The sequence below is a fragment of the Anabrus simplex genome, chromosome 4 (assembly GCF_040414725.1).
Source record: "Anabrus simplex isolate iqAnaSimp1 chromosome 4, ASM4041472v1, whole genome shotgun sequence".
Taxonomy (NCBI): domain Eukaryota; kingdom Metazoa; phylum Arthropoda; class Insecta; order Orthoptera; family Tettigoniidae; genus Anabrus; species Anabrus simplex.
Window position 1 is genome coordinate 62,988,625 of NC_090268.1, and position 72,089 is coordinate 63,060,713.

Consider the following 72,089-nt stretch of genomic DNA (forward strand, 5'->3'; position numbering starts at 1 on the left):
TTTCGATATTCAGTAATTAACAGCAGTTTTTATCCTGTTAGGGGTTGTAGAATATATAAAAATAGAGCACGACTAAGTAGTAATGTAGTGTAGTCGTATATTAATTAACTTATTGTTGTGTACTATCCCAGACAATATATCCCTTCGTTCATTTATTTTTTGCAAATAAGTTATTTTTTTAAATTTAATTTCCCCCCCCCCCCCGTAAAGAATGGCTAAGGAGCGCGAGTGTACTTATTGTGGGTGTGGTGAGGCATTGAGGGGTATGAGGGAGGAGTTGGAAAGTTTGAGGGAGATAATTAGGATTCTCACAGAAGACAGGAAGGAAGATAGGACTCCCTCAAACAATGTACAGGTTGCAGTAGGTGTACAAGAGGGAGGGGAAGGAAGGGAGGAGTTGTAGAAGACAGGTGGTCTAATGTTCTAAGGGGAAGGAGATTGCAGGCTAAGGGCTCTGTTCAGGATCAGAATTCAGGACAGGTGTCTGTGCAAAATCGGTACGAGTCACTCCAGGTAGAACAACAGAGGGAAGATGAGGGACAGGGAACTGTTGCTGAGATGCATGGAAGTAGGAGGAAGGGAAAAGGTAGGAAAGGGAAATGTAGAGTAGAGGATAGGAAAAGACAGGTGGAACAGGGTCATGGGAAGGAGAAAAGGGAGGAGGAAGTAGCTTCTGCAGCAGTGAGAGAAGATAGGGCTGACCAGGAGGGAAGGGGATCAGATGAGGAGGGGAGGGTTGAGGCTCTGGTCATTGGGGGATTCCATCATTAGACACGTGGGGAAAGTGTGTGGAGGAAAAGGAACCAGGGTAGAATGTTATCCAGGAATTAGGTTGAGGTAGATGTTGAGGAAAGTAGAAGAGAGGGAGGAGGGGAAGGAGAAGGTGGTAGTGTTTCACGTTGGTACCAACAACGTAAGGCAAGCTGATATAAGTACCAACATAGTTGGAGATGTGTGGGATCTGGTAAATGCAGCACGGGTGAAGTTTAAGAAAGCGGAGATTGTTATTAGTGGAATACTGTGTAGGAGGGATACTGACTGGAGGGTGATTGGGGATTTAAATGAGACTATGGAGTGGGTATGTGGGAAACTGGGAGTGAAATTTCTAGATCCTAATGGGTGGGTAGGAGATAGGGATCTGCGCTCAGATGGCCTTCATTTAAACCGCAGTGGTACATATAAGTTAGGAAATTTGTTTGGAAGGGTAATAGGGAGGTACATTCAGGGAAACGGGATGGCCTAGGGAGCGGTGATAAGGGAACAGGGAACTGGAAATCAAGTAGGGATGACATAAAATTGTTAGTGTTGAACTGTAGAAGTATTGTAAAGAAAGGAATAGAATTAATTTAATAGATATATATTTACCAGATATTGTAATAGGAGTTGAATCATGGCTGAGAAATGATATAATGGATGCAGAAACTTTCTCACGGCACTGGAGTGTGTATCGTAGAGATAGGATAGGAAGGGTGGGAGGGGGAGTCTTCATTCTGGTGAAAGAAGAATTTGTAAGCTATGAAAAAGTTAAAGATGAGACACATGAAATTCTAGGTGTAAGGCTCATTTCTAAAGATAATAGGCAACTTGATATATTTGGAGTGTACAGATCGGGAAAGGGTAGCACTGACGCGGATTCGGAATTATTTGATAGGATAGTCAGCTATGTGGGAAACGACATGGAAAGAAATGTGATTGTAGCGGGAGATCTGAATTTGCCAGATGTAAATTTGGAAGGAAATGCGAACGACAGGAAGCATGACCAACAAATGGCAAATAAGTTAATATAGGAAGGACAACTGATTCAGAAGGTGATGGAACCAACCAGAGGGAAAAATATCCTGGATGTGATGCTGATAAAACCAGATGAGCTCTATAGGGAAACTGAAGTAGTAGATGGTGTTAGTGATCATGAAGCTGTTTTTGTCGTAGTTAAAAATAAATGTGATAGAAAGGTAGGTCTTAAAAGTAGGACTGTTAGGCAGTACCATATGGCTGATCAAGGAGGCATGAGCCAGTTTCTAAAAAGTAACTATGATCGGTGGAAAACGGTAAATAAAAATGTAAACAGACTCTGGGATGGGTTTAAAGAAATTGTTGAGGAATGTGAAAACAGGTTTGTACCTTTAAGGGTGGTAAGGAATGGTGAAGACCCACCTTATTATAATAGAGAAATAAAGAGACGAAGAAGGAGGTGCAGACTGGAAAGAAATAGAGTTAGAAATGGCTGTGGAAGTAAAGAGAAATTGAAGGAACTTACTAGAAAATTGAATCTAGCAAAGAAGGCAGCTAAGGATAACATGATGGCAAGCATAATTGGCACTCATACAAATTTTAGTGAAAAATGGAAGGGTACGTATAGGTATTTTAAGGCAGAAACAGGTTCCAAGAAGGACATTCCAGGAATAATTAATGAACAAGTGGAGTGTGTATGGTAAGATCTTCAAAAGGCAGAAGTATTCAGTCAGCAGTACGCAAAGATTGTTGGTTACAAGGATAATGTCGAGATAGAGGAGGAGACTAAGGCCAAAGAAGTAATAAAATTTACATATGATAACAATGACATTTACAATAAAATACAAAAGTTGAAAACTAGAAAAGCGGCTGGAATTGATCAGATTTCTGGGGATATACTAAAGACAATGGGTTGGGATATAGTACCATATCTGAAGTACTTATTTGATTATTGTTTGGTCGGAGGAGCTATACCAGATGAATGGAGAGTTGCTATAGTAGCCCCTGTGTATAAAGGAAAGGGTGATAGACATAAAGCTGAAAATTACAGGCCAGTAAGTTTGACGTGCATTGTATGTAAGCTTTGGGAAGGCATTCTTTCTGATTATACACTGACTGACAGAGCAAATGCAACACCAAGAAGCAGTGGTTCGAAAGGGATGAAAATGGGGAAAAAACAGAGACGGCACGGATGAATAATTGATGTTTATTTCAAACCGATATGCAGGTTACACAATGCGCACGGCATCGACTCAGTAGGATGTAGGACCACCGCGAGCGGCGATGCACGCAGAAACACGTCGAGGTACAGAGTCAATAAGAGTGCGGATGGTGTCCTGAGGGATGGTTCTCCATTCTCTGTCAACCATTTGCCACAGTTGGTCGTCCGTACGAGGCTGGGGCAGAGTTTGCAAACGGCGTCCAATGAGATCCCACACGTGTTCGATTGGTGAGAGATCCGGAGAGTACGTTAGCCACGGAAGCATCTGTACACCTCGTAGAGCCTGTTGGGAGATGCGAGCAGTGTGTGGGCGGGCATTATCCTGCTGAAACAGAGCATTGGGCAGCCCCTGAAGGTACGGGAGTGCCACCGGCCGCAGCACATGCTACACGTAGCGGTGGGCATTTAACGTGCCTTGAATACGCACTAGAGGTGACGTGGAATCATACGCAATAGCGCCCCAAACCATGATGCCGCGTTGTCTAGCGGTAGGGCGCTCCACAGTTACTGCCGGATTTGACCTTTCTCCACGCCGACGCCACACTCGTCTGCGGTGACTATCACTGACAGAACAGAAGCGTGACTCATCGGAGAACACGACGTTCCGCCATTCCCTCATCCAAGTCGCTCTAGCCCGGCACCATGCCAGGCGTGCACGTCTATGCTGTGGAGTCAATGGTAGTCTTCTGAGCGGACGCCGGGAGTGCAGGCCTCCTTCAACCAATTGATGGGAAATTGTTCTGGTCGATATTGGAACAGCCAGGGTGTCTTGCACATGCTGAAGAATGGCGGTTGACGTGGCGTGCGGGGCTGCCACCGCTTGGCGGCGGATGCGCCGATCCTCGCGTGCTGACGTCACTCGGGCTGCGCCTGGACCCCTCGGACGTGCCACATGTCCCTGCGCCAACCATTTTCGCCACAGGCGCTGCACCGTGGACACATCCCTATGGGTATCGGCTGCGATTTGACGAAGCGACCAACCTGCCCTTCTCAGCCCGACCACCCTACCCCTCGTAAAGTCGTCTGTCTGCTGGAAATGCCTCCGTTGACGGCGGCCTGGCATTCGTAGCTATACACGTGTCCTGTGGCACACGACAACACGTTCTACAATGACTGTCGGCTGAGAAATCACGGTACGAAGTGGGCCATTCGCCAACGCCGTGTCCCATTTGTCGTTCGCTACGTGCGCAGCACAGCGGCGCATTTCACATCATGAGCATACCTCAGTGACGTCAGTCTACCCTGCAATTGGCATAAAGTTCTGACCACTCCTTCTTGGTGTTGCATTTGCTCTGTCAGTCGGTGTATGTTAGCTCGACTAATTGCCAAAATTTCCATATTCTACATTCCTTATACTGCTACTACTACTAAACGTTTTCATTCCTTCCCTGAAGGGGGAGGCGGGCCTGCTAGACGCTGACACCGTCTCTCAGGCCGGGAGATGTGGTACGGTGAAGGAGATGTGCGGAGAAGGTAAAGGGGTGGGTGGCCGTGGCCTATACTACGAACTGTCCCATCATTCGCCTTAGTGCAGGAGAATGGAAAACCACGGAAGACGATTATCAGGACAGCCGACGGTTGGGGCCAGCCGTGAGATCCAGCCCTGTCCCGTCTCCCGAATGCTCCCGAATGCAGAGGCGTAGAGCCATGGTAGAGCCGTGGCCACCTCTCCTCTGCTCGGTTGGCCTATCAGAGCTGTTGGACCACGGACCAGCCGTGGCCACTTAAGGGAAGAAACCCAAAAGGCCGAAACCCACTCTGCATCTACCGACGACATTCCTTATTTCATAGTGTTTGGATATTTTCTCCGCCAGTGTATTTCGCATAGCAGTTTTTGCACCGCAACGACGGCATATTTTATTCAAAACATGTATTTCTTGATTTCGCCATTCGTATTCGCAATGACTCATATATGCACGGTCCAGGTGCTGAATTTCAGCTCCAGTCATGATCCTTCGCTCTATTCTCGATAGGAGAATACATTCTCCATAGAAACGCACCGCCACAGTCATGATCATGGATGACGCACTCTGGCTCACTGTTATGACACTAACATAATCTGGCTGAATTTTCCTCCATGATAGCGTTAGGACTTATACGTAACTATGATTCTGTCACAGAATGCAATTTGTTTTGACGAAGGTATACTACATCTATTCCTAAAGAATCGGGGCCTAATAAAACACATCCACTAGGTCATAATAATAATGATGATGATAATAATAATAATAATAATAATAATAATAATAATAATAATAATAATAATAATAATGCTATTGATTTTACGCCCACTAACTACTTTTATGTCCTTCGGAGAGGCCAAGGTGCCGGAATGTAGTCCCGCAGGAATTCTTTTACGTGTCAGTAAATTTACCAACACGAGGCTGACGTATTTGAGCATCTTCAAATACCACCGAACTGAGCCAGGATCAAGCCTACTATGTTGGGGTCAAAAGGCCAGCGCCTCAACCGTCTGAGCCACTCAGCCTGGCAAGACTAGGTCAGCGTAGAGTCCATCACCTCAGAGGGTCCCGAGTTCGATTCCTTGCCGGGTCGAGGATTTTAATCGCGTGTGATTAATTCCTCCGGCTCGGGGACTGGTTATTTGTGTCTGTTCCAAAACTTTCCTCTTCACATTCATACAACAAAACATACCACACTACCAACCACCACAGGAACACCCAGTATTGCTTACATCCCTTCACAGAAAGTTGGCGTCAGGAAGGGCTTCTGGCCGTAAAATAGGGCCAAATCCACATATGCGACACAGTTCGCACCCGCGCCTCCACAATGTGTAGGAAAAGCGGTAGAAGAATAATAAGAAAACATGAAATCATATCGTCGTTGAATCACACACGAGTGTCGTTACCCACCTGCTGAAATTATATTCTTGATGTAATAACTGGAATAAATGTTTCGGAATTGTAGCATTTCTCCTAAATCCCAACCGACATAATGAACGCTTAACCGAAAACGACCTAGCTCCATAGCTTCAGTCGCTTAAATGCGGCCAGTATCCCGTATTCGGGAGACGGTGGGTTCAAACCTCACTGTCGGCAGCCCTGAATATGGTTTTCCGTGGTTTCCCATTTTCACACCAGGCAGATACTGGGGCTGTACCTTAATTAAGGCCACGATCGCTTCCTTCCCACTCCTAGCTCTTTTCTGTCCCATCGTCGCCAAGAGACCTATCTGGATCGGTGCGACGTAAAAAAGAAAAAAACGAAAATCAATATGGGATTCAAGTCACAAAAGATTTAGTGTCAGTTAGTGGTGTGTTTAATGAAATGTTTCTATTCAGTTAGAAGATTCACGAAGGACTGCCAGATACCTGAAATCAAAATACGGGAGAGATGTGTGGTCGAGGAAATCAATGGAGCTTGTATTCCACAAGTTGTAATGATAAATTTATTATATTCACCTCACAGTGCAATTTATTAATATATGTCTTGACATGTATATATATCCACAGAAACTTCCATTTTATTTAATGAATTTAATTTAATTTGAATGCATTTTTCGTTCATACCAACAGTTTTTAACAGTTTTTCTGTCATTCATAGTCATTTCATATAACTCTTTGCGTAACACTGAGCAAAATTTACAGAAATGAGCATCCCATACATAAGAAAAGTACTATTTCGCTCATTCTTATACAAAAGCACCTTATAGAAAAAATTGAGCTCAAACAAGGGGAAGAAAATTTCTGTACTCTTTGAAAGAAATAAGGCCTTTGGTGTCCTTCTTCTTCCTCTGCTGCTGTTTATTTTTCTTCTTATCCTTCTTCTTCATCATCATAAACCATCTTCAGATGCCCGTGTGTGTGGTGTACGATCTCCTCCATCTCGTCCTGTCTTTGTACCACTCTTCTTCCTCTATCTTCACCCAATCATGTCCTGTCTACAGTACACTGTATATCCTTCTTCACTAAATCAATCAATCAATCAATCAATCAATCAATCAATCAATCAATCAATCAATCAATCAATCAATCAATCAATCAATCAATCAATCAATCAATCAATCAATCAATCAATCAATCAATCAATCAATCAATCAATCAATCAATCAATCAATCAATCAATCAATCAATCAATCAATCAATCAATCAATCAATCAATCAATCAATCAATCAATCAATCAATCAATCAATCAATCAATCGGGCGATTTCCTCGCACCTTTTCTTCAAATTCCCACCTTTCAGTTATGTTCACTGATATCCTCTTCATTTATCCAAACCACTTCACTTTCAATTTCTGGATTTTGCTGAGGAAGGAATCTCCTATTCCCAATTTTTCTCTAATTTCCTCGTTGCTGATCTTGTCCTTCATGGTCTTCTGAACCGTGGAGCTAAGGGATTTCATTTCAGTTGTCTAGAGTTTAGATTTATTGCTATTGTTCATCCTGGTGATTTGAAGGCCGTGTGAAAGAGTCGGCGCAGTTATCAAAAGTGGAAAAATCGGTGTATTTCTTTCGATATTCTAAACATGGCGAAATACAGGAAAATTGACGTCCCTGAAAGGAACTGCCCGGGAAGCGGGACATTTTAGCACGAATACGATACATTCCCATAAAATCCACAGTTCTAGCCCTTCAGGCAAGCAACTCAATGTTGAAAACAACCTACGGATATGAGCTACGAATTTTAGGTAGGGCCTAAATCAAATATAATAAAGTATGAAAATATATTCTTTGTTTATTCCTAAAAGTTACAATCCTTTTCTTAATGATCGTTATCCGGTCGATTAGATCACGGCCGACTGGATCCCTCGCTGCGCTGAACTAGCTAGAGCGACGCATCAAGTCGGCCGTGATTAGATTAACAGTTTGCCTTTTTCTACGACTACGAGCCACCGCCGTCTCAATCCTATATATAGAGATTGAGACGGTGGTGCTACGAGCGCTAATATGAGTCAATGCATTGTTTCACTCAACCACCACTACGAGCGCTAATGTGAGTCAATGCACTGTTTCACTTAAGCACCACTACGAGCGCTAATGTGAGTCAATGCATTGTTTCACTTAAGCACCACTACGAGCGTTAATGTGACTCAATGCAGAGTTTCACTTAAGCACCACTACGAGCGCAAATGTGAGTCAATGCACTGTTTCATTTAAGCACCACTACGAGCGCTGATGTGAATCAATGCATTGTTTCACTCAACCACCACTACGAGCGCTAATGTGAGTCAATGCACTGTTTCACTTAAGCACCACTATGAGCGCTAATGTGAGTCAATGCATTGTTTCACTTAAGCACCACTACGAGCGCTAATGTGAGTCAATGCATTGTTTCACTTAAGCACCACTACAAGCGTTAATGTGACTCAATGCAGAGTTTCACTTAAGCACCACTACGAGCGCTAATGTGAGTCAATGCATTGTTTCACTTAAGCACCACTACGAGCGCTAATGTGAGTCAATGCATTGTTTCACTTAAGCACCACTACGAGCGCTAATGTGACTCAATGCAGAGTTTCACTTAAGCACCACTACGAGCGCTAATGTGAGTCAATGCAGAGTTTCACTTAAGCCCATATAACAATCAATCAATCAATCAATACTGATCTGCATTTAGGGCAGTCGCCCAGGTTGCAGATTCCCTATCTGTTGCTTTCCTAGCCTTTTCCGAAATGATTTCAAAGAAATTGGAAATTTATTGAACATCTCCCTTGGTAAGTTATTCCAATCCCTAACTCCCCTTCCTATAAATGAATATTTGCCCCAGTTTGTCCCCTTGAATTCCAACTTTATCTTCATATCGTGATCTTTCCTACTTTTATAAACGCCATTCAAACCTATTCGTCTACTAATGTCATTCCACGCCATCTCTCCGCTGACAGCTCGGAACATAACTACATTCAATGTGGACATTCTTGAAAAAATCAAAACCATTCTGAGGGTATTGAACCCAAAGAACACATTACAGAAAGAATTAAAGCAAATAGGTTAATTTGGATAGGATTTGGATTTTAAAAATGCGAGTAAAGAAACAAGCGATTCTAGGTATTTTCTGGAACTGCATTTAGGCTGGGAGTGATTTGAAACATTTCCGGGCCCTGTAGCCCTTCAACTTTCAGCACAATTGAGTACGTTGCTTAATTTTACGCCTTTCATGGTATGTTGACCCCTACTTTGTCTGCTAAGAAACATTCAGGACATCTGACAACCCTCAGTTGATAGGTCTTCAGCCTTCTACTCGCATCTAAATGTCTTGAAGCTCCATAATAAGGCTAATTTGTGCGGCTCTGTTATGGTTAACCGAGTGACTTTAAGTGGTGGCGTAGAGCGTGTGTGGCCTGACGATTGAGCTCAGACTTGGTTTGTGAATTCAGCGTGCGTGGTTCTCTTGCGTAGGCTTCTCTACATTCCAGGACATTGAAATGCTTCTAATTGGAAGTCTAGTACAACAATCCACACTATAAATAGCAGTCAATTAAATGATGTAAACTAGACGCGTATTTGTCCTGCACTCACTATCAAACAAACCAGATTAATGGACGCCGTATGGAACACATATGTCGACTGTACATAAAGTGCCTACGGCGTATTCACGTGAACGTACGTAAAGAATATAAAGGCTATATTTACTTCCAGTTCTCAATTTATATTTCCTCACTTCGACTTTTGAGTTCTTCTTCTCCTTCGTCTGCCACTGTAGGCCTATCTCCCATAGTCTAGTGGGGTCGCGGTTGGGAATGGCACAACATATGTAGATTTGGCCCTGTTTTATGTTCGAATGCCCTTCCTGACGCCTATTTCGAGGCATGTATTCACTATTACGTGTTTCTGTAGTGTCTGATAGGGTGATTTGTTTTGAGTATATGAAGAGGTGTGTACTGAGATAAACACAGTCAGTCCCGATTCAGAGGAGAAAACCAGTCACAGTTAAAATCCCCGACCCAGTCGGGAAACGAAACCAGGTCCCTTTGAACCGAAGATCACGACGCTGACTATTTATACTTGGAGTCGAACTTCGAAACGGTGAGAATTTTTTCGCAAGTATTTTGCATTACAATTATTATTATTATTATTGTTATTATTATTATTATTATTATTATTATTATTATTATTATCTTCTTAATCTGTTTACCCTCCAGGGTCGGTTCTCCCTCAAACTCAGCGAGGGATCCCACCTCTGTCGCCTCAAGGGCAGTGTCCTGGAGCTTCAGACTCTGAGTCAGTGATACAACTGGGGAGGATGACCAGTACCTCGCCCAGGCACCCTCACCTCCTATGCTGAACAGCTGCCTTGCGGGAGGATGGGGAGATTAGAAGGAATAGACAAGGAAGAGGGAAGGAAGCGGCCGTGGCCTTAAGTTAGGTACCACCCCGGCATTTGCCTGAAGGAGAAGTGGGAAACCACGGAAAACCACTTCCAGGATGGCTGAGGTGGGAGTCGAACCCACTTCTACTCAGTTGACCTCCCGAGGCTGAGTAGACGCCGTTTCAGCCCTCGTACCACTTTTAAAATTTCGTGGCAGAGCCGGGAATCGAACCCGGGCAGCTAATCACACTAACCACTACACCACAGAGGCGGACATTATTTATTTATTTATTTATTTATTTATTTATTTATTTATTTATTTATTTATTTATTTATCACACTTTCGTGGTATTGATATTCAAGCAAATTTTAGGAAATCTAAGTACAATAAATCTTAATTTACACCACATTTTTAGGCAGAATTTGAAGCCATAAATTTCCGAAAAATTTAAGTTGTGGTAATAACTACCGTCTTCTACAGGGTCTTGTTGACATCCAACTTCTTCAGTCCTTCCACCAGAGTTTTATGTATAGCAGCTGTACTCGAACGGATGAATGGTACAATTATCACCTCTTCATTAGTGCTACTGTCTTTGAATATGTTCCGCTAGCAGCGTATACTTCTCATGGAGATTATTATTATTATTATTATTATTATTATTATTATTATTATTATTATTATTATTTATACTACACAAAGCCTCCGTTGGTCAGGCGGCAGCACGCCGGCCTCTCACCGCTGGGTCCGTGGTTCAAATCCCAGTCACTTCACTGAGATTTTTGGTGGACAAAGCGGAGGAAGGACAGGTTTTTCTGCGGGCACTGCGGTTGTTCCTGTTATCATTCATTCCAGCAACACTCTCCAATATCATTTCATTTAATTTCGTTTCATCTGTCAGTTATTAATCATTGCCCCAGAGGAGTGTGACAGGCTTCGGCGGCCAGTACAATTCCTATCCTCACCGCTAGATGAGGGTTTCATTCATCCCATCCCTGACTCGGTCGAATGACTAGAAACAGGCTATGGATTTTCATTTATCCGCAATCAATTTATCTTTCTCTCACGAGCTCCTTAGATGTTCTTTTGTCTTTGTCTTCAAATCCTGTGAGTAATTTAAAAAACGATTTGCTACGCAGCACGTGCCATGCAGTTGTAAGCTTGCATTCGAAATATTCCAACCCCAGCGTCGGCATCAGTGAAGATGGTTTACCATGGTTTTCCATTTCCATATCAGAATATGCTGGAGCTGTAGGGGCCAACTTCAATTAAGACCATTGCTAGTACTTCTGGAGGTGTTGTCCTTCAGCATTCTACCTATCGCTGAAAACCAGGATGTGTATGTGTGATATTAATCCGGTAGCAAGAGATAAGGTAATTTGGTACGACATTTCAGTATGTATTTACACGATGATTCAAGAGTGTGCGATTTCATACTCATTTCGTAATAAGCTAACTCTTAACGACATGGGAATAAATCAACCTACTTCACTCCTCGGGGATTGTTACAACTTGTGGAAGTGCATTGTGCCATCAAGGGATGTAAAGGAAATGGTATTTATTGCTTTAATTTCTATGTCGTCCATTCACCTGTTTCGGAAGTCAACGTTAATCTTTATCAGTCATACCTACTTACAGTCTTGTGGCTTCCTTAACATTTTAGCCTGAGATAATTTTGTCTAGACAGGAGAGAGAGGAACTGGTATAATAATAATAATAATAATAATAATAATAATAATAATAATAATAATAATAATAATAATAATAATAATAATAATAATAATAATAATAATAATAATAATAATAATACGCACTGCTACGGTGTAATGTACAAGGGAGGATCAATTATAAAAGGGATTTTATTTTTTATATATATTCACTTATTGAAGAACACAAGGCAATTACTATTTATTTTTCAACATAGTTTCCTGCTTTGGAAATGCATTTGTCCCAGCGTCTGGGCAGCATTTTGATGCCCTCCTCGTAAAAAGAACAGGGTCTGTCACCAGACAGTCTTCCACACTCTCGTCATCTTCAAATCGTTGCCCTCCTCGGGCTCCTTTAAGTGGTCCGAACAAATGGAAATCGCAGGGCGATAAATCCGGGCTGTAAGGAGGATGATCAAGTGTAGTCCAGTGCATTTCCTGTAGCTTGGAGACAGTTAGAGCTGCAGTGTGGGTTCACGCATTGTCGAATCGGTTGGTCTCGTCCATTGCGGAGATATGCAACCCTCGCCTTGTTCAACAGCTCGCAGTAATAAGCAACATTGACTGCGCATCGCACATGCAAAATATCAATTAGCAAAATGCCTCGCCGATCGAAAAAGAACGGTTGCAAGAACCTTGCCAGCTGACAGTCGAATCTTGGCTTTCACTTGTGCTGTCTTCCTCTTCCTCCGCCACTCCTCACACACACGCGCATCCTTGAGAATGTTTGATCACCGAACTGTGCAGTCAATTTCTGGCAAATTTCCGCCGCTGTAACTCCTTCACGAGCTAGAAATTTTATATAGCGAGCTCGATAGCTGCAGTAGCTTAAGTGCGGCCAGTATCCAGTATTCGGGAGATAGTAGGTTCGAACCCCACTGTCGGCAGCCCTGAAAATGTTTTCCGTGGTTTCCCATTTTCACACCGGGCAAATGCTGGGGCTGTACCTTAATTAAGGCCACGGCCGCTTCCTTCCCACTCCTAGCCCTTTCCTGTCCTATCGTCGCCGTGAAACCTATCTGTGTCGGTGCGGCGTAAAACAACTAGCAAAAAAAGAAATTTTATAATTATGCGTTGCACAACGGAGGGTTGCACCTGTTACTCCGACATCGTGAGCGTTACTCACGAAATGGCGGGAAATATTTAACAGCACGCTCTTCCCACTCCTAATGGTGCCGCCTTAACATAGCAGAAGCGCGAGACTAGCCCTACCAACTGTTGATGTTTATATTTGATCGACCTTTGTATTTAACGTTGTATGCTCACCAAATTTGAGCACAGACTGTTAAGTTGTTTACACATGAAAGAAACCAAAACTAAGAGACGAAGGATAAAACATGCACCAAAACACAGCAATATATTTTCTTCTCAAAAACTGTTAGAGATAAACTTTTTCTGGAAAATTGTTCGATAGGACTTACCGTTCAGGTAGCGTATTTTATTTTAAGAACCCAAAGCATGCGTTTTCTTCTGACTTAATTCACATATTCCGTCGCTACATAGGCCACTTAAAAGATAGCGTTATACTAAGTGGCCTCTGGGTTATATAAAAGTATCAGCTATATAAACTTGCCAAATTTGAGCACCATCAGTCAAGTAAAAATGAAATGGCGTATGGCTTTTAGTGCCGGGAGTGTCCGAATGTCCGAGGACATGTTCGGCTCGCCAGATGCAGGTCTTTTGATTAGACACCCGTACGTGACCTGCGTCATGTTGAAGACGACACATACACCCAGCCCCCGTGCCAGCGAAATTAACCAATTAAGGTTAAAATTCCCGACCCTGCCGGGAATCGAACCCGGGACCCCTTGACCAAAGGCCAGCACGCTAACCATTTAGCCATGGAGCCGGACATCAGTCAAGTAGGTTTTACGTAAAAAAGAAAATAAACGGCACAGAGAGGCAAACATACTGATTTCGAGATTTATTATTGCTGGCATTTTTTCCCCTTAAATCACGGCACTTGAGTGAACTCCTTGATATTCCGGAATGATAAATAGCATATGTTACCCGGAATTTTCAAATGGTCAAAGAAATTTCAAAATCGTCCTTTTAAAACAATCATTGTTTGTAAACTTGTATTCTTCTGCCATACGAAATAAATATATACAGAAAGAAAGAAAGAAAGAAAGAAAGAAAGAAAGAAAGAAAGAAAGAACTCTCAACATCAAGATACGTCGTTATGACATGCAAAGTGACGACAGTAACACGAGTCTAACTACCGGTACTTCGATAAAGCACGTGTTCAAAATATGTACCCTCACGCCTCACATATTGATCATATCGGTCCTGTAGATTGTCGACCAAGTTATAATAATAATAATAATAATAATAATAATAATAATAATAATAATAATAATAATGGTATGGCCTCAGCTACCGTGTGCAGACATTTTAATTTGACGCCATCGTCTGCTGGTCAATTTCTACGTTCCGTTTTACTGTAGGCCTACTAGATGGCAGACCGAGTAAACCGAAACTCTCCTGGGGTTCTGTGGCTGACATTTAATGAATTGTGTTGGCAGTAGCGGCGATTGGGAGTTAGAAATTGGGGAGGGGGACAAAAATAAAAAAAAGCACCCGGGTCTGTGACTTGTAGCAGGGGGGGGGGGTGTGGGAGGCGCGGGAAGAACATCAAAATTGGAATGAAAAACAACCTACAAAATGGTACGATTTTCAATGCTCCCTGGGCAAATTTCGAGGATACGTAAAGGTTGAGTCTACCATCTTTAGTGCGGTATTAATAACACTCACCGAAGGGTTAATAATTGCACATGTATTACAATTAAATAGAAGTTTGGCGCGATTATACAATTAAAAAGTCATTTAGTATTTGACTACATAGTAACAAAGTAACAGGCATAAGATAGAACTGCACAGACACAATTTTAGAGTAAAAATGAAATGGCGTATGGCTTTTATTGCCGGGAGGGTCCAAGGACACGTTCGGCTCGCCAGGTGCAGGTCTTTCGATTTGACTCCCGTAGGCGACCTGCGCGTCATGATGAGGATGAAATGATGAGGAAGACGACACATACACCCAGCCCCCGTGCCAGAGAAGTTAACCAATAGTGGTTAAAATTTCCAACGTTCGGCTCGCCAGGTGCAGGTCTTTCGATTTGACTCCCGTAGGCGACCTGCGCGTCATGATGAGGATGAAATGATGACGAAGACGACACATACATCCAGCCCCCGTGCCAGAGAAGTTACCCAATAGTGGTTAAAATTTCCGACTCTGCCAGGAATCAAAGCCGGGACCCCGGTGACCAAAGGCCAGCAGGCTAACCATTTAGCCATGGAGCCGGTCATTTACAGGATGAAACTAGCAGATTAACGAATGCGCGCGGCAAGCGGGTGAATCATATCTTGGTGTCCATTACTTTGGCAAAAGTACCCTTAATCACAGTCAATACTACACGCTGCCGCGCGAGTCTGCACTACTTGCCGTGGCGCTGTACGAATCGGTTAGCTGCAACGAACGACATTTTGTGCGTATTTCCGCTGAGTATTTTTCTTAATAATTAAATAAATTAAAGGAAGGAATTAGCTGAAAAATTAATAAGGACTGTACAAATTGTTTTTTATTTATAATTTCTAGTTTGAGGCGATTTTTAAAAAATTGTTAGATTCTTCAGTCTTCCGAAGCTTAAAAATAGTCAGTTGCCTAAAATGGAATAAAAATTATTTTTTCTCCAGAAAGTGTGTGTGTGTGTGTGGGGGGGGGGGGATTTCCGCCTCGCCCACCTAATCTCCGCTAATGTTTGTCGGGTAATTTGGTTTGTATGGTCCATGGCACTACAGCCCCAATGAGCCCTGCCTTACCAAGTGATAGCTGCTCAGCTTGAAGGCCTGCAGATTATTAAGTGACGCGTGGTCAGAACGACGGGTCCTCCTCGCGATTTAAACAACCGAATGTGTTGCCGGAGATCTTTTATATGCCGATATCGTACAGCGTGGAGTGTCGAATGGACTTTTTTTGTGCCCTTCAAAATTCCGACTACCTCTGCCCGGTTTGAACCCGCTATCTTGAGATCTGGAGGCTGACACTCTACCACTGATCCATAGAGCCAGCTGTCGACCAAGTTGATGAGGACAGGCTGCCGCAAGGATTCAAAAAAATCTGTATTTCTTCTGGTAATTTTCGGGAACATTCCTAGATGGGTCATCTGATTGGAAAACGGATTATTTCAGCGTGCCCCATATATAGACAAATAAGGGCGTGAGATCTGGTGAGTGAGAAGGCCCAGGAAAATTAAGTGATCTCTAAAGTGTTATTGCAGGAAGTCAAGTGACCCGGTCGTGGTATGAGCTGTAGCTCCAAGTTGTACTTCCTCTTAAAACAATAATCACCACCACCACCACCACTGTAGCTCCATCTTGCTGCATCCATTGTCGTTGCAGTGACATGTTTCTGAAGGAATTCAATACTGTTTGATGTTCGGAGCAAGTTGGTAGTTTCAAGGCATACTGCGAAAATTCATTGGGACAGAGTTTCCCTTTTCATTACCTTAAGAAAATCGTATTAATATTGAAGCATTTTAGGCTCTTCCAATAAGGAAATAACGAGTATTCCGCCCTAGTGTGGATCATCATTTGGAATGTGTTATCTCTGTAAAACGTTGGCTAGCACACCAATGAGATGCAGGGACAGTGCACTAGGGAAGATGCGTACCTCTTCTTGAAAATAATCCCTGCCTTTGGATTTCATATCATGCATTTTCCCGGCAGGGAATCATAATTTTAATTAACCGATTTGTAATATCACATAAAATTCCTAGTAAATATCTCATGTTGTACTGTATAACTTTCACTGGCTATTACACTTCCCAGTTGTCTATAATCTTCCCTCATGAGTGAAACATTCCAGAAGCTGTAGAACCAAAGTTCGAAAGTATCGTCTTGGAACATCGCGCGGAGTAGATCACGCTCCGTTTGGTGATTCATTGATATGGGAGTTGTGAGGGAGGAATCTGGATTGATCGACCTAATTTACACAGATTCTGGTAATGTATCACCGGTATCGCTAATTACTTGTCTGGTAGAGCATTGATATAAGTTCTTTGTATGCTTCGAAACTGATCGCCTATCTTCTCACCCGCAGTGCACTTAGCTTGTCAGTCTGGATAATGTATTGTGTTAATGTGATTATTTTACTTCGTCCCTTTGGTAATCCGACAATCTGATCTCTGTGGAGTACTGAATGGGTAATAGAAATTATTTGGGCCCTCTTTCTGTCAGATGAGTCTCTGCGGGATCAGCTGCATCCTCTAGCAGAGAGGAATAGTGATATTAAATCAAATCATATCTAATCCAAATACAATCAATCAATCAATCAATCAATCAATCAATCAATCAATCAATCAATCAATCAATCAATCAATCAATCAATCAATCAATCAATCAATCAATCAATCAATCAATCAATCAATCAATCAATCAATCAATCAATCAATCAATCAATCAATCAATCAATCAATCAATCAATCAATCAATCAATCAATCAATCAATCAATCAATCAATCAATCAATCAATCAATCAATCAATCAATCAATCAATCAATCAATCAATCAATCAATCAATCAATCAATCAATCAATCAATCAATCAATCAATCAATCAATCACCACTGATCTACATTTGGGGCTGTCACTCACGTGGCAGATTACCTATCCATTTTTTACCCTAATCTTCCCTTTCTTTATTTCTCTCTTTTGTTGTTATACTATTATGAGCCCCTCTGCATATTCTCTCTTAAATCCGGATTTGAGAAATTAAAGTACTATGATAATCTTAAAAATGACAAACTGGTTTGTCCTCCTGAACCTATAGCATAGGGCTTAGAAAAGAACATCATTCAACCAAGGAAAGTCAGATAGAGAAGTTCAAGTTGGGGATCTTCAACAAGTAGGTAGAAGCAATAACGATCTTAGTTAGGGGCTCCATAGTCATCAGGGTCTATGATTTAATAGATGTTAGGCTCCTTTTAACAACAAGCATCATCATCATCATCATCATCATCATAGTCATCATCCGCTACTCTTAATTTGAGAGGTTCTGGAAGTTATCCCTTTTACGCAGATCAATGGTTACCTCAGATGAAACCCTTTTTCTATCCACTATTCCACCCGGAGACTGGGAATTTGTTATAATATATTAATTCATTACATTTTTATTTATTTATTTATTTATTTATTTATTTATTTATTTATTTATTTATTTATTTATTTATTTATTGTGAAATTATCAGGTCATGAGTCCCAATTACAATGTTCAGGACAGTTGTTTCTAAGACGTTGAAGGAACAAATTAACTACAATAAAGCTATAATAATCTTAAGATTATTTCCAGTGACACACGTCACATTTAAGATAAACATGAACGATAAAATAACTAATATTACATTACGGTACTAATTAATACAAATTAAGATTTGGTATAATACTTAAAGCAATTATTAGAAAAGGATATTTTACTTGGGATCTATTACATTTAATAAGTCAGGCTGTGAGTTTCATAAATAGGAAAAGTCCTCTCTGTTGTAATTACTGCGTTGATGGGGGTGAAAGTTCCTGATGAGAATCACTGTAAGTACCTAGGTGTTAATATACGGAAAGTACTTCATTTGGATAATCACATAAATCACCTAATCATGAGGGTGTTTAGGGGTTGTAGTAAGGATGTAAAAAAGATGGCATACAAGTCTCTGCTAAAACCCCAAATAGAGTATGGTTCCAGTGTATGGGACCATTACCAGGAATATTTGATTCAAGAACTGGAAAAAATGCAAAGAATAGCAGCTCGATTGGTTCTGGGTGATTTCCGACAAAAGAGTAGTGTTACAAAAATTTAGGAAAGATTTTTTTTTGGGTGGGGGGCGGGAGTTGGGAGAAATAGACGAGCTGCTCGACTAAGTGGTATGTTCCGGGCTGTCAGTGGAGAGATGGCGTGGAATGACGTTAGTATACGAATAAATTTGGGTGGTGTCTTGAAAAGTAGGAAAGATCACAGTATGAAGTCCGACTCGTTGGCTGAACGGTCAGCGTGATGGCCTTCGGTTCAGAGGGTCCCGGGTTCGATTCCCGGCCGGGTCGGGGATTTTAACCTGAATTGGTTAATTCCAACGGCACGGGGGCTGGGTGTATGTGTTGTCTTCATCATCATTTCATCCTCATCATGACGCGCAGGTCGCCTACGGGTGTCAAATAGAAAGACCTGCACCTGGCGAGCCGAACCCGTTCTGGGATATCCCGGCACTAAAAGCCATACGCCATTTCATTTTTTCATCACAGTATGAACATGAAGTCGGAATTCGAGGAGACAAATTGGGGCAAATATTCATTTATAAGAGGGGGAGAGTTTGTAATAACTTACCAAGGGAGCTGTTCAATAAATTTCCAATTTCTTTGAAATCATTTAAGAAAGCGCTACGAAAACAACAAAACGACTGCCCTAAATGCATATCTTGATTGATTGATTGATTGATTGATTGATTGATTGATTGATTGATTGATTGATTGATTGATTGATTGATTGATTGATTGATTGATTGATTGATTTACAACATTTACACTATTTTTTAAACTCTTTCATAATTTATTAATTATAGGCCTAATTATTCAGAAGTCCAGTGTTAAATGACGAAGTGAATGTAGATTCTGTATAGTCTACTAAAATTATCAACGTAGGAATGAATATTATTGTAAACTCTCATTGCTCTGTTAATTGAGGAGTTGTGTTGAATTTCATTCTTAGTCATTGTTTTCTGTGATGCATAAAAAGGGATTGACTGCAATATGTTTTGCAATAGCAACTGCAAAATATTGAAACAATAAATTAGTGTATCCCTATTATTACGCCCAAGTCGAGTTTCTTTCTTAATCTGTTTATTGTCCAGGGTCGGTTTTTTCCTCGGACTCAGCGAGGGATTCCACCTCTAGCGCCTCAAGGGCAGTGTCCTGGAGCTTCAGACATCGGATCGGGGGATACAACTGGGGAGAATGATCAGTACCTCGCCCAGGCGGCCTCACCTGCTATACTGAACAGGGGCCTTGGTGGGGAATGGGAAGATTGGAAAGGATAGACAAGGAAGAGGGAAGGAAGCGGCCGTGGCCGTAAGTTAGGTACCATCCCGGCATTTGCCTGGAGGAGAAGTGGGAAACCACGGAAAACCACTTCCAGGATGGCTGAGGTGGGAATCGAACCCACCTCTACTCAGTTGACCTCCCGAGGCTGAGTGGGCCCCGTTCCAGCCCTCGTACCACTGTTCAAATTTCGTGGCAGAGCCTGGAATCGAACCCGGGCCTCCGGGGGTGGCAGCTAATCACACTAACCACTACACCACAGAGGCGGACCCAAGTCGAGTTACAAAAAAGAAAAGTAAGGTCTACTTCTAATACACAGAAGCATTTAAATGAAATTAGTGGTTTTGAACATCGCAGACCGACTGTTAAGCACAGATATTTATGCACTCGCTTTCTGTCCCAAAGGTTCCAAAATCCTTTCTCAAAACCGTTTCTTAAACGCAAGATGTCAAGTATTTAAAACTCTCTTTGCATGGCAAAAGTTTGTCATATCGACTCTTTATCATAGTGAATTGTCCGGTTCCATGGCTAAATGGTTAGCGTGCTGGCCACTGGTCACAGGGGTCCCTGGTTCGATTCCCGGCAGGGTCGAGAATTTTAATCTTAATTGGTTAATTTCGCTGGCACGGGGGATGGGTGTATGTATCGTCTTCATCATCATTTCATCCTCATCACGAAACGCAGGTCGCCTACGGGCGTTAAATCAGAAGACCTTCATTTGGCGAGCCGAACTTGTCTTCGGGCACTCCCGGCACTAAAAGGCATACGCCATTTACTTTTCATTTCATAGTGAATTATTTTAAAGTACACTGTAAAAAGAAACGATTTAGAAACTTGATGGTATTAGTTTTGGGAGTCCTGGGCCGAGAAGTGGGGCGGGAGTGGGGGGAATATTTTTACCTTTAACTTCCTATGTCCGATATCCTCATTGTTTGATTAGTCGAGAATATTATTCTTCCCTCACCCTTTATAATCTCTCAGTTAATAAGTCTGCCCGGCTCCTTGGCTTAATATTCAGCGTCGAAGCCTCCGATTTAGAGGGATCCAGGTTCGATTCCCGGAGAAATGTGGGATTTTAGCCACGTATGTTTAATTTCTCTGGCGCAGAGGTTGGATGGTTATCTAAAAAAAAAGGAGGGGAGGGTCTGACATGTGCTTCACCGATTTTGATAACATTTTGTAGGGACGTTATATATTGAAGAAAAAAAGAGACATGTGTTTCTGCGTTTTGCTACACACTCTCTAGTTTTTGAAAAAATCGAGGTCAAAATTGATAAAGGAAAATCGTGTTTTCAATGCTTCACATTGAAAAATCGTCTAAAACATGTATTTATTTAATATAGGATCCAAAGTGAATATTAGAGTTTCGAAAGATTTTGTGTTTTCATGGTGTAGCAGAGCAAGGTCAGCGTCAGACTACCAAACCGCTGGTCCGTGTTCGATTCTTGGGCGTGGCTTTTTTGTTTTCATTAATTTCTCTCGGTGAATATGATAATATTTTGAAGATAACAATAGTTTTCTTTGCCTTTTGTTTCGAAGTAAAACATCGGGACGTGTGATTAACAATCTTCATGTAATGTTCAATATTTTTGCGATTTGCTCTCGTGGAACCCTTCATGAGATGATTTTCCGGAAAATACAGAAACGTTCATAATTCTAATATTTGATTCGCAGTCAGCGCGGATATACGAAATGCTGAATTCATTCCTCTACATAGGTTTGTCTTTATGAAGGGCATACGGTCGTAAAACAGGTCCGAGTGTACATGTGTGACAGTTCGTATCCACGGCCCCATTCTGGTGGGGGAGTAGTGAAGAAAGTATAACATGAAGAAAAGAAATGATGTCATAGCATTCATCAGTGCAATTTATCGTGGTTTTTCAAATAGTAAAGAGAGCATACATTGAATTGTATTCATATTACTCAGAAGAAAACAGCTTGTCTGCTCCCCAACTGTGTAGAGTGCAAGTCAACAAAATTAGACAAGAGGTCAATTTGTGTTCTGTTCGAGTTACGAGCTTTGAACTGGAGCGATACTTCCCTTGAAGTTATTTTAAGGTATCTAATGCCAGTAAGCTATTATCATGTCTCTCTTAAAGCCGAGAGATGTCTGAACAGAAGTAGGAGGATGAGGTTTACTGTCTGTATAGTCAAAGAGTGCAGACTACGTATCCAACGAAAACGGGTGCCTTTTGACATATGAGGAGTGTCTGTTCCAAAGGTTAAGAAAGTTGTAGGAAAAGCGCAAGAAACATATAATAAAACGCACGTGGAACGTACCCATGATCCTTTTTGGTACAACTTTTAAGGAATTTCAACTACTGTAATACATATAGACGAAATACTGATTTATTTTTTGGAAGTAGAAATAACACTGCGACTCCTCATTTGTCTCAGAGTTGGCGGTCATTCGAAAATTTGCGTAATGAAATCGTGTCATGTAACAAAATGTGCGTCGCCAACCTGCACGGTTGCTAGGTAACACATTCTATTGAAAGACATATTTATGATCATTTGATTTTTCCTTTCACTCGAGGAATAATAATAATAATAATAATAATAATAATAATAATAATAATAATAATAATAATAATAATAATACTCTACATAAATAAAATCGTAACTACCGTGTGTCTGTACTACATTGACTATTTTGGCGAAATTTCCGTACAGTTATCCGTTTCAGGTGTAATAATGACCATATGCATAATTTTTATCTTTGGTGTCTGTCTGTCCTTCTATAACTTGAAAGCTACTGGATATATTTCCACCAAACTTCATATTTAGAATCCACCTGTCCTTGGGTAGGTTTTAGGGCAAATATTGTTTCTAAATCCCTGAACTGACTGGGGGTTCATACGAAACCGAAACCGTAATTTTGCACTCCCTCCAAATATGCACAACCAAACTTAATGGAAATCTACCTGTCTTAATGGAAATTAATTTATAAACCTTTTCCTCATATGCATTTCGATAACAGGATTAATAAGGGAGATATCATTAACGGACCGTTTATCGGTACAAGTCCCACCGGACTTAACGCAAGAGCGGGTGCGTGTAAAGCGTATTTCTTACAACTTGAAAACTACTGAAGATATGTGAACGAACTTTGTAATTAGCATCCACCTATCCAAGGGTAGGTTTCTTTTAGTGTCTGTCTGTCTGTTGGTCTGTTTTTCTGTCTTTCTATAACTTGAAAACTACTGGATATATTTCCACCAAACTTCATATTTAGAATCCACTTGTCCTTGGGTAGGTTTTAGGGCAAATACTGTTTATAAATCCCTGAACTGACTGGGAATTTATACGAAACTGAAACCGTGATTTTGCACTCCCTCAAAATATACACAACCAAACTTAATGGAAATCTACCTACCGTAATGGAAATTAATTTCTAAACTTTTTTTCTAATGTGCATCATTTCTATACCAGGATTAATAAGGGAGATATCATTAACGGACCGTTTATCGGTACAAGTCCCATTTAACTTAACGCAAGAGCTGGTGCGTGTAAAGCGTATTTCTTACAACTTGAAATCTACTGAAGATATTTGAACCAAACTATATAGTTAACATCTACCTGTCCAAGGGTAGGTTTTAAGGTCAATACCATTTTAAATCCCCGGAGTGGACTGGGATTTTATAGGTAACCGAAATGGTGAATTTACTGTCCCACATTATATAACGTACAAGACAAACCTGATTGGAAATCGACCAAACTTGATGGAAATCCAATTCTAAATATTTTCTGATGTGCATTTTTTCAACGGGAGGATCAATAAGGGAGAAATCATGAAAGGTCGGTTTCTCAGGTTAAGTCCAGCGGACATAGCCCAAAAGGTGTTATACGTGGAGCAGATTCCTCATCTATCTATATAAATCTAATCGTAATGACCGTGTGACTGTGCGTTGACTATCTTCGCGAAATTTTCGTACAGCTTTGAGGGGTAATAATGGCCATCTGTACTTTTTTTAAGTTATAGTTCCCTGAAAATCCTAAAATTTACCCCTATCGCCCAAAATCAAGAGTGACTCACAATCTGCCATACGAGCTGGAAAATTTAAATTAAGCAAAATTATACGTTTTAGCCAGTAACCTACGTAAAACTTCAGAGATCTTTAAATTTTTCACTTTTTATGCCGAAGAATATTGAAATATGGAGCCAATTTGATGACGGTGCAGACCTTCGTTTCGAAGTATTTCGCGGCTAAACGGTAAGTCCTACCACAAAACGGATGGCACAATCTTCGTTCAGTTTGAAGTGATCTACAACTTTGGCCCTGCGTCGTACCGAGCTCGATAGCTGTAGTCGTTTAAGTGCGGCCAGTATCCAGTATTCAGGAGATAGTGGGTTCGAACCCCACTGTCGGCAGCCCTGAGGATGGTTTTCCGTGGTTTCCCATTTTAACACCAGGCAAATGCTGGGGCTGTACCTTAATTAAGGCCACGGACACTTCCTCCCCACTCCTAGCTCGTTCCTGTCCCATCGTCGCCGTAAGACCATCTGTGTCGGTGCGACGTAAAGCAACTTGCATTTTGTCGTCTCTCTCTCTCCCTTATTGGGTACGCACATTGGCACGACCAATTGCTATATGCGAACCAAATTTCATGATTCTAGCTTCCACATAAGTATGTGAAAAAGATGTAAAATATTAAAAATGTACCAAAATTTCACCCCATTCTAATATCGTAACTCAATCGAACCCATAAATACGGGAGATACGAGAAAATGTTTTAAGACCAAACATGAAGAGCAATAAAAGGGACGTCTGAGGGTGCAAATCGTTTGTTGGTATGATCTACCGTTTAGGAGCAGTAAATCTCGAAATGAAGGTTTGCACTTACAAACTTGCCCATGTTTATCTGTTATCTATATAAATATAATCGTAAAGACCTTGTGTCTGTACATTGACTATTTTGGCGGAATTTCCGTACAGTTATCCGTTTCAGGTGTAATAATGACCATCTGCATATTTCTTAGCTTTGGTGTCTGTTTGATTGTATGAGGGCTTATATCTTGAAAACTACTGAATATAGGCCTATTTCTACCAAACTTGATACTTAGAATCAACCTGTCGTTGAGTAGGTTTTAGGGCAAACATTATTTCTGAATACCTAAATTTAGTGGGGGTTTATCCGAAACCGAAACAATGATCTTGCACTCCCTCAAAATATGGACATCCTAAATTAATGGAAATCTACAATCCTTAATGGAAATCCATTTCTAAACCTTTTTTCTTATTTGTATTATTAGACAGGAGGATTAATAAGGAAGATATCATGAACGGTCGGTTTTGCAGTTAAGTCCAGCGGACATAGCCGAAAAGGTATTGTACGTGGAGCAGATTCCTTATCTACATAAATAAAATCGTGTGTGCCTGTACATTGACTCTTTTGGTGAATTTTTCGTACAGCGACCCGTTTAAGGGGTGATAATGACCATCTGCATATTTTTGCTATTGTTTCCTGGAAGTCGTAATTTTTACCCCCGTCACCCAAAATCCAGATTGCAGCATAATCTGCCAGACAAGCAATTGAAATTTGACAAAATTATACGTTTTAGCCTGTAACGGACGGAAAACTTCCAAGATCTTTTAATTTTTCACTTTTTATCTCCGAAGAATATCGAAATATGGAGGCAATTTTAATTATGGTACAGACCTTCGTTTCGAGGTATTTCGTGCGATAAACGGAAAGTCCTTTCACATAACGGATGGCACAATCTCCGTTCAATTTGGAGTGATCTTCAACCTTGGTCTTATGACTTTTTGTTGTATCTGTATCCCTTATACGTTAGATTCGTCCCACCCAGTACCCACATGTGAGCCAAATGCTGTGGCACATAATTATCCGAAAAGTAATGCAATATAAGATAATCTTACACAAATTTCACCCTATTCAAAGTTTCAAACTCAATCTGACCCATGAATCAATCAATCAATCAATCAATCAATCAATCAATCAATCAATCAATCAATCAATGCTGATCTGCATTTAGGGCAGTCGCCCAGGTGGCAGATTCCCTATCTGTTGTTTCCCTAGCCTTTTCTTAAATGATTGCAAAGAAATAGGAAATGTATTGAACATCTCCCTTGGTAAGTTATTCCAATTCCTTACTTATAATGCCAACGATATTCTTCGGTGCACCACCCGTCACTCTCACTTCCAAACAAAACTGGGTTCAGGAAGCACAAATGAGCACTCATTCCCATGAATATGTCAAATTCTATTATTCTTTGTTATATGAACTATCATATTCAAACTGTTTCACTCTCAGGTTTTTTAGCCTTTACGTTAACACTGCTATGAATTCAAAGCAGAATCTTAAAGTAATTATTCGTAAAAAATGTTTGAAATGGAGTATATTTTCCAAACAGTATTGCGATCGAGATTTCAACTGTATCTTAGGAACAATTCAACAATATCGTGATCATTATTAGAGGTAATAATATCCTTCAGTAAAATCTTGAGAGGCTTGGACTGCCTGACCACAATATAAGTATGCAAGAGGTCTGCCTTTGCCTTAGGTTTAAATAATCAGACATCGCACCCTGGTTTCCTTTCCCACGAGTGAACACTAAAACAAACCGGGGAGTTTGTCAAGTTAACGCGTATAACGTAGCGATTTCAGCATTTATCTACAATTGAAACATCTCATCTGCGATCGAAACTAAGATTTTGGGAACTTGAGGATTATCCCCACCCTTGATCTACCGACACTGTTATGCTACTCGAAAAGATGTACCAGAAATATAAATATTAAATGAATGATGCTGTCAGGTGGAGCCTCGTTCCCCGTGCGGTCCAACCCCACTAGATATAAGATGCATATCCAATAATATCCCCAGCGGAGGCGATAATGAGATTAATCAACAAGCCGAGAACTCAGGTGCAGAGCTTTCCTTAGCAACTGTTAAGGTGAGTTCTGGCCCGAAGGCCGATCCGCGTTCTGACACGAGCCAGCAATGTTCTCTTCGACTAATGGTAAGTATCATGGCGTACAATATTGTACAACTCATCCTTCGAGAGGTAATTCATTGCCTCGTGTTGCGCGTCGCATGTCTCGACGAGTTGGTGAATCTCTTCTTGTGGTTGATCGCCACGCTGAGTTGGGGGCGTGGTTGGGGCTCCCTGTGGGAGGGTGGGTGGTTGGGGCCCCCTACACCAGCTAAACATCGCGGATGAGCTCTAGGTGTTTTGTGCATCATAAAATATGTAGCCTTATAAAAACATGAAGAAGTGTGAATGTAATGTAGAATGTGGTCCGGAAATGTGAATGTAATGTAGAATGTGCAGAAAATAAATAAAAAATTGCATTAACGTATGTTCTTGTCTCCTTGTGTACGTATTCAAGTGAAATGAAATAACTTCGAAATCCAAAGAATGACAAGATACGAGAAAATATCATAGGACCAGCCATTTAGGCTGCTAAATACTGCGTCTTATGGTACAGTCCTTTGTCGATCTGACGTACCGTTTAGCAGAAGTTAATCTGTAAATGAAGGTCTGCAATATTGTAAACATCAATATACTTTCGTACCGGTATGTCGAACGATATATATTCATTGATGTCGACTTGTAGCGATCGAGAAAGGGTGTGTCTGCTATTGAAATCAGTGCTCCCCACACCGACTTTGACTGGCAATAGGAATGGGGTCCTTCTCCAACTCCTGTGTAACTGGTATTAGTAAGGAGGCCCTACCATTGTAATGAATAATTATTCACTTCTCGATTTGACTTGCAGAAGGCAAGGGAGGATGCAATTTTGTTCAATACTCCCCTACCCGATTGTGTTTGGCTGCAGGCCAGGGTGCCCGCCATTATAAACAAATGTACCCATCTAAAATGTGACTAGCATTAGGCATAGTGGCCTGTTATTTTAATGGAAACTCACCAAATCTGTGTGACTGTCAGTAAGCTGGCTGGCAGAAGGAAAAAGGGCCTGTCATTATAATGATAACTGCACGACTCAATTTTGACTGGTTGTAGGGAAGTTCCTTGCCATTATAATAAAAGCTCCTCAACATTTTTCTGCCTGGAAGTAGGAAAACGAAAACTTCCCAAATCGATCGTGACCGCGCAGTAGGCAATGGGGCCTGCAATTATAATGTAATCCTCCTAACTCGATTGTGAATGGCAGTAGGCAAGTGAGCCTGCCGTTATCATTACAACTCCGCAAACCACACTTTACATTGGAAACAACGTACGGGGACCTCCCTATGCTATTTCTCGGATAACGCTAGGGGTCATGCAATTTTAAAACAATCTTATTTACTGCACGAATAGTATTTACTTCGATATCCGTATAAAATGTAGAATACCGTAGCGAAGCACGGGTACATTTGCTAATAATAATAATAATAATAATAATAATAATAATAATTCCACCACCGAGTTAGGTTGCTGCAGTCTCTTAAGTGCGGCCACTATCCAGTATTTGAGAGATAGTGGGTTGGAACACCACTGTCGGCAGCCCAGAGCATGGTTTTCCGTGGTTTCCCATTTTCACACCAGGCAAAGGTAAGGGTGTATTCTACCCGAAGGCAGGTCCGAACTGAGCCGGAGTTTATGTACGGTATGGCGACCAGTTCCTTTCCGCTCCACCATTCCCTTGCCCCTAACCAACAGCGCGTGTCAACCCATCCACATCTTGACCACGCTCAGTGTTGCTTAACTTCGGAGATCTCACGGGATGCAGTATTTCAACACGAGTACGGCCGTGCGGGGGATGTACCTTAATTAAGGCCACGGCCGCCTGCTCCCCACTCCTAGCCCTTTCCTATCCCATCGTCGCCATAAGACCTATCTGTGTAGGTATGACTTAAAGCAGCTTAAATTTAAAAAAAATGATAATTTCATCTCTTGCATGTGCAGACGTTTTAATTTGATACCATTCAGGCAGCCTATGTGTCATTTTCGACGATCCGGTTTGGTCTACCAGATAGCAGAGAAACCGAAACTGTGTTGGGTATCCTTCTGACCTGTTAACCTTTCAATTAATTTTGTCCGGTAATCAACATATGTGTTACCAGAAATCTTTAGAATGTCGAGAGGATTTAACTTAACGAACACAATATGCTCACCAAAGTTAATTTGTATGCACACATGAATGACATTGTTTGCTTTGAATTTACCCTTCTGCAGTAGTGATCCACGATCCTCATCCAGCCATGAACACGTAAACTTAAAACAAAATCAGTTTAAAACTTGTAATATTTCTGCATAGCATATGTTTTTCGTTTCGTTCGTCTACTGTGCCCCGCATAGAATCTCGAGCGTCACACGGGAATGACATCATTCTAATGGGCATGATTACCATTTAAGTTTTAAGTAGTTGTTTCAGTACTTCAGCGGACTCACAAATAAACTACATAAACATACAACCAACTCGTTCCCATGTAGGGCTATCATTACACAGAAAGTCTTCGCTTCGTCAGGGAAACCTATAAAGTTCGGCTTTTCATACTTGATATATAATGGACAGCAGGCAATGGCATGTTGATAAACGGGGTTAAAAGTCAGGTTGTGAGTTTCACAAATAGGAAAAGTCCTCTCAGTTTTAATTACTGCGTTGATGGGGTGAAAGTTCCTTTTGGGGATCATTGTAAGTATCCAGGTGTTAATATAAAGAAAGACCTTCATTGGGGTAATCACATAAATGGGATTGTAAATAAAGGGTACAGATCTCTGCACATGGTTATGAGGGTGTTTAGGGGTTTTAGTAAGGTTGTAAAGGAGAGGGCATATAAGTCTCTGGTAAGACCCCAACTAGAGTATGGTTCCAGTGTATGGGACCCTCACCAGGATTACCTGATTCAAGAACTGGAAAAAATTCAAAGAAAAGCAGCTCGATTTGTTCTGGGTGATTTCCTACAAAAGAGTAGCGTAACAAAAATGTTGCAATGTTTGGGTTGGGAAGAATTGAGAGAAAGAAGAAGAGCTGCTCGACTAAGTTGTATGTTCCGAGCTGTCAGCGGAGAGATGGCGTGGAATGACATTAATAGACGAGTAAGTTTGAATGGCGTTTATAAAAGTAGGAAAAATCACAATATGAAGATAAAGTTGGAATTCAAGAGGACAAACTGGGGCAAATATTCATTTATAGGAAGGGGAGTTAGGGATTGGAATAACTTACCAAGGGAGATGTTCAATAAATTTCCAATTTCTTTGAAATCATTTAGGTAAAGGCTAGGAAAGCAACAGATAGGGAATCTGCCACCTGGGCGACTGCCCTAAATGCAGATCAGTATTGATTGCTTGATTGTTGATAGGAGCGGAAGACTGTTAATGACTACCAAGGTGTTATTGAAAATTATCCTTTTAATTAACACATATGTTACCGAGCACTAAAAGCAACATCTTCCCAGAAGACACACGCTCGTTTCTGGTAACTGACCCACATGCCTTAGAAAATTATAATTTTTACTGGTACCAATACGACGGTAATGAGGAAACTGAGAACATACTGTATTCAGTGAGTTGGACAAAATTCGATTCAAATATATTACTTTCAATGAGCTACAGTAACATTTTTCACATCCTGTCTAAAGATTGTATGCAGTAGGAAGTTGCAGTCATAATAAATCAAAACAAAAGGTCTCATATTGCCTTCCTTGTGTTGTAAAAATTAATTCATCTTCGTTCGAAATTACGTTCTGGTAACTGACCCAGTCACCATCTTAACATTTGAAATAATACAGATTAACCAGACAATTCTACGTTAGTAATAGCTGCCATCATATCTGGGAATTTCGTCGCTGTAATTTCGAAGAATACAGACCTCTAGTATGTAATTCTTATATCTAAGTTATTACTAGCTAATAAAGGTATGTAATTCAGTGTTAACACTGATAAAATCAGTAGACAATCAGTCAACTTAATTTCATCTTGCTCTTCATTGTAGTAATACCCATCCGCCTCCGTCACCAAAATACTTCAATAATATAAAAAAAAAGCAAACCAAAGTCATCTCAATACAAGTCATGAAGGCCCTTGGAGGGGTGGAAGGTAAAGTCTTCCACTATCCGCAACCTCGGTTAACTCTAAGCCCAGCCGCCTTTGCCCCCAGGAATTAACCGGGTAGTCATTTTTGGTGTAGGCTGAGTGCACCTCCGGAAGTGGAAATCTCGTTTCTTAAATTTTACGGCTTCCTGATGGGGATTCGTACCCATGTCCTTCCGGGCCTTTACGGTCAGGCAGCCCCTATCTTAATAATATAGTCGTGATTTAATAATAATAATAATAATAATAATAATAATAATAATAATAATAATAATAATAATAATAATAATAATAAAACGTACTGCACAGGATCGACCCCGTTGGAGAAGACTCACCACAGGGGCAAACAAGCCATTAAACTGAAATACTCCAATAATAATAATAATAATAATAATAATAATAATAATAATAATAATAATAATAATAATTGTTACGGTGATACCGTGGTTTACAGAGGTGAAAGAAGGTGTGGGCATGAAAGGGTGGATATACGAAAATGGAAACATTGATTTATAACTTTAAAAATTGGCAGTTTCATTTCTTTCCCACCTTTTCCTTTCTTTTCTCTTTTCAGATGTTAACTGATAACAAAACTATTCGCTAAGAGAATAACAAAATCTCAGGTACAACAATGATCTTGAGACGTAATATTATGAATTCATAGAACAATTAAACAACATTAATTAACCATACAAGCTTAAAGCTCCAACCTTGCCATTGAAACAAGAGTGACCACTGCTCCATTCAATAATATTTCCTACAAGAGCACCTTTGCTGGACAAAATTCTCTCTCCGAACATTATAACATTCTAGCCTTCCAAAGGCACCATTCAACCTTTACATTAGTAAGAAGAGCGTCTTTGTTCCATAAATTTACACTTAGGAATCTATTTTCGAAAGTTTACGATTTCTAGACCTATCAAAGGCACAACCTACATCAAACACTATTCACTGTCTTAAAAATGCTCAACAGTCTGATACCTTTAACATGGAGTTACACAAGGGTAACCAGTACCCATTCTACAGGGCTTTTGAAAACAACAAAAGGTTAAACAACTGGCCCAAAAACCAAAATGGTAAGGAGGCGAACTCTTCCACTCCTAGAAATTTAAAATTGAATGCATAAAACCCTATATGGGCTTATGGCCCGACGTTACAGAGGCTAAGCCTATAATACTGAGGTGACTAGATGGAGAAACATATTTAGATTGCAAAAAATTACAAAGAAAAAGTTACAAAGTCACCTCAAACTCAAGTTGAGAAGAAATAAGAGAGGGTACTTCACTCTCTATTTCCTGATTTCAGATAAGTTCTTTCAACTAGTTTGAAATTACATTTAGAGTTTGAAATTCACGTTTTTAGAAAATGAAGTTACATTACTAAATATTTGAAACCTTCCCCGTGAGCTAGTTTTCAAAGACTATCACATGGGTATACTGAATCTGCCATTACCTTGAGCTGGTAGACCTTCCGAATATGGACGAGACGTCCCACCTCCTTTATAAACACACTCTAGACTGGAGCGAACACTAAGACAACCTGATCCAAAAATGTGCCAGCATTTATACCCGAGGGGAAAGTTCCAGAAACTTCTGGGCTAAGGCCCGACACACCCCCAATTCTTATTGGATAATGAAATAAATACCAGAAAATTTTGTTTGGTAGGAAAAAATGTACAACATTTTTCATTGGCCAACATCTTAAGTTGGCGGGAAGGGATAGAAGTGTTGATAACTTTTGAACATCAAAAAACAAAAACGATACATTCCAGTTTAGACAACCTTTACATACAAAACTACTTTAGAATTTTAGTAGTTCATCTTCACACCAGAGGGCACAACATAAGTTTATAGTAGCGACATCTGTTGAGAAATGTTCAAACAAATTGTATTAGTTGTTGCAAACTTCATATATCAGATGAAATGAAAAGGCGTGTGGCTTTTAGTGCCGGTAATGTCTGAGGACAAGTTCGGCTCGCCAGATGCAGGTCTTTCGATATGACACCCGTAGGCAACCTGCGCGTCGTGATGAGGATTAAACGACGGTGAAGACGACACATACACCCAGCCCCCTTGTCAGCGAAATTAATCAATTATGGTTAAAATTCCCGACCCTCCCGGGAATCGAACCCGGGACCCCTGTGACCAAAGGGGTCACAGCACGATAACCATTTAGCCATGGAGCCGGAAATATTTAAGTTGGTATTCTCCAAGGTGCTTAATTTAAATGTATGGGGCGGGTGTACCTCCGGTTCAATAATAATAATAATAATAATAATAATAATAATAATAATAATAATAATAATAATAATAATAATAATAATAATAATAATGGAAGAAGATAGCCTAGTGAGTTGTCCACGCGGTTGGGGTCACGTAGCTGTAAGGTTGTATTCGGGAGATGGTGGGTTCGAATCCCACCGTCGGCAGCCCTAAAGAAGGTTTCCCGTGGTTTCTTGTTTTTACACCTGGTAACTAAGGCTACGGCCTTTACCTTCCGAAATTTAGCCCTTTCCCATCCTTGCGTCACAGAAAAAAAGAAGATTCCTGACTCTGCCCGAGTTTTAACATTTGGCGTGAGGGCTGGAAAGAGATATCAGGATGGGAGGTAACCTAAGGCCACTACCACTCGTTGCCGATCCATGATTTCCTTCCCTGAGAGGCCCCCGTTCTATCTAGTGCCGGGCTGAGTGGCTCAGACGGTTTGAGGTTCTGGCCTTCTGATCCCAACTTGGCGAGTTCTATCCTGGCTCTGACCGGTGGTATTTGAAAAGTGCTCAAAATACGTCAGCTTCGTGTCGATAGATTTACTGGCACGTAAAAGAACTCCTGCGGGACAAAATTCCGGTACACCGGCGTCTATAAAAACCGTCAAAATATAGTTAGTGGGACTTAGAAACAATAACATTATTATTTAAAGGAAAAGATCTAGCGGACGAGACCGCCACCGTGAAGGGCCAGTTCTCGTGCCCAGCGAGTGTGTTTAGCTCTGAGACTTTGTAATAATTAATAACGAAGCATTTAAATGATAAAATAACATTTTTGGCGTTTCTGTCGTGAATCTATTGTGGAACGACTGGTCGTAAATCACCTCCCTTATCCACTTTGTAGGACTACAACCTGGTGGAAGGACGAGTTTAACATGTAGGAATTCACCTCAGAATATCGCAGGCTCTGGGAATTTGTTAGTCTTTGTTATTACTCCTGTGCTAATTGCAAGACAAAGTGAGAGGAAGCTGTACAGTCACAGTGCTGGAAACGAGCTCTTTATAACAACTCAAGCCAACAGAGTAACGTACAATTTGTATTCATTAACTTTAAATTAATTATTTTATTAGCAGTTAAAGCTTAATTCATTCTTTGTAAATAGAGTCCTCTCGAATACTGTATATACATAGACACACGCCTTCGACACAAACGGAACATTTGACTTTTTCAAAATCAGTGACCCCAAATGACATTGTAATTTTTCTTAAGGCAGTGAAGCTATTCTATCGAGTAAGACCAAGAGGCCTGCTCAAGGCCTAACATCCCCGTCCGACGGACGAATCACCATCACAATCGTCATATTCTCCCACTCCATATGAGCACTGTAGAAATGTTTGGAAATTAACTCAGGCTTTCGGCACTCTATCTAGTGATAATAAATTGTTTGCAACCATCACTCCTACCCTGCCAGCAAACATTGTGATGATGAATTATTTTTTCCACGAAAGGAACTCGAACAAACGGATATCAGTGAACCTAAATAATGCCGACGTTTGGTTGAATGTTAAATTATGATAGAACTCATAGAGCACCGGATATTCGAAAAGGGAAATGCTGATCCAAGTCACGTACAGAGGCAGATCAATACTCTTATATTGTGATGACAAGGGTTCATTATCACATTGTACTTCAATGACGGACGAGAGTTTTTTTACAATTTAGAAAAATAACAACTGGGATAAACTTAATTATTATGAATCATCCTAATCCTACACGAATCAAAAGTTCTACATTTTATGTGTGTACTGTAAAGCAGAGAGAGACACAAAAGAAAAGAAAAGAAAAGAAAAGAAAGTGATTTTTGGTATTAAACTTCTAGATTAATATACTTTACACAGCACATTTTCAAGGCTCTCTCAATTTGCGCTCTCTGTGATATCTTGAGTACTATCAAGTTTTTCATCATATTTCGTGATTTAAGCCCACGAGAGAGCGCTTATGACGAGTTCTTTTTGGATGCTCTCTTTCGTTTCCAATACCTCTTGAGTCCTGCAATTGGTTTCTTTCTTTCCTATGAAAGAGGTTTGCGAGGTTTGACAACTTTTAGTAGAGGAGGCCACGAATTTACCAATTTACAACATTTAAATGATAATTAACGATAGAGACAAACAGCTGCCTAGTTGAGGAACGTTGAAGTTATTTTCTCCTAAAGGAAGATTACTAAACGAGGAGAAATTTCTTGGAATAGTTCGATGGAGATATGTATCGTAGCATCTTAGTTTTGAAAGTATACGTGAAGACTGAATATGGAAACTTTATAAAGAAAGATAAGATGTTGGCTCTGCTGTAGTCACTTCTAGGGGAGAACTTTCAGTAACAGAAATCTTACGAATTATTTATATTTCGTTTTCAAAGATTAGAATTGTGACATTGACTGCAGAAAGACTATTTCCATCTGAGAAGAAAGGTCAATTAACAATAGACAATGTTAAAATTTGGATCACGGAAATAACATTTAGACAAGTGAAGTGTGCATAAATAATTTGTTAGAGGCAATGTTTGTGGATGTCACTTTCTGTGTGGAAAATGATGCTGTCAGAACAATTGTCTCACCCATGGTGTAGACAATACTTGCGAGGGACTCTGTTGCGATTATACAAATTTGCTATTTACAGACAAAAGTTCTTGTTATTCACAAAGCAGATCGGCAGTTTTTACGTTTCTCTGTCTCGAAGTAGCAAATACTATTTGACTTGCTGCTTTACTTAGCTTATGACGCTTATAGGGGAATTGTAATGATTTACTCCTCCTTCATTCCCATGAATTTCACGACGTTGGTAGTGATGCCTATGCTTTTTGGGGTTATAATACTAGTGTAATATCTGTCTTATGTGAATGAGAGCAGGAGGCTTGGTATTTATCAGCTGGAAAACCCTGTATGTATTCACAATCAGAAGAATTCTGGGTGGAAAGGGGAACTCGTACCAACACAGAAACCCACGACATTGAATTCATCCCTCAGCATGGGGTAGGATTCAAGAAGTCATCCTGCCGTAAAACTAGGTTCAATCTACATGCAGTGTCGACTCCTAATAATTGGGAAAATTTCAGGAATAATAATTGTACCGGGAGGTACATCTCAACCCCGTGCATTTAAATGAAGCGCCTTCAAGAAAGCTGTCTAACACATAAAGTTTACAACAAGTATTTCAAAAGGTTGGGACTTTTCTCCATAGATGTCTCTATTAAAAAAAAAAAAAAAAAAACTGATGTCATGCACTCTGGTGCAAAGTAGAGCAACGAGAAATTTAAAGAAATTTTGTGTTTATAGGTTTTCTGAACTGAACTGACTTTCCTTGCTTTTTGGTGTATCACAGCTGGCAACACTTCTAGTTCTTCGCGCCAACTTGGGATCTCAAACAATAGAAAAATTCATGTATTTATTTTTCTGCCAATCATATGCTTCTTGTAACTTTTCGACTGCCCAATAAAATGAGAGGGTGTGTCCGGTTTTAGTCCAGAGCCTTCTCGAACCTTCCTCTCGGGTATAAAAGCTGATGCCTTTTCGAGTTAACTTGTCTTATTGATCGTCGTGTTACTGAGTGTGTATGTGTTAAGAGAGGAGGCGTACGCCTCATCCATCGGCAGGAAGAACATCAGCTAAGGTAATGGCCAGTATTTCTCTATCTCAGTAGTTATCCCCGCAAGCTGACTCGAGGGGAAGGTTCCAATCTTTAGCTATGTAACAGTCTATTTCCTAAAAGGTAAACTTTCTTCCTTCTCATGTAAAAGTTCAAGTAAGTCAGAAGTACTTAAACGGAAAACTGGGGATAGAGAGTGCGTTATCCTCTCGAGTTCCCCTTCAGTTAGTCTTGAGGTGACTACGATTTTGTAACTGTTTTGACTATTGTAAATTGTAACTTAACTTGTCCATCTAGTCACCTCAGTAGTGTGGGATTACCCTCTGCACCAGAGTGCATGACATCAGTTTTTTTTTTTTTTTTCAATAGAGACATCTATGGAGAAAAGTCCCAACCTTTTGAAATACCTGTTGTAAACTTTATGTGTTAGAGAGCTTTCTTGAAGGCGCTTCATTTAAATGCACGGGGTTGAGATGTACCTCCCGGTACAATTATTATTCCTGAAATTTTCCCAATTATTAGGAGTCGACACTGCATGTAGATTGAACCTAGTTTTACAGCAGGATGACTTCTTGAATCCTACCCCATGCTGAGGGATGAATTCAATGTCGTGGGTTTCTGTGTTGGTATGAGTTTCCCTTTCCACCCAGAATTCTTCTGATTGTGAGTACATAGTGTTTTCCAGCTGATAAATACCAAGCCTCCTGCTCTCATTCACATAAGACAGATATTACACTAGTATTATAACCCCAAAAAGCATAGGCATCACTACCAACATTCATCGACAACATAGCAAAATTTTACATTATCGTTGAGCATTTGGCAAGAAGTAAATAGGAAATAAATATCCTTCAAATTTAATTTGATGAAGAGTTTTTTGTGTTGCAAAATGTAATAGATCAGTTTGACATGGAGACTACTTACCAGAGATCTCATACTGAAGGGCTAGCGTCATTATCTTCCGAGTTCGGAAAGGAAACGGTTTCATTTTTATAACTAACCACTCCGTTCACTGGTAAAATAACTTAGAAACATCTCGCAAGTATTTCACACACACCCTACTGTAAAAGAATGAGTGCCTTGCGATTGTAGTCGTAAGCGCTAGTAAACAAATCGTGGCACGCTCTGTTATCTACAATGTTTACTATCAAGCGATGCAAGCTTCTGGTACCGCTAGACTGTACCGCTCTGGCCGTCTAGGCAAAACCATGCAGTGAACTTTTCTGTGGGGCCACGGCGGTACCTCGGGGTGCTGAGAAATGTTATAGTATTTCGTACGTACATTGAACACTTAAGTGAAATATCACTTCGAATTTTACTTTAATGCTTATTTACTACATGCATAGTAGAAAAAAAAAAGCTACCGAACTCGATAGCTGCAGTCGCTTAAGTGCGGCCAGTATCCAGTATTCGGGAGATAGTTGGTTCGAATCCCACTGTCGGCAGCCCTGAAGATGGTTTTCCGTGGTTTCCCATTTTCACACCAGGCGAATGCTGGGGCTGTACCTTAATTAAGGCCACGGCCGCTTCCTTCCCATTCCTAGCTCTTTCCTGTCCCATCGTCGCCATAAGACATATCTGTGTCGGTGCGCGTAAAGCAAAAAAAAAAAAAAAAAAAATGCTTTGGCCACCGGGACATTTCTTGCTCTATGTCCTGGCAGTCAATATGTTAATCTTTGATTTCAAGGAGTGCAAGTTTCCACCTCCATAAATTTTGAATTTTGGGCCAGTAACTTTAACCTGTACTTTACCACGAAGTCCCGGTAGAATGGGTACTCGATACACCTGTATTATTTCTTAAAATACAACCGATACTGTCTTGTTAAATGTAGGTTGTGCCTAGAGAAGCCAGGAAGTGTAAATTTTATTGAGCAACGACGCTCTGATCTCTTAAGTTAAAGGTTGCCTTGTGTAGGCTGTAAGGGTTTGGTGGCGTGGTCTCCTTGGTAGAATTGTCGAGCATTGAGACTCTTTTCTTGAAATGTAAAACATATTTGTGTGAATATTGAATGGTGCCTTTGGAAGGCCATATCTGGTAACCGTTGGAGCAAAGTGCTGTTGAAAATTGCTTTTAAAATCCTGTAAAAGGAATTGGGGGTTTCGTCTCTTTGACTATCAGTCTAAACGCAACATTAGTGATGTTGGCACCTTTCTAAATTATGAGCTGGAAGCTCAAATTGTAACTTACCAATTCTTGGTTTTCTGTCTTTTATTTCTCTGCCTTGTAACAAACGAGCCCTGTACCTGAAATCTTGTTGCTTGGTTAAAATTTAATTTCTGAAAAGAAATATAACCTTCATTTTTTAAGTTTTAAATGAATCTTTGACTATCGTAGATAGAACCATTCCAACCAGTACCTTATTTCACCTCTCTGTTCCACGGAAACACGCTAATAATAATAATAATAATAATAATAATAATAATAATAATAATAATAATAATAATAATAATAATAATAATAATCAAGTCTAAGAGAATATTTCCACTCGAGAGGTGATACATCGTGTCTTCATCATGCTGTTTGCAGAGCTGATATCTCTGTCGTCGCCAGAAATGCCTGTTTCTACCCCACCTACAAAAGAGATGAATATGGCCATGTGGAAGCAAAAACCTCTTCACAGGAAATACCACCATGAACTGGATCAGCCTCATATCGACAAACCTGCGTCGCACGCTTGGCTGACCTATTCCGATCTTTTCCCAGAAACAGAAGGATTTGTTCTGGCCATCCAAGATCAAGTAATTGCTACACGGAACTACCGTAGATTTATCATGAAGGATCCAACAGTTGTCTCAGACAACTGCCGCCACTGTTCCAGAACTACAGAGAGCATACAGCACGTCATCTCTTGTTGCCCACACTTGGCCAACACCGATTATAAGCACCGACATGATCAGGTAGCAAAAATCATTCACCTGAAACTTTCTGTAAAATGTGGATTTCTTCAGTCACCAACTGCATATTGGAAATATACAACTCCACCCATTCTCGAAAACTCTTCATATAAACTACTATGGGACCGAGAAGTCATAACCGATGTCACGCTCAGCAACAATAGGCCAGATATTATTCTAATCGATGAATCAAAAACATCCGCATCCCTTATAGAAATTGCTTGTCCAAACACCTCCAATCTGCAAACAACAATAGCCACAAAGATATCAAAATACACAGAACTGGCAATAGAAATACAGCGCCTGTGGAAACTAGAATCAGTCACTACAGTTCCAATAGTAATATCATGTACAGGTGTTATTCCAAAATGCTTGCACAGCTCTCTGGCCGCATTAAACCTGCATCATCACACATACGTAGAGCTACAGAAAGCCACCCTCCTGAGCACTTGCCACATTGTGAGAAAGTTCCTAGGAACGACTTTTCCTCTGACTCACGCCAAACAGCATGAAGTTCCAGGCCGCAGTTCCAGTAATACTGAAGAACTTCCCGAAACGGGGACGTAAGAAGTCTGAAGTTGTTTGTAATTATTGTATAAATGTATATGTTGTAATTAATTCTGTTGTAAATATTTGTACATATATGTACCGGTACCTGTAGTTTCATAATCAAGAGGGTGACTCCTTGCTTAGGCAGAGTCAGCCCATTATGTTACCGGCACAAGCCGAGCCTTCCTAAATTGATGATAATAATAATAATAATAATAATAATAATAATAATATAATAATAATAATAATAATAATATTTCCTCCACCGCATTTGTTATGAATAGGTCAAATAACTCGTATTGATATGCCTGCCGTAGGCATATTGTTTTTCCTGCACTTTTAAATGATGTTATGAACATTCAATAAGAATGATATGCCTCAGTTCGTAGTCAGATTTCATCCATTCAGACCTCACCATGCCGTCTGTTAGGTAACAATCTACCCATATATCCGCTTTTAATCTAGCAGTTCTTAATGTAAAGCTTGGTATTGTGCCCTATAATGCAATGCTAAGCATTATAGGGCACAGTATTGTGTCGTAGAAGGCAATGGTACTTTTAATCGCAGTTCTTGTCTTGCTCATAGCTTAGTCTCGAGGGAGCGTTTTTTGCCAGATATATGGCTTTCACTCTTTCTAGTGTAGCTAGGTAATCCTTCGATAGGTGTTCCCAGATAATGTGTAAGGTGTATGTCATGATGGGGTCTGTTTGTACGTAGACTTTTTTTCTCTCAGCAGCATGTAAGCTATCAGGAACGCTCTGCCATCTGTTGAACATAGTTGGAAGTTAGGAGGTTAGAGTATCAAAGAAAATGTAGCAGAGAATAGTATTCTTCCGTGGTCAGAGGAAGTGTATACTCGCTGTCTTCACAGGTAGTAATCAAACATGGCTGCATGGAATGACATTACTAAGGATCAGAATATTAATGAAAGTGTTAGTCGCTTAGCAACCTGCTAAGTACAGAATGTATTCTCTCCTCTCTGCATTTTTTAACGTTGCACCGACACAGATAGGTCTTACGGCGACGATGGGATAGGAAAGGCCTAGGAGTTGGAAGGAAGCGGCCGTGGCCTTAATTAAGGTACAGCCCCCGCATTTGCCTGGTGTGAAAATGGGAAACCACGGAAAACCATCTTCAGGGCTGCCGATAGTGGGATTCGAACCTACTATCTTCCGGATGCAAGCTCACAGCCGCGCGCCTCTACGCGCACGACCAACTCGCCCGGTACAGAATGTATTGCGGGTTAGAGTAAGCCTTCGTCTGCAATTATTGGAGGGATCATTTAATGACTTGATTTTATGATTACTCAAAGTTGGCTGAACTTAGAGACCTTTTATTGTCTCATGATTCACAGGCAGGTAATTCCAAGGAGAATAAAACAAAAATGAAGCAAATCGGTCCGGTAGAACGGACGGACGGTTTTGCCAAAGCTATTTTAATAAACTCTTTTAATATATAGGTGAGGAGGAGGTTGGATAAGAATCGTTCAGATATTATTAGTGAAACTAAAATTCGTAAATATTGAGCAACTGGTAGCAGTCACTGCAAAGCGACCTTTTTTTTTTTGGACATAAATATGTCTAATGACTGGGGGTCATCTAAAATTAGTGATTCAAAAAGTGCAACGCGATGTTACCTAGCAACCGTGCAAGCTGTGAGGTAAATTTGTAAATTATTGATGAGAGACATATTATGACACTCTTTCACAACGTTTTGCTCTGCCTTCAATTCAGGAGAGCTACGGAACACGAGAATTCAGTGGGCCTGACGTCATAAAATAATTGATTTGACAATGACTGGTACTGACACCTCTTTATGTAAGGCGTTTTCCCTTCTGACCTAGGGCGATCTGCAATCAGCTTCTGCCATGTTCTTACTCCACTATAAGGTGAAGTGTGTACGAGATTTACGTAAAAGTCCATAAAATACTTGAATAAATGCACCCCTTTTTTGCATAAGAATAGCTTATTTAGTTACAACACAAATTTATTTTACGGAATATTGATTTTGAAATTGGGTCCTACGAAGACTTCTTATACTCTCCTCACCTTCCTACACACTCTTGGCCTGTCAGGGAGCCCACGCCGTGGAGTAAACTGTGTGGGCTGTTCGGGACTTCTCTGGCCCCGATCATGTGATGTCCGTAATTCTCAGTCGATCCACCAGAGGTCGTTTTCACAGCTTTACGAGCCAACCTCTCGGGTCTCCACGTATGTAACAACACCTCTTTATGTGGGCACACAGCACCCATAGCAGTTATCAACTATCGTTTTCCAATACGTGGCAGTAACGGAAGAAAGGGACATATTTCACTACCGCCATCCTGTCCTATGCCATGTTGAGGTAAATGAAGTACGTAGCGCTGACGATAACCGAAGAGCCTAGCACAGATAACATTCCTAGGGAAGAAATACGAGGCAGTTCTTGATGTAAAACATGTTATCGAAGATATAGTTAATAATAGGTTATTTACCCCGTAATAGTCATCTTTCCATCTCAAAACATTATTCGCATTCCATAAAAGACAATACATCACATTACGTTGAATTTTTCAAAGGTTATCGATTTTTATAAATTTTCTGTAGAATTTGCTTTACGTCGCCCCGATACAGATAGGTCCCATGGCGGCGATGGGATAGGAAAGGTCTAGGAATAAGAAGGAAGCGGATGTGGCCTTAATTAAGATACACCGCTGGATTTTCCTAGTATGAAAATGGGAAACCACGGAAAAATATATTCAGGGCTGTCGACAGTGGGGTTCGAATCCACTATCTCCCAGATGCAAGTTCACAGCTACGCGCCCCTAACCGCACGGCCAACTCGCCCCGTGTGATAGAAGAAAGGAAGGCAACATAACTTTTAAGAGCATAGGAAAAATCGTCGTCCAATAATCAGTGCATGGTAAAGGCGAAAAAGACAATTTATATGATTATAGAAAACTAGTGAGCCTCCGTAACTCGAGCGGCAGTGCGCCGGTCTCTCACCGCTGAATTCCGTGGTTCAAATCCCGGCCACTTCATTTGAGATTTGTGCTGGACAGAGCGGAGGCGGGTCAGGTTTTTCTCCGGATACTCGGGTTTTTCCTGTCATCTTTCATTCCAGCAACGCTCTACATTATCATTTAATTTCATTTGGTTATGTCTCAAAACTCACGAGTTTCAAAACTCACGGGCTAAAATTAGTTACAAATAGTATCAAAACTCACGAATACAAACTGGTTGCTAAAGTTAACATTCTAATGAGTCTCAAAATTCACGACTCCGGACAGCAGGTGCTTGCGATGACCGCAGGAGGGATGAGGTGCGCGGTGACTCACGCTTCCCCTACGACAGGCAGGGTATACTGTGGAAGTTATTCTGCCATCCCGACCCAAAGGGGAAGAATAATGGCTGGTGAATTAAATAGACCGATGTGTATTATTATTATTATTATTATTATTATTATTATTATTATTATTATTATTATTATTATTATTATTATTATTAAAATATTTTGCTGTTGCCTTAAAGCAGATAATTTTTTACCTTTCACCGGGAGGTCTGGTGCAGGTCTTTAGAGCTGACGCCGTACAGGCGACCTGCACGTCTGTGAAGATGAGGCCTTACCTAAAATAAAGATAATACTGAAGGCGGCACGAACACCCAGTCCCCGAGCCATATGAATTAACTAAAGAAAGTTAAAATTTCTGACCCGACCAGAAACCGAACCCGGAACCCCCTTGACCCCATGGACCAAAGGCCAGCATGCTAACCATTTATGCATCCAGCCGGACGACACAAAATTAAAGTAGGTATAAAGTATTGCCCGCTGCAAGTTAAAAGAAACTGTCAGTTGATAGTACTGGGGCTTAGTTCCATTATGCGGCCAGAAGGCGGCAATTACTTGAATGAGGAATTTCATTTAGAAATATTTAAGATCAAGACAGTTAATTCACTCATTTAGTTTCAATACTTGGAGATTCACTTGGAAAAAAAGCTTATTTCTATTTTTCGTAGGAGTTCATCTATTCGCGTATTTCAATAGATCATCTACCCGACACACTTAAACCGAAAAATATTATTCATGACGCATCCGATTATTCTGCGCGGATTAACTGAATGATATTTGAAACTCATTCGATTATTTAAATTGGTTATTCATTCGATTGTTTAAATAATCGATGGAGGTTATTCGATTATTAAGAGTATTCCATTATCCCATCACTAATAGGGTGGACATTCATCCATTCAAAGAAGAACTCGCCTTGCTCGTGAGTTTTGAGACTGGCCCAGGTAGAGAAACCTGTTCTTACTAATCCTCTTCCTGGAATTCGTGAGTTTTGGGACTCGTGAGTTTTGAGACTCGTGAGTTTTGAGACGACACGTTTCATTTGTCAGTTATTAATCCTTGCATCAGAGGAGCGCGACAGCCTTCGACAGCCAGCACAATTCCTATCCTCACCGCTAGATGGGTGCTTCATTCATTCCGTTCCTGACCCCGTTGAATGACTGAAAACAGGCTGTATATTTTTATAGGAAACTAGTCTCCACCTAGTTATTTTTATCTAGAACCTGTTTGTGGCACATTATTCTTGCAATAAAAATTTACCATGGGGGGATTTCCGCGGTCGGTTTGATTCTTACTTTTGAATTACAGCGTGAGGGAAGGCCGTATTAGAGTATATTCGTACAAAAATCTGGCAGGCAATTTTTAGCGGATAACATAACTGTGATTCAGTACATTGTGTGGGCTCGTTTCGAGAATTTAATGACAAGGACCTCGTCCAAAACGACATTACGTTGCTTGCCCCGGTTGAAATTGGATATTTCTAGAAAACAGTGCTGAGGGAATTAGAGTGGGTGAATATTATCTGATGCTGTAGTAATTAAGGTAGGGGTTCCTCAGGGCAGCAGATTCGACCCTTATGTATTCTTGTATACATGATATGGGAAAGGAAAGGAAATTGCAAAAAGGTAGTTTTGCTGATCATGTTTATAGAATTATAATCATTATAAAATATCAAAGCCGTTCTAATAAACCGCGCAGATGATACCATTTATTATTATTATTATTATTATTATTATTATTACAAACAGTCGTATCAGCACACTATTTTAATCCAGAACCGGTTTTCGGACTGTTAAAATGATTTACAACCTTAACGATGTCATCAATAAAAGTTATAGATTATCTCATATGGTTATGAGATGATTTACGGGTTGTAATAAGGATGTAAAGGTGAGGGCGCGTAAGTCACTGGTAAGACCACAATTAGAGTATGGCTCCAGTGTACAGGACTAGATAACTTTATTCCAGAACTATAAAATGTCCTAGGGAAAACAGTGCGATTTCCGACAAAAGAGCAGTGTTACGAAAATGTTGAAAAATTTGGGCTGGGAAGACTTGGAAGTAAGGAGAGGAGCTGTATGACTAGGCGATATGTTCCGAGTTGTTCGAGGAGAGATGACATGGAATGGTATTTGTAGAAGAATAAGCTTGAAGGGAGTTTTGAAAGGTAGGGAGATAAATTTGGAATTCAAGAGGACAAACTGGGGCAGATATTCGCTTACAGGAAGAGGGACTTGGAATTGGAATAGCTTACACAGGAAGATGTTCAATCATTCGAAATCATTTTTAAAACGTTCGGCAAACTACTGTACTGATAGGAAATCTGCCACAAGGGCGACAGTCCTATATGCAGATTACACTTTTCAACAAAAAATTACTTTCTGCGGATATCTTTGTATAAAAAACGCGTTCTGAGACAGTTAAAATATATTGATTTGTCTCTATCACCCACCGTAATTGAGATGTATGACATCAAACATTTTCATATTTTTAACATTGTACCAAGGAAAACAACGCACAGACAGAAGTTTCACTAGAGCACTGATTGCTACATGGAATACTAATGAATATGGCTTTAGCAAAGATTAGTACACATGCCCCACATGGCACATACTGGATTTGTTTGTTACATAGCCTCACACGTAGCAAAACCAGATTTGGTGAATTTATGCCACCTCTGGACGCCATAATGTCCACTTTCACCGACAGTAAAAAAGAATCAAATGAAGTTGTTCGGCTTTGTATAAAAAATAACGAAAAACAATGAAAACATTATTTAGTTTATTCTCCGGAATGACCCATGTTGTTTTCTGTACATTACGTACAGTTTGCCGACATTTCGAATACATTGCAGTAACTTTTTTCAAGGCGACTGAAATACCCCTCACTGCCAGTAGTGTGATTACCTCGGGTATTTCAGTCGCCTTGATAAAGAATACTGCAATGTATTCGAAACGTCGGGAAACTATAAGTAATGTACAGAAAGCAACAACACGGTTCAATAACCCGGAAAATAAACTAAATAATTCTACACACCGTGGAAGCTTCACCTCTAAGAAGCAATGAAAATAGTTCGCGATAGACGCTGTTCATGGGAAATAAAACATTGTCAACATCTTCAAAAATATGAATTAATAGAGCAAAACGGTTTTCGGATGTGATATCAGTATTAAAAACTGCTCTAGAAACAGTAAACATCATGTCAGATATCAACCTCTTGTAAATCAGTGTATGTGGTGTGTTGTTGTTGTTGTTGTTGATGATGATGATGATGATGATGATGATGATGATGATGATGATGATGATGATTATATCCAAGGAATACTACTTAATACAACAACGACAACAAGTCTCAGGACTCGGGGACACAAATTTTCATTTCAAAACCCCATATTTGTTGAACGAGTTTGGAACCGCTGCCTGTTTGGTGAGAAGGCTGCACCGAAATAACTCGGCTGTTATGCTTACGCGTTTACAATAAAATTAGTAGTCACGTAACACCTGGAAGTTTCTTTCTCTCACACCCTGCACCACTTGAAGTTGACAGTGTAGGTGTCCGCTAACCTCAGCCCACAGGAAATCGTTGAGCTGTACGTTCATGAACTTTTAATCCGTAATTTTCGCGTCAGAATTCTTCAAATTATGACATCCTCTCTCTCCCATGCACACAAAATTACTTATCAACTACTTACCGCTATGATCAATGGGATGTTGTATTCTATCCATAAAGTACGAACATTATTAAGAGTATCCATCGAAGACATTAATTTTGGTATAAATCTCCTTCACTTACATGACGCGATGTAATTACAGCACCAGTTCACTCTTTCCATCCCAGAGCATGTACCATTCATCAGATGTCTGAAGTCAGTGTGCGGGTGGTAAATCAATGTGTCTTGGATGTTCTGTTTTAGTCCCGCGATGATATAATAAGTACATCTTTCTGGGGAAGACAGAGTGCACTTGTGTGTGGGTGTCCACTTTAAGCAGAATTAGGAACTGTAGATTGATTTTTTGTAACCTATGCCCTCTCAGACTTGATTTCACCACACCCTAGTCTTACTTCTTCCCTGGAGTCAACTTGCGGTCAAGGTCAGTGATATATCAGATGTAACAAAATTCAATATTGAAATTTCTAGGAATAATTAGAGGCAAAAAAAATCGGTCGGAACCGGTTATAACGACACCGAATGGACAGCCAGTTAAGGGTCGTTACAGGCGTTAGTCGTATAAACTTGTCTTTTTTTTTCTTTGTTGCTAAAATGTCATATCCGTATGTCTCAGGATACACACTTGCATGGTTAATAAACAGAGTAAGTTAAAACTTTAAAGAATATCAATCTCATTCACTACTGATCTGCATTTAGGGCAGTCGCCCAGGTGCCAGATTCCCTATCTGTTGTTTCCCTAGCCTTTTCTTAAATGATTCCAAAGAAATTGAAAATTTATTGAACATCTTCCTTGGTAAGTTATTCCAATCCCTAACTCCCCTTCCTATAAACGAATATTTGCCCCAATTTGCCCTCCTTAATCCCAACTTTATCTTCATATTGTGTTATTTCCTACTTTTAAAGACACCACTCAATCTTATTCATCTACCGATGTCATTCCAAGCCATCTCTCCACTGATAGCTCGGAACATACCACTTAGTCGAGCAGCTCGTCTCCTTTCTCCCAAGTTTTCTCAGTCCAAACTTTGCAACATTTTTGTAACGCTACTATTTTGTCGGATCACCAAGAACAAATCCAGCAGATTTTCTTTGGATTTTTTTCAGTTCTTGAATCAAGTAATCCTGGTGAGGGTCCCATACTCTGGAACCATACCCTATGTGGGGTCTTACCAGGGAATTAAATGCCCTCTCCTTTAAATTCTTATTACAACCCCTAAACACCCTCACCTCTCTAAAGAACCAGAAAAACAAGGAAATGACATTTGGTCCTTGTTTCGATGAAGGTGAAATCCTGACATTCACTCCCCCGCGGTAGAGAGGGGGCAACGACTGCATATAAAATAATATTTTTATATGCAGGTGGCTAACGAATGAAGGGACCGATTATCTCCCGGTATAAGGAGATCCCCCATACCAAGTGCCAACAGTCTCTCTGAGAGTGGATGAGTGGGTATGGGTAAGGGCACACTATTGTCCTGGGGACAAGAAATTGTTCCCAAAGGCGGAGGAACCAGTTTGGTAAACGGCATTAGGATGCAGAAGGCAACGGGAAACCACAGTATTAAAGATCCTGAGAGATATTCCAATAAATTCACATGGCATGGCTGCAACGTCAAGATCAGAGCTGGCCGTGTGGATCGTCTACTCCGTTCGGAGACGACGTCTTAAAAAAAGCACCCTCATAACCCTGTGCAGATATGTGCACATAAGGCAAATATGTACTCTATTTAAAATAGAGCAATAACATGTCATTAAAGAGGAAAGAAGTAGCAACAGTGTAAATTGATGATGATGATGATGCTTGTTGTTTTAAGGGGCCTAAAATCGACGTCATCGGCCCCTGATGGTACGAAATGGGACGAAATGCAATGACAAAATAAAAATTCAAAATCCTCCACTGACCAGAATTCAAACCGTGAGGACGAAAAATGAACGGATGGATATGAAGTTACAACAATCAGTGGAGCCAACCCGCAATGCCTCAGTCTCAGAAACTGACGGCAAACAATAGTAATACCGACTAATGGACTGCTTCTAGAACTCAATACTGAATCGATGATGCTTGCAAGCTAAAGGGGTCCAAAATATAGGTCATCGGACTCTCATAATGGTACTTATCGCTTGGAAAGCAGAACCATGGCATTTGACATGGTGCGGTACCAATCAACAGTATCGTAGACTCGCGGTATTCCACACATTATGGTACTACTTACAGGTAATGAAATTCGCACAGGTAATACAGACCTATGGTTTTTCACACATAGCGGCGCCATTTACAGGCAACGCAAACCTATGGTTTTCGTCACATAAGTGTACTAACCACAGGGACTCGTACTATCCCGTGGTGTTCCTTATATAGTAGGTACTAATCATAGGCAAGCCAGAACCCTGGTGTCGCTCATATAGTGCTACTAATCACAGGTACCGTAAAAGCCTGACCACACGGTGCTCCTGATTGCTACTAATCACAAACCTATTTGGTACCTAACATAGTGGTACTGCGCGCAAGTAATAACGACCCATGGTGTTCTCCGCGAGGTGGTACAAATCACAAGTAGTTTCATGGTTCTAATCTAAGCATCCCTTGGTCGCCCCTTTTAGTCGCCTCTCACGACAGGCAGGGGATACCGTGGGTGTATTATTCGTCTGCCTCCCCCACCCACAGGGGGTGTGTGTTTGGTCCGTGAGAGGTATTTTATTTCCCCCATGTCCGCCGGCAAGCCGGTTAGGACCCTCCTATCCGCCACCTGGGACGCGCCACGTGGGAGTATCACCTCTCCTCCTGCTACGCCTGCGTAGCAGGTTCGTGGGAGTGTAAATTGACCATTAATGTCGCACACGGTAATCACTAATAAAATGAGATCTTTTCTCTGTCCTTCTATATTGCACAAATCATTGAGTGTGATACACATAATTCCATCGCTACACTGATGTTTGCCTTCGCATTTTGAAATCGCCATATTATTTTTGAATTCAATATTAAACACTTTCCCTTTCTTTTGCGACATTTTCACAGCGATGTTTACCTTCACTATTTGACAGACTGATTTGAAATCTACAATCTACTGAAAACAAGATTTCGTAAATAAGCTTTACATTGTTATGAACAACCCCGAAACGCGTAGCCTAATAAATAAAAATCAATATTGGACGTTATAGTCGGTACATTTCTCCGAAAATGTGTTCAAAATACGCCGTCTTGTACGATATTCGTAAAAAGCTATGTAGTACAAGCGATTTCTTAAATACAGTGTTTATATAGGATTTATCCGGGATTGTTAGATTTCGCCGTTATATCCAGTATGTCGTTATAAGCGATGTCGCAATAAACGGTTTGGACTGTATTTTCTTAAATAGCCTTAGGTCATGGTTTGATAATGGAGGTACTTTCGATGTCATTGAGAATGAAATTATTACATTCAAAATTGCGACCTCCTGCTGCAATATAAGCTTTGTAACGATGTGCCATTGCCTGTCGTACACGTTCAAACACTCCAAGTATGTGCTGAAGAGACTAAGCATTTGCAGACATCCGAGAGTCGAGCTGTTACTCCGTTTCAATTGGAATGGAACAAAGAAATTTGTAAAGAAGGAAGACATACTTTCCAGTGTCAAACTCAGTTAAGTGTAACTTAAAATATTTTCTGCCTACCAAACACACAAGTTCAATATAAATATTACAATGTAACATACCTGTAAAAGCAAAAAAAAAGCATGATTAAATAAAAGGAATCACAAAAAATGACATCTCACAAATATTCTCGAATAAAAAAATAAAATGACCGGTACAATAGGCAGATCATTAAACACTCATTAAGTACCCTTGCATAGTTTTCTTAAAACACACTTTTAATACGAGGAATAATAATTTCCGCCTCTGTAGTGTAGTGGTTAGTGTGATTAGCTGCCACCCCCAGAGGCCCGGGCTCGATTCCCGGCTCTGCCAAGAAATTTGAGAAGTGTTACGAGGGCTGGAACGGGGTCCATTCAACCTCGGGAGGTCAACTCAGTAGCAGGGGGTTAGATTCCCTTCTGAGCCATCCTCGAAGTGGTTTCCCGTGGTTTCCCCACTTCTCCTCCAGGCAAATGCTGGGACGGTACCTAACTTAAGGCCACGGCCGCTTATTCCCTCTTCCTTGTCTATTCGTTATAATCTTTCCATCCCCGCAGAAAATCCCTGTTCAGCATGGGTGAGGCCACCTGTGCAAGGTACTGGTCCTCCTTCCGAGTTGTGTCGCCTGACCCAAAGTCTCGCACTCCAGAACACTTCCCTTGAGGTGGTATTAGTGGGAACCTCTCTGAGCCCAAGGGAAAAAACAACCCTGGAGCGTAAACGGTTTGAAAAAGGAATAATAATAATAATAATAATAATAATAATAATAATAATATCAATGAAAAATCACAATACTTGGCTAAAAGAAATCAGTGAACACCTAAATGAAATTGGCATTAATGAAGAATCCATTCAAGATAGAATAAAATTCAGAATCTTAATTCACAAATTTTCTGTAAAGCCCACCCGACTAAATACAGGATTGACTGAACAACATAAAAAAGGAATACAGTGAGTGAATGAAGAGATACTGGGAATAGAAGAAGAAACACCAAATAGGTGGTAATAAGCTCCTTAGTTGGGCATAACGAATCAATAATAATAATAATAATAATAATAATAATAATAATAATAATAATAATAATAATAATAGCAACTACAATGATAATACTAAGAAAATATTAGGGGTAAAGCCTCTGAAGGGGAAATACATTATGTCACTGACGTGACCAGGGTGGGGGAGTGACGTAATAGAGGGTACTGGACTGGCAGCCTTTTGGACTCGAGCCAATGAATTAGCAACCGTTTTTCAAACGCCTTGCAGTGTATGCTGCAGTTGAAACAAGGCAGGGCTTCATGAAGATAAATTTCAAATTCTTAGATGTTTGGACATAAATAAGCATAACTATTTCCAAATATTAAATGTGACTTGGTAGCATCTGATGATGTTCTTTTAAGAAGGAGACATGTCATTATTTGTTTAATAGTGTGTATTTTTAGTCCTTGTTGAATAATGCACTTATTTTACAGGTATGTTTTGTGTTTTCGATGGACTGGGAAACTTTCGAGTTGCATTCCACGCTAGGAAGTCAAGTGGGCTGAGTTTGGGAAAATGAGCTTGTCTTGCAGCAGGTGGTCACGGTTTTGAACAGTTTTTGACGCAACATACTGTATAGTTTCGGAATTACACTTGGGTCGGTGAGTGCAACAAAAAAAAAAGAATGAAACTTTTAAACCAGAAATAATGTCCAGATAACACGTCCGACGACAGTGTTCAGTATCTCAGAGTAAAGAAAAGAAACCAATGAATACTCACTCAGTCACACAAAAATTGGCCATCACAGAACATAACTTTCTTTGAGAATTCTTTTGTTTGAAAGAATTAAGCAGACGCGATTAAACATCCGACTCGGCCGGGAATCGAACCCTGGACCCTATGAACCGAAGTCACCTGCGCAGGTGGTAGGATTCCAAATGTAGCCTCTTCGGCCAATGACAGTCCGATGTTTACGAATATCGTCGCATTTCGAGAATGTATAAAATTCAATATTTCTTAAACCGCCACTTTTTTCCTAGTTGAGTGTACCTCGTAACAAGAGTATGGCGTCGGTATGACACCATTGGGTAAAGCAATAGCACCACCATCTACAGGTACTAAAATCACCGTGACGCGCGGCTAAAAATTAGTGTAGCTGCATTGTAGCACGTTGTGTCAGGTGTAGTTTGATTCAAGTCAGTGAGTCCTGCAAGTAGACAGCGAAGTATTCAGACAGAGAACATTTTTTAAGTTGTCATGCGAAAAATTTCAAAAGGTTTCGTTCTTCCCCAAAATATCGGGATATATGGACAAGAAAGGGCTTTAAATTTATTTTTAAAAAGGGCCATAAAGGATAGAGAAGCTTGTCATTATTCCAAGAAATCCAAAACTACCAATGCTGAGCGTCAAAAGGTTTATCTGAAGTATTTTATAGTTAGGGTGGCCGAGCTTCGAGAGGGCGAGTTTCGTGTTATTGGAGCTACAACCGAGCACATCTACTTCTCTAGCAGTGGAAAATAACATGGAATTCATGAAAGTGGCTACTGACCACCCTGGTGGTGGTGGTGGTGGTGATGATGATGATGATGATGATGATGATGATGATGATGATGCTCCGATGCCCCCATCGATGCTCCTAGGACTCTGTGTCGTATTCTACAGATATAGAGCTAAATGTTGACTGTAATAATGACGTCGATTTGTTTCTATATAGGCCTATATGGTTCTACTGAAATCACAGACCTATTGTACTTCTTATTTGTCTTGAAGGTGTGTAAATTTATTTATTAAAATACACAATGTCAAGAATAAAATCTAAGAATCATACTGACTAGATATTTTATTTCGAAAATACCTACAATGCGGTACGTTTTCTACGTAAACAATTGCAGCGGTGATCCCCACAGAGCCCTGTTCAAACTTATTTAAACATTACAACTAAATGAAGTGTAAAAGTTTCATTCCAAGTCAGGCAAAGTTTATCCAAATAATTAATTAGTATTTATTAACCCGTTAATTGGGTGAGTAATTTTCTAGCATTAAGCAGCCAGTAGGTAATTATTCAGCGCAACTTGTATTTGTGGTACATACATGGTAGATAGTAACAGATTACAGTAACCATCAGACAGAGGCTGTAATTTGACTGAGTTGTTTAAATTAAATTGCATTAACTATTAATTAATTAATTGATTGTTTAACTTAATATTAATTTCAATTAATATTAATACACATTTAAATTAGAAATGGGATTGCAATGGTTTCATTAAGGTATGAATAATTTAATAATGCTATTTTCATTATTGCTATAAAATCTATTATAATCAAGGGTGTATTTTGCCTATAAAAAATTCATCCATTTACAGTATTTATATATGCATCATTAAGCTTTGCAAGCTGGTTAATGTGTCTCCTAACTACAAGTGAAGAAAAGATTTGAAGTTCTTGTTGTCCACGAGTCATTTCGAAATAATGTTCAGTGTGGTACATATTACGATCATGAACATTGTTATTCTAATGGCTGGTTTCCTTTTTTTTTCTTTTTCTTGCTATTTGCTTTACGTCGCACCGACACAGATAGGTCTTATGGCGACGATAGGATAGGAAAGTGCTAGGACAGGGAAAGAAACGGCTTTAGCCTTAATTCACCCAGCATTTGCCTCGTGTGAAAATGGTAAACCACGGAAAACCATCTTCAGGGCTGCCGACAGTGGGGTTAGAACCCACTATCTCCCGGATGCAAGCTCACAGTTGCGCACCCCTAACCGCACGCTCAACTCACCCGGTCTATTGGCTGTAATTTGGAATATATCATGATACCACATACTGAGTCACACCTTAGTTTTATCCTACATAATAATAATAATAATAATAATAATAATAATAATAATAATAATAATAATAATAATGTTCTTTTTTACGTCCCACTAACTATTTTTTGGCGGTTTTCGGAGTCGCTGAGATGACAGAATTTTGTCCCGCAGTTCTTTTACGTGCCAGTAAATCCACCGACACGAGACTGATGTATTTGATCACCTTCATATACCAGGATCGAACCTGCTACGTTGGGGTCAGAAGGCCAACGCCTCGACCGTCTGAGCCACTCAGCCCGGTTTACAAGAAAATATAACGATATTTTGCTCACCGGTGTGGTCAGTGGAAACTTCAAATGAAATACATTACATTTCAGATGAAAACTTCGTAAGAAGACACAAGAGCATCATTTTCAACAGAATTACGTATCTCAGAAATGAGCCATCGCTTTTCTTCAAAAATTTGAGGTACATTTTCCTATACTCTATTTCTATAATCCTGTAAGAGATTTTAAAAAATGTACAAATAAATTCGTGAATGAGAGCGTTAACGAATTTGTCCAGTGTGGCACAAACAGCCTTGTGTTTGATCCTCAAGCTCCGGATGTGAATAAATATATTTGGCTCTGGTGGGAATCAGATCAATACATCAAGCTGCGTTTCACAAACCCATGCCCGTTTTCTATCTCTATGTCATCATTTGCTTACTTCCACATCCTATTTAACCTGATCGCTTGATACGATCTATTTACTTCGCCATATGACAGATCGATACACCACGCAGTACTACCTGATGTATGCATGTTTTTAAACGGACTGACTGTGACGTAGTGGCCTGCCATTGCCTGTTCCTAGACACTATTTCACTCTGCAAGGTACATCCACATTGCCTTGGTACAGCATCCGACTTAAGCAAAGGACTACCGACCTTCATTTTCGTGGCGTTAGAAAAGTGGCCTAACATGGAGGGAAAGTAAAGGGCACAAAACTCATCTGGTATTTGCAATTGAATATATATTACCGCTTAATTTTTACCTGACACCATTCACGGTTTTAAATTAAACCTTAACCTGACGGTCCCTCATATTATTATATTTTGAGTGTTACACGAAACACTTTATTATACACGTTCCGTACTATGTTCCAATTGAAAGCGTACCACACTCCCAGACGCAATGCACACTTATCGTGTACAGCAGGAGCAAGAACACCAGTACTATCTGCGTCAAACTAGTCATAATCGTGAAATTACAGTGTGAACTCACGGCCTGAACCCACTGGTTTACAAGGGGTAGCTAGAGTTGCTACTACACTAACCCCTTGGCTCCACGTGTATACAACCCGAAGCACAGGACTCATCCTCGATCCGTTTCTGATTTCTACTGATGGCGTGTTGTAGACTTACACTGAAGGCATCTCCGGCAAAACTCTCCAAGACACTACATTTCTATAACGGCCCCCCAGGTCACCGGACCTAAAGCCATATTTGAATGTGCGTGAGACAAGATTAGTGGTGGTGATGATGGTGGTGGTTATTGCTGTCTTAATAGAAATTGCAACCATCCTCACATGAAGAGTACACTTCTCCTCAACTCCCCTCAGCCTCTCCAATGTGTGGACGAACGGACCTTCGGGGAGCATCAAGCATGGGCCGCAATTCCATAGGACGTGATTCAGGCCCTTGTTGACTCTTCACAGCTCTGGGTTAAGCAATATATTACAATTCGGTGTGGGCAAACCGTGCACTGACCTGCGTTTACATGTGCGCACAAAGGCACCCGAACTTGTTATCATCGCATAGCTGCATCACAACCGTCCACCATGCACAAATGAGGCATTGTAGGCACATACGTTCAGCCTTTTCTAGTGTATTTTATCTTAAATATTGAATGTAAGAAATATATCAAAATACAAATAACATGGTTTTTCGGGGATTTTTCGATGATAAAGACCACTATCTGATCTGTAGTGAACTAATCTCTTGGCATAGAATAGAAAAAGTGCAATCTCTCTGCAAACGAATGAGGGTAGAAAATCTCCAGAACGAGTAAATTAGACAGAAGTACATGAATATGATTAGTGAGAAGTTCCAAACAATGGGCAGTAAGCAGGTTCAGGATACAGAATGAGAATGGGTGGCATACAGGGATGTGTAGTGGAAACAGCAAGGGAGTGCCTACGACAACTGTGTACAAAGATGGGAAAAGCGAACATCCTGGTGGAACGATGAAGTGAGAGCAGCTTGTAAACGTAAAAAGACGGCTTATCATAAATGGCTTCAAACAGGGGCTGATGCAGACAGGGAATTGTACATACATGAAAGAAGCAGAGCGAAATAAATAGTTGCTGAATCCAAAAAGGCGCCGTGGGAAGATTTTGGTAATAACCTGAAAAGGCTAGGTCAAGCAACAGGGAAACCTTTCTGGACAGTAATAAAAAATCTTAGGAATGGAGGGAAAAAAAGGAAATGAACAGTGTTTTGTGCCATTCAGATGAGTCATAATAGATTCCAGGGATCACTGGAAAGATTGAGGGAATATTTTGAAAGTCTTCTCAACGTAAAAGGAAATAGTCATGGTGGTGTCGCGAACAACCGAGCCCATTGGCAGGAGGAAAACTATGTTGGTGAAATTACGCTTGATGAAACGGAAAGGAAAATAAACTCCATTTTCATAAAGCAGCAGGAATAGATAAAATTAGACCTGAAATTGTGAAGTATAGTGGAAAGGCAGGGATGAAATGGCTTCATAGAGATTAACATGGAATGTTGGTAAGGTACCTTCAGATTGGACAAAAGCAGTAATTGCACATATCTATAAGCAAGGGAGCAGAAAGGATTGCAACAACTATGGAGGTGTCTCATTGATTATTATACCAGGCAAAGTATCCACTGGCATCTTGGAAGGGAGGGTGTGATCAGTCGTTGAGAGGAAGTTGGTTGAAAAACAGTGTGGTTTCAGAGGAATAGGCAGTTGTGTTTATGTGTCGTAGATCTAGAGAAGTCACTTAAGTGCGGCCAGTATCCAGTATTCGGGAGATAGTAGGTTCGAACACCACTGTCGGCAGCCCTGAAAATGGTTTTCCGTGGTTTCCCATTTTCACACCAGGCAATTAAGGCCACGGCCGCTTCCTTCCCATTCCTAGCCCTTTCCTGTCCCATCGTCGCAATAAGACCTATCTGTGTCGGTGCGACGTAAAGCAAGTAGCAAAAAAAAAAATCTAGAGAAAGCATATGACAGGGTACCGAGGGAAAATATGTCCACCATACTGGGGGACTATGCGATTAAGAGTAGATTATTAAAATCAATTAAAGGCATTTATGTTGACATTTGGGCTTCAGTGAGAACTGATGGTAGAATGAGTTCAGGGACCTTACAGGGGTTACACAAGGCTGTCATCTTTCACCTTTGTTGTTCGTAGTTTACATGGATCATCTGCTGAAAGGTATAAAGTGGCAGGGAGGGATTCAGTTAGGTGAAAATGTAGTAAGCAGTCTGGCCTATGCTGACGACTTATTCTTAATGGCAGATTGTGCCAAAATCCTGCAGTCTAATATCTTGGAACTTGAAAATAGGTGCAATGAGTATGGTAGGAAAATTAGCCTTTCGAAGAATAATTGATGTCAGTAGGTAATAAATTCAACAGAACTGAATGTCAGATTAGTGATACAAAACTGGAACAGCTATATAATTCCAAGTATTTAGGATGTGTGTTCTCCCATGATGGTAATATTGTAAGTGAGATTGAATCAAGGTGCAGTAAAGCTAATGCAGTGAGCTCGCAGTTGCGATCAACAGTGTTCTGTAAGAAGGAAGTCAGCTCCCGGACGAAATACATCGGTCTGTTTTCAGACCAACTTTGCTTTACAGGAGCGAAAGCTGGGTGGATCCACGATGTTTTATTCATAAGTTAGAAGTAACAGACATGAATGTTTCGAAAATGATTGCTGTTATAAATAGATTGTTACAATGGTAGGAGTGTACTCGGATTGAGAAGATAAAGGCTAAGCTAGGTATGAACTCGATGGATGAAGCTGTATGCATAAACCGGCTTCGGTGGTGGGGTCATGTGAGGCGAATGGACGAAGATAGGTTACCTAGGAGAATAATGGACTCTGTTATGGAGGGCAATAGGAGTAGAAGGAGACCAAGGCGTCGATGGTTACACTCAGTTTCCAGCGATTTAAACATAAGAGGTACAGAACTAAATGAGGCCACAGAACTATTTACAAATAGGGGATTGTGGTGACGTTTAGTAAATTCATGGATGATTGCAGTCTGAACGGTTAAAGGCATAACGGTCTAGAAGGATGATGTATGTATGTACAAATAGCATGGGATTAATTTAAGTCGTAATTCACAGGGTTGAATTACTTAACTTTACCACCACAAAAATCTCACCGGCAACAACAGTAATAAGAAAAGAACAACCGAGCTCGATAGCTGCAGTCGCTTAAGTGCGGGCAGTATCCAGTATTCTGGAGATAGTAGGTTCGAACCCCACTGTCGGCAGCCCTGAAGATGGTTTTCCGTGGTTTCCCATTTTCACACCAGGCAAATGCTGGGACTGTACCTTAATTAAGGCCACGGCCACTTCCTTCCCACTCCTAGCCCTTTCCTGTCCCATCGTCGCCATAAGACCTATCTGTGTCGGTGCGACGTAATGCAACTAGCAAAAATAAATAAAGAAAAGAACGCGTAATAATACTGCTTTGGTGGGAAGAACGTCTGGGGAGAGGCTCATCAGAGCGAAAGGTATATAACCCTCTAACCATGTAAGAAACAAGATGGATAACACAAATTTTATTTTGTTAAATGGAATACATGGGTGATGAAATGAATCTCAGTATTTTATTCAGGTATCTAATTAACGAAGCACAATGTTTACAATGTTTATTCTAATAATGTTCTATGCAGATAGAATACCAATGATCGACCGCCCAAGGGTTCTCAATTGTGAGTGCCGAGTGGCTGCTACCCGTGACCGGCATTACTTTCACTTTCTTATTCCTGGCTCTTCACTGTTACTTTTCCTATTGAATCTCCCTTGGCCAACTCTTATTCTCGAACGACGACGATAAGTACCCAGCGAATTATTTCTTTAACCCTCCCCCTGGGATATTTGAAGCTACTCAAATGCAACTTTCCATGCATCTTCTTTTTTTTTTTTTTCAACCCCATATCTGCAGAGCCAATATAAAGCTACTACTCCTATATACCTGTAATTTTTACGAGGAAAGCATGTAAAATTAAAAATTTCACTAACTAAAATTGGGCAGATTAATTTTGACAGATTAAAATAATTAGAAAAATGTATAGCGGGCGATTTGAACAACCGGAGAGCCGTAACTTATAGTTCAAATATAATAGATTTGTTTTTATTTCTAAGGCCATATTTATTTTTGAAAAGTTTATTTTCACTATAATACAAATTATACCGGGCGAGTTGGCCGTGCACGTAGTGGCGCGCGGCTGTGAGCTTGCATCCGGGAGATAGTAGGTTCGAATCCCACTATCGGCAGCCCTGAAGACGGTTTTCCGAGGTTTCCCATTTTCACACAAGGAAAATGCTGGGGCTGTACCTTAATTAAGGCCACGGCCGCTTCCTTCCAACTCCTAGGCCTTTCCTATCCCATCGTCGCCATAATACCTATCTGTGTCGGTGTGACGTAAAGCCGCTAGCAAAAAAAAAATACAAATTATGTACTTGTAGGTTCCCATTTTTTATCCTCTTCATTTTGTTGCTTCATTTTCGCGTTACTGGTTTGTATTGTCTGCCGAAAGTTGAAAGAAATCCTCCACAAAATACGATACCTTGATTTTCAGTGAAGGGATCGGGTGCGATATAATCCAAATTATTAGACCGTTCTACAGGAGTAGGTCTAATTCGTTGAGATATCTTCGCCGGTGGAAATCCATCATCTTCCTGCATTTAACACTTCTTATCTTCAAATCTTTCTATTACAATTTCAAAATCACTGCCAAAACTGCTGTAGCTATCACTTTAATCGATATAACCTAAATCAACACATTCATCCTGAAAATACGGTATTTCCTCATCAGTAACATAATCCACCGCTCACCGTGCCGCCATTTCTCTTTTCATCGAGTTCGGCCTTGCTGTAATACGTGCGTCATATATTTTCAAGGGCATTTATTTAAAGTAGTATCCGAAGATTACTAAGCATGATGATACATAGCAATCTTTTCTAAATACTCCGTGCTAGGAGTTCCAGTAATTAACTCTAAAATTCACCAAGAGATGGAAGAGGTATACGCTCCTAAAACACAGGTACGACCTAGTACGATAAATGCCGGCATGTGATTCTTTTTCAATACTACTTAGTACAACTTTCATGGCCATCCTCTCATTTTTGCCGATAGCCTGAGACATTGGATGGTCGAAGCTGTTACCTGTAGTTAAAAGGAAATATAAGGTGATAAAGACACCCACTTGCTTTGGGAGTTGATGGGTTATGGAAGACAAATCCTTTCATAAGCACAGTGATTTATGCTACAAGGTCATCTTTTAAGTTCACCTTTTTATATTACATTTAAGTATTCTGGTCTGAAATTTAAATATCTCTCCATTCCCGCACTGCATAAACAGCTGTTTTAACTTCCAATTTTCTTTTGTAATACTGTGAATAAATTAGTGTCAAGTAACAAGAGAGTTTTCTTATAGTAAAGTTACATTAAAAATAATAGGAAATATCAAGGCAAAATTTTAAGTCTATTTATAGCCATCAAATTATGAGATCGCGGCTTAATTCAAGTGTCTGTCATATAGAGTAAAATGTACATGAAGTGCCATCCAAAGAAATGGGCTCTCAAAATCCCTACTGACATCTGTTCCAATATATTATCATCAGGGCATTTACGTGTATCTCCTGTAGATTGTAATTGTTTCTATAGAAGAGGACTTTCGGATTTTAGATGCGTTTTCCTTGGTGTCCACTTCTGGTTGGCCGTGATAATATTGAAATCTGATAGTTGAGTCTTTCTCTTTTATGTTCCCTAGAGAAACATTAACAAATTAGCCCATGCTCCAGCCCGATGATAGGGTGTGAACTTCTTCATGAACGTAAGGCAGTGCGTCAAGACCTAATCTCAAAGTTAAGAAACTGGCACAAGTTCATGAAAACAATATGGTGGTGGTGCACTAGGGAGAGAATCGGAAAAGGGAAGAGGATTTTAATGCAATTCTAGGAGAGAGATTAGCCGTTGTTTTCCTCTTCAGCTGCGATAAAGGCGTGCTCGGTTCATCCGGAAGGATGTGGGTTCGATTCTCCGTCAGAAAGTCCAAGAATTAACAAACGAGTCTTTTTCCTGGAAGTTCTGTCCTCCATGAACATATTTATATAGATACCGCACAGACATGCCAACCTTCAAAAGTCAAAAATCAGGAGGATTTTTTTTTGCGGCATGTTACGACACATCATTGATTAGGAAACTTTGAAGAATACTTAACACATTATACACTTAAGAAAATGGTAATTGCAACACCATGAAGGCATTGGTCATTTGTGTTGATTTTCAAGATATGGAACGATGCCATGTAGGTATGTAAATGATCAAAGTTTCAGACCCATTGGATTGTTGCTACAGGTTTCCCCACGTGATTGGTCGCGGAGGAATCAACTCCAGTATACGGACTCTGGTGTAGCGTAGTTGACTTGCAGTCTGTGCAGTGAAGTGTTCCCCGTCAAACATGCCTCGACGACAGAGAAGAGCACGCTATCAACAACTGTCGCCGTGTGAGAGGGCTCGGATAATTGGGCTGTGTGAGGCTGGATTATCGCTAAGGACTGTCGTTGCACATGTTGGCCGACAGGCGTCTACGGTACAACGTGTATGGCAGCAGTGGTCAAATGAAGGTTACCCACACTTGTAGACCTGGCACAGGTCCAGCGCGACAGACAACTGTGAGAGAGGATCGCCGCATCATTCGGATGGCCCGGATGGAACTCCATGCAACAGCAGCGCAAATTCGAGCAGCTGTGGCACCCCACGTTACACTACAAACAGTTGGTAATCGCCTGCGTGCAGCTGGCTTACGAGCCCGTGTCCCTGCAGAAGTTGTTCCATTGACCCTACAACAGCGACGTGTAAGGCTGGCCTGGTGTCAAGAAAGATCGACGTGGGTCGACGAATGGCATGGGGTCGTCTTTAGTGATGAATCGCGCTTCTGTCTTGCCCTCAGTGATCGCCGGAATCGTGTGCGCCGACGTACCGGGGAGAGGGGCCGCCCAGATCTTATTGACGAGAGGCACACAGGGCCAATACCAAGCATTATGGTCTGGGGAGCTATTGGCTTTAATGTGAAATCACAATTAGTGCTTGTTGAGGGCACTATGGCTGCTCGACAGCACGTTGATAGGGTACTCAATCCAGTGGTTGTCCCTATGATGGCGAACATTGCTAATGAGATGTTTCAGCAGGACAATGCCCGGGTTCACAGTGCACGCATCTCCAGAGAAGCTCTCCACGACATCACAACCTTAGAATGGCCCACCAGATCCCCGAACCTCAGTCCTATTCAGCATGTGTGCGACATGATGGGTCGACAACTGGCCAACCGTCCTTAGCCACCCACAACTCTGGAACAACTGACCCGTGCAGTGCAGCAAGCATGGGCCACAATTCCTCAGGAAGCGATCCAGGGCCTTATTGACTCCATGCCTCGACGAATTCATCAATGTATTGCAGCTCGTGGTGGACACATCCTGTATTGATTGTTATCCAAACTTGCGGTCAGATGACCTGAAAGTGTAGTAATCGAATCAAAACCGATCGCTGGTCCTGCATGTTCAATTGCAGCAATGTAACACCACTTCTTCTGGGTGTTGCAATTTCCATTTTCTTCAGTGTATTAATCAACTACGTAATTTATTTATTTATTTATTTATTTATTTATTTATTTATTTATTTATTTATTTATTTATTTATTTATTTATTTATTTATTTATTTATTTGTGAATACTGAAATATTGCATGGATCTGAGCTTTAGAACACATGAATCTTCATTGAAACTCCCTTAGGCCTCTTCATAAATTTCTGAACTACATTTATGCTAAAAACACTGGCCTTTCTGAAAGGCATTACGTTAGAGATTCTGTCATATTTAAGAACACCACCCGCTGAATGCATCTGCCTTGTCATAGTCCACTGAACATCAATTCTCTCCAGCTAACAGGTTTATGACTATCGATCAGTATACCAGTATGTAGAAATCTTTAAAAAATCAGCAGCGATAACAACTCGTTCCTTTATAGATCACAACAAACCTTGTGAAATTAAAGTGAAGTACCTATCTTTGATAGTACTTCAAATCAGGGTTTAAAAATTTCTAAATTCAAGCCATTCAGAAATTCAGGAATTTAAGATTCAGTTTATAGGATATACATTAATTTTTTCTCTCATCTTAGAGAATAAAAACATACCATTTATGTACATAGTGTGAAGGACTTCTTTATGGTTTCCAGGTAATCAGCCTATGTGTTTAGTACAGGAGCCATCACTCTTGAAGAAGTTTTGAAGGCAACTCATTTGTAGGAAACTTACCTCCGGAAATTATTTCCAACGTGAAATTGACACTCACCTGTAAAGGAAACAGAAATATAATCGTATTAGATATTTATGATTTATAATAATAATAATAATAATAATAATAATAATAATAATAGTAGTAATAATAATCATAATAATAATATAATCATAATAATGACAATAATAATAATAATAATAATAATAATAATAATCTTCACCGTTACTGGTTTCTAAATACAGGCGCCTCGGAATGCCTGCGTCGTTGCTGAGTCGATGTCTCGAGTTGCTCCAAGGTCTCGGACCAACTTTGCTTTACGGGAGCGAAAGCTGGGTGGACTCAGGATATCTTACTCATAAGTTAGAAGTAACAGACATGAAAGTAGCAAGAATGATTGCTGGTACAAACAGGTGGGAACGATGGCAGGAGGGTACTGGAAATGAGGAGATAAAGGCTAATTTAGGAATGAACTCGATGGATGAAGCTGTACGCATAAACCGGCTTCGGTGGTGGCGAATGGAGGAGGATAGGTTACCTAGGAGAATAATGGACTCTACTATGGAGGGTAAGAGAGGTAGAGGGAGACCAAGACGAAGATGGATAGACTCTGTCTCTAACGATTTAAAGATAAGAGGTATAGAACTAAATGAGGCCACAACACTAGTTGCAAATCGAGGATTGTGGCGACGTTTAGTAAATTCACAGAGGCTTGAAGACTGAACGCTGAAAGGCATAACGGTCTATAATGATAATGAATGAAATGAATGAATAATAATAATAATCGGGCCGAGTGGCGGGGCGTGTTAACGCACGACAGCTATGGAACTAAGCTCTGCATTGGAAAGACAACACGGTGAGAAAGTTTAAAATAAAGAGTGCCGATCTACATATCTTGAATGACTATTTCAAATATTGAGGCAAAAACTAAATATCAAGAACAACGAAATAAGTTGTTTACACTTTATTAAAAATATGCCCAAATGATGCTACAAGACTTCACAAAGTACTTCTCTACATTACAATTCCCACTTCGAATTCTCACGTTAATTAATCCCTCAGTATACTTGCTGCTGACCCTGACTACTACGTCATTCATTGCTTTGTAAAACTTGCATACTTCATCCTCAATTGCCCCCCTAACCTAGTGAATAAACTTAGACGATTTTAGTTGTAATTCCTGAAATCCTCATAATTCGTGTCTAAAAATTACATGGCATGCTATGATTTTTCGGATGAACAATTTATTCTTCCCCTTTAAACACCTATTAAGAACGTTTTATAATCTATAATTTCATCGTTATCATTTCCCGTTATTCGAACATCATTAGCTCCTAAAACATCCAGACGCATCCTCATTGTTGATTCAGCCGTTCTTCTTTGTTTGTTTGTTTAGGTTTCTTTCTTTCTTTCTTTCTTTCTTTCTTTCTTTCTTTCATAAGCTCCATGGTACGGACAGCACCCTATCGACTTTCTTTTCGCTCATATAGTTCTTTCAAGAGGTCCTTGGTTTGACAAATGGAAGTGCGATTTCTTCACTCTCATAATTATGTCCAATGCTTGCTAAGGATATTATTATTATTATTATTATTATTATTATTATTATTATTATTAGTAGTAGTAGTAGTAGTAGTAGTAGTAGTAGTGGTATTATAGTCCGCCTCTGTAGTACAGTGGTTAGTGTGATGAGCTGCCGGGTTCGATTCCCCGGCTCTGCCACGAAATTTGAAACGTGGTACTAGGGCTGGAAGTCTCTGGAGATCAACTGAGTAGAGGAGAATTCACTTCCCACCTCAGCCATATTCGAAGTAGATTTTCGTGGTTCCCACTTCTTTTCCAGGCAAATGCCGGGATGGTACCTAACTTAAGGCCATGGTCCCGTCCTTCTCTATCACTTCATCCCTCACAAGACCCCTGTTCAGCATAGCAGGTGAGGCCGCCTGGGCGAGGTACTGGACCACCTTCCCAGTTTTATCCCCACCTCCTCCGGACCCAAAGTCTCACTCTCCAGGACACTGTCCTTGAGGCGGTAGTGGTGTGATTCCTCACTTAGTCCGAGAGAAAATCTAACCCTGGAAGGTATACGGTTTAAGGAAGAAGGAAAGTTGCAGTAGTAGTACATTCCAACATCCTTACAAATAATGGCAGAGAAGAGGAAAATTTTCAAAGCGAGTGGCTGTGTGGTTTGAGCCACGACACTCTCGACTTGCAGCAGGTCGGATACAATGGCTTCGAACCGCACTGTCAACACCTTTGAATTTGTTTATCCGTGGTTTCCAATTTTCTCACCAAAAATTGCCAGGTTTGTACCTTAATTAAGGCCATTAAGGCCACGGTCGCTTCCTTCCCGCTCCAAGATCTTAGCTAGCCATCGACGCCATATAACCTATCTGTCTCGGTGCGATGTAAAGCAAACTCTAGAAAAAAAATAAAATTACTTCTCAGAATTACATTTTTGTTGATTAATTAGAAATTACACGAGAAGAACATTCGGTGGCATTGTCTGAATACCTGAAACTTTTATTCGCGACTGTGATAATTTATGAGTGTCGTTCCTGGATCAAATAACTGGCAGTATATTGTAGTATATTGTGGTAATGAAGAGATAGAATATGAGGATATTTTAACTGCCATTATTATTGTTTTATATCCTCTGCAGGGACAAAGATCGCAAGTAATCCGTGAGAAAGTTACTTGCCAACGCATCTGATATGAAAGTCATAACAAGCATTTTTCTCGGCATAAATCAAATGAAGGTATGCCAGAATTACTCTTGTGGGTAGTGAGATAATGTATCTTTGTCTCAAGACTTTAGTAATGATTATTTACCTGTAAGTGAGGTCAGAGAGTAAGGGATAAAGCTCGGGGTCATGTCCTCTGTACCTGCTTGACCAGAAATGAGTTACGATGATACTGTCTTTGGGAGATCCAAGTGTGGAATCTCATACACCTTATCTGTGCGTGTTTAGTCCTCTGAGACATATTTATGAGAAGAATTTTTAGTTCTACAGCATATCCAGAAATTTAACTTTCGTGGTAAACGATGGCTTTCAGAAAAATGTACTGGTACAAGTGTTGGGTTATTTCTGTGAAATGATTATCAAGTATTTTAAATAGAGATAGTGAACAAGTTTAAATTTTGAGATAGTTTTAGTTATTCATTTAAGTTTCCATTAGGACTTCTAGCAATTGAAAATTTTTATTGAACAATCGTGAATCACGTAGACGTTCTATTCAGTGCTATCGTTTCATGACCAGAAGTTGTTATACTGAAATGGAGAAACTCTTGTAGTTTTAAATTTGACAAGTCTGCATTAAAGTCCAATGTAACAAATATATCTGTATATTATGGCCATTCTTCTGAAATAGGTTCTGTTATTTTTGTTTCTTTTAGAGCTTACTTGTTTTGGCCGGGCCCGCGGTGTAGGGGTAGCGTGCTTGCCTCTTACCCGTAGGCCCCGAGTTCGATTACGGGCGATGTAAGGAACTTTTACGTGTATCTGAGGACTGGTTCTAGGTCCACTAAGCCTACGTGATTGCAATTTACGATCAATCTGACGATGACATAGTGGCCCAGGTCTAGTAAGCCAAGAATAACGGCTGTGAGGATACGTCGTGCTGACCACATGACACCTCGTAATCTGCAGGCCTTCGTTCTGAACAGTGGTCTCTTGGTAGGTCATGACCCTTCGGGGCTGTTGCGCCATGCGGTTTGGTTTGGTTTTAACTTTCTTGTATCGTTTCATTTTTACGATAGGTTCAAGTTAGCAACATTCTCATTTATCCTTTAGATATACTTTTGATGTTAATCGATCCCTTATTTATTCTACTTTCCACCTGCACGTGTTTCCCATAGGCTTACCCGCTTATTAGTCATATATTCGGCCATTCTTTGTGTAAAGTAGGCAATAATTCTTCACAATCACGTGACCTTCAGTATTGTTTTCTATGTACAGCAACATTAAAATTTATCCATTTGTCTCGTCCAGATAAATAAAATTACATCTTTCTCGTCTCTGTGCGACATCCACACATCAGACCATTACGCGCAGTAACTTTGTTTCGTCACGTCTTGCGCATTCACCCCTCTACTTTCAAATTAATTTTTCGAAATGTTCACCTATTTGCAAACATTTTTCAGCTGAATTACTGTTCGTGTTACATGAAAAGCATAGCGCCATTTCTTCGCTGAGAACCCGTACCTCAATTCAAATGACATTAACGGAAAAATTGTGCGGTACTCTATCGGAATCACGATCAAAGGTTTTACGTAGAATGCATCTCAAGTGATAGATATTTTTGAATTAACCCTTAAATGCACAGCATTGCATATGTCCAAAAGAGAATCTACAAGCTTATGAATACGTTGGAGCCTCTTTTACGATTAGTGATGCTGTATATGGATCAACTTTCTTTATAGCAACAGGATTTCAAGGATTACATGTAATTATTGGCACTACATTTCTCCTAACTTATTTATTACGACATTTAATATGCCATTTTCAATTAACCATCACTTCGGATTCGAAACTGCCGCATGATATTGACATTTTGTCGACGTAGTGTGATTATTCTTATATATTTCTATCTACTGATGGGGAAGATACTTTATATTTAGTATATAAGTACATTTGACTTCCAATCAAAAAGATTGATTTATTCAAAATAAATAATCTGAATTATATTTATTATCTCATTGTTCACAATTATCTTAGCGTCAATCATTATAATTTTAGCTTCAGTTCTATCTAAAAAAACAATTAATGATCGAGAAAAAGCTTCCCCTTTTGAATGTGGATTTGACCCTAAAAGTTCAGCTCGCCTCCTCTTCTCTTTGCGATTCTTTCTAATCGCTGTAACCCTTCTTATTTTTGATGTGGAAATTGCCTTGCTTCGTACAGTTATTATTATGATTATTATTATTATTATTATTATTATTATTATTATTATTATTATTATTATTATTATTATTACGGAGATATCCGTGGTAGTTAGAGGTGAAAGAAGGTGTGGGCAGGAATAGGTCTCAACTAAAAAATTAAAGTTAATTTAAAACTTTAATAAAAGGTTATATTTTCAAAGCTTAACAATGATGACATAGAATTTGTAAACTTAACAAGTCAACAACAAGCCAAAATCAGGTACAAAGAAATCACAAGATTTAGGGGGTTATTACAAGATCTGGGCTTCGAGCCCCAAATATAATTTCTGAGCTCTCAGCTCACAATAACAAGATAGCAAAGGGCAGAACACCCTTAATTACATGGAGCATTAGCTCCCAACTTTACATCTCAAGCCTCTCTAAGGCACTTTTACCACAACACTATAAAGAGCTGTCCCGCTCTCGATCTTTCAAGCCTATAAAGGCAATAACGAACTCTTACACAATCTGCCATCAAGGCATAATAAAGAAACAGGGGTATATCGTACCCAATCTACCGGGCCTTCGCAGGAAGGAAAACAAACGGGTTAAGTAAATGGCCCAAAATACAAAATTGAATGGAGGCGATAACTTGCACTCCTACACCAAGTTTTGTCTAAAACCTATGTGGCGCTAGGCCGATCATACAGGGGCTAATCCCAAGCTAGGGAGGTGACACGTATGAGGAAACTTTACTACATTAAAGAAGAGAAGAACGGTTATGAAAACGTAGTCACCTCCTTTTTCAAAAAATGAAGGGGAGTCTCGAGAGGGTGAAGCACTCTCTATTCCCGCTTTACAGATTTGTAATTTATAGATAGACAGAAAATAATTTACATTTTAAAAAGGTAGGTTACATACTAAAGGTTTCGAACCCTCCCCGAGAGTTAAACTTCTGAGCTAGCAAGAAATGAAGATGTTAACAGGCCATTACCTTGTAGATGAACTACTGCTTGAAGAAAGAGGCGCCTCCCGCCCCCTACTACATATTCACACACTAAGAAGGATGTTACAGAAGCGGCCCCGAGACAAGAAAATCAGCAGTTTATATACCCTCGTGGAACATTCGAGACCTTTCATGAATGATAACAACCCGCCCACAAACTTTTATTGGTCAACAGCAAAAACTAATACACAAGACGAGGAAGAAACACCTTATTGGTGGAAAATTAATTACGTAAATTCATGATTGGTTACATTAAAAACGGGCGGAAAGAAAGGATTTATATTGCCAACCCACAAACCACAGAACAAAATTTAGTAAAAATAAAACTTAGGAATACAATATTTCTTCAAGAAAGCTCATTCCATTGCACCAGAGTGTGTTACCATAGTTTTGGGTAGCGACATCTGTTAGAGAATTTTCAAACTTCTTGATACGGAGCAAACAAACACAAATCAAAATAGACACAGCTCAGAACACTTCAAAATTACCAAATTTACAGTAGTGACATCTTCCGAGAAACCGTTGAGTTAATACAGTTTGTTAAAGTTCAGGCTTTCTCCTGTAGATAAGTTTCAACTGGCGCAATATTTGAATTAGCGGTGTGGAGGTGTACCACCCGGTACAATTATTATTATTATTATTATTATTATTATTATTATTATTATTATTATTATTATTATTATAAGCTGATCAAATATTATACCAGGATCAATTATTAGTATAATATTTTTACTTATTTTATTATTAGGATTATATTATGAATGAAATCAAGGTGCCTTAGAATGAGCATATTAGGGTTGTAGTTAACTGTAACATTTGATTTGCACTCAAAAAGTATTGATATCTCAATCTACCTTAAATAAGAAGCGATAAATTACAATCAGTTTCGACCTGATCTTAGATGATTACATCCTTATTTACCTTTAATTGATACCAAATAATATTATTGAAATTTATTTCCAATTAAAGAAATGTGTTGATCAAATTAAAGCTGCTAACTTTTTATTTTGATGGTTTAATTCCATTAACATTTATTAATTTATATAGTTTAAACAAAACAATACGTTTTCATTGTATAAATAATATATCATTATATTTAAAAATACCTAAAAGTCAATAAACTTCCCCAACTTCGGTGTTGTGCTCTACATAAGCTATCTAAGTATAAAATCAACATGATCAATATAATCATTCACAAAACAAAACTAATTAAATAAATTTGAATACTATTATTTTGTCAATTCTGAATCACCTGAGAATATTGGACAGATTGATTATAAATTATCTGACCTCCCCAATCCTCGCTTCAACCTTGGTCGATAGTCTTAAAGATTTATTTTCCTAAAAATAGGGGTAAGTAACTTACCCTATAAGTTCTAATAAAAGGTATAAATCATATTGATCCTAAAAAATTAGATACCATATATCTCCTTAGTGACAATAGATTATAGGATAGAGGAAATTTAGAAATTTCATATCCTAACCAACCCCCTAAAACTCTTACAATCAATGCTAATAATTTTAAAGTAACGGGTAAACAAATTATAGAGGGTGATGGAAATATAACCCGGCTCAATATACTGTACTCCCTCCTAAAATTGCTATTATAACCAACACTAATATTCTCTTCAATATAATTCACCCCTCATCATTTAATGGATGAAATGATGTAGAATTAAATTCACCCGTCATTGAATAGTTCACTAACCGTAAAGAATAACATACAGTTAAACCTGTAGAAAAAATATAGAAAAAACTAAATATATTAATATAAGATAACCCAACAATTTCTAAAATCAAATCCTTAGAATAGAAACCAGCCAATAAAGGTATACCACAAAGCGCAAGATTAGAAATGTTAAAACATACATCCGTCAATGGTATTTAACTACAAATATTCCCTATAAACCAAATATCTTGAAAATCCTTTATATTATGAATTAATGAACCAGCACATATAAACAAAAGGGCCTTAAGTAATG